Source organism: Neomonachus schauinslandi, chromosome 4, assembly GCF_002201575.2.
Source record: "Neomonachus schauinslandi chromosome 4, ASM220157v2, whole genome shotgun sequence".
NCBI lineage: Eukaryota > Metazoa > Chordata > Mammalia > Carnivora > Phocidae > Neomonachus > Neomonachus schauinslandi.
In genome coordinates this window covers 147,420,234-147,492,322 of record NC_058406.1, presented here as the reverse complement: position 1 = coordinate 147,492,322, position 72,089 = coordinate 147,420,234, and the positions used below count along the sequence as shown (strand labels likewise).

Below are 72,089 nucleotides of genomic sequence, written 5' to 3'. Positions count from 1 at the left end.
TATGATTCCCACCCACTCAATATTCTTCCTATGTCAAACACTGATAAAATCCAAACACCTTTGCATGGCAAACACCAAGCATAGTACTCCTGGCTACTAGACCACCGTACCTGCCTTCAGTTTGCATCACACTGTACTGTGGGTTGCGCTGCCTCATTGTGCCAATTTCATCTTTACGGGACCAGGGCTTAACACAATGCGTGAACACAGGGTTCAAAAACACCAATGATTACCTCAATGGATGAATGAACCAATACCTCAAATTTCCCCTTCACAAAACTTCCCCTATACGCAATATTTTTGTTGTCCATACCTTAATATCATGCTAAAAACAAGATGCTCAATTTTCTTTTACCTTAGAGTTTTAAATCACGAAGACCTTAAGTGAGCACCTAAATCAGTGGTTCTCAACCATGGATGCACATTAGAATCACCTTAAGAGTTTTAAGCTGACTCTAATCCTGACCAATGAAATCCAAATTCAGCTTTTGTATTTACTGTGGCTATTTGAGTGTTTTCATTGGAAAGAAAAAAGAGAGAGAGAGAGAGAGATCCAACATTCTTTGAAGAGATTCACATCATGCTTAGAGAACATTTTATACATGGTAGCTTATATATTCTAAAAACAACCCATGAAGTAGAATCCTCTATTTATAAGGCACCTGAAATGCAGAGAGATTAAGTTACTTGAATGGGTCACCCAACTAGTATGTGGTGGGTAGAGGATTGAAATCCAGAGTTGTTCCAAAGAACATGTGGTTTCCTCTAATAAGACCCCTTATTGGCAGTATGAAATAGGACAGGACAGGGAGAAACAGAGGGAGGGTTGAGGGAGGGAGAGAAGGAAAGAAAAACTCTGACATTGGATTTGAATGTAAGGAACAACCCACAGTCATCCTGAGTCAAGTGTGTTAGACTGAACCACCCAACTGGACAAACTGCTTTGGAGTTTTAAAAACAAATGTGACCATTTGGCAAATGCATAAGTAACAACTGTTTCAAGAATTCTAGACAGATGCTTGTGAAGGTTAATTTTATATGTCAACTTCACCATACCATTAAACCCAAATTAAAGATTATTTCTGGCTTTATCTGTAGGTTTCCAGAGGAGAGTAGCATTTTAACCAGTCGACTCAGTGAAACAGACTGCACTCCCCATATAGGTAGACATCATCCAATCCCTTGAGGGCCTGAATAGAACAAAAAAGGTAAAGAAAAGTAGAGATTTGCCACCTTTATCTTCCTGCCTGCCTACCCCCCTTTGCTGAGACATTGATCTTCTCCTGCTCTTGGACTGGGATTCACATCATTGGCTCCTCTGCTTCTCAGGCCTTTGTTACTCAGATTAGAATTATACTACCCACTTTCCTGGATCTTCAACTTAAAGATGGCAGATGATAGAACTTCTCAGCTTTCAAGATGTCAGTCAATTCCTCACAATATCTATAAATACATGCTCACCCTATTGTTTCTGTGGAGAACTCTAATATAAAGCAAAAATTAGAATATGATGAGAAAGACATTTACATAGTCTCCAAGTATCTCCCCCAAGAGACTTATTACAAAGGGAAAAGTAGCAACTTGAGCGGAGAAGCCTAGCAGACACTACCTTAACCAAGTAAGCAAGTTAGTATCTCCAGTAATCAGCAATGAGACAATTATTATCATGTACCTCCTAATATAGTATGTACCAAGAAAGCAATCACATCAGGTCTATGGTATCCTTACCAAAAATGCACAACTTTCTGATGAAACATCAGAGCAACTAAATTGAGGGAGAATCAACAAGGTAACTGGGCAATCCTCATCAGAAGTGTCAAGATCATAGAAGACAAAGACCAAGGAAATGTTCCAGGTTAAAGGAAACAAAGAAAATACAACTAAATGTAATGGTCCTTACCTGGATTCTGGACCAGAAAAAGGACATCAGGACAGTTTGTGAAATTTGAGTAGACTGTGTAATTACACATATTAATGTTAATTTCTTTTGATGATTATAGTTATAAACAGTGTTGATATTTGGTGAAATTGGATAAGGGTATGTGGAATCTATTTTTACAACCTGTGAAATTGAAATTTTAAGTTAAAAAATGTTTAATTTAAAAGCTTGAAAGTATGATATAAAGCTACAAGACAGGTTTTCACCCATGAATCTGAATTCTGAAAGGAGTACCAAATTATTTTGAGTAATATGGGTAACCTATGCCTCTCAAGGTAAATACATTTTACTGGGAAAAAAATACTCTTACATGTATAAGAAGTAACACTTGTTACATTACCAATCTTTTTATAATCCTTTATGGGTTTGTTTTTTTTTTTCTTAACACCCTACAGAGTTTCTCTCACATCCACTTCACTGGGTACCACTGACATATAAGAAGCTAAGTGACTCCCATGGCTCCCAGGGCCAGTAAACAGCAGAAGTGGAAGTGGAAACAGGTGTCTGCTCCTCATTCAGGGCTCCTTCCTCTAACCTGCACTGCCTCATGGGGTCTTCCCTCTGGAGAGCACCAAAAGCCCATATCCCAAGGAGTTTCAGAGATACCAAAGAAGCTGAAGTAAGAGGAAAGCATGACAGACACCACACTTGTGAATTACCATGATGGAAGGTTCACAAAAACCTTTTCATAATTAAGAGGTTATTTTTTAAGTAGCCAAACATTTTATGTTTTGGGAGAGGAAAGAAGTTAATCTATCCTTTCCCCAAGATCTTTAATGAGTGTGATAATAGTTAACACTTGTTGAGAAATTATATTGCCAAACATTGCTCCAAGTTCTAATAGGTTAGTTCATTTAATTCCTGAAACAACCCTACATTGTAAATATATTCTTCTTTCAGTTTTATAGATGAAGAAACAAATATTGAAGAGTTTAAGCAACTTTCCCACAATCACACAGCTGGGCAATGAAGACATAGCTCAGTTAGATCAGATTGATCCAGGATCTTTTTTTCCAGCATTTCTAGAAAGTTTTTGCCTCTTCCTACAGACACTCTCCAGTTTTTCTATCTCCCTTCCAAATTCCACATCCCCTTCATAAAACTGCCTTCCATCATCACAGCCTCTCTCCAGATCTTTGAGGAATTGTTTCAAATACTGAAAGCTAGAACATTGTTCTGTCCATCACACTTAAAAGACGTGCGCTCTGCCCAAAACCACACTAGAGGGCATAGGATGAGGGAGCAAGATAAAAATTATATATAATGTCCCTATGCTTCTAGGTGCTTTAAGCTCTTCAAAGAGCTCCTTTTACAAATAAAGGGGGGGTTTTTTGTTTTTTTTACTATCTTCAGGAGGAAGAAAGGAAGTTATTCTCTTTGTTCATAAGGATCTCTTGTGTGAATTATCCTTTATCAGCCACAATTGGATAGCAATCCTACATTGCCAATGGTCAGGATGTGTAATTGAACAGGGATCAGGTCAAAAAAATACTTGATTTGCTTGTTCACAATTATTATAACCATTCTAAGACATTTCTCAAATGAGACCATTAATAAACCACTTGACTAGCAGTATCTCTTCAACAGGATTTCTCCTTGTTATACAGTGATATCACTGACCAAATATTAGTAACAATTTTGAACCAGATTTTCAATGGTAGTGATAAGATTCTCATTGACCTTAGCCTTCTGTGACCAATATCAGCAAGTTCATTCTGGGGTTGGCAAACCTCTTAATAATTTCTGAGGAGATCAGACCTAACTCTCAGCCTTGTCAGTTCTCTATGCCCAAGTTCAGAAGCTAATTAGTGAACTGATGACCTCTCAGGGCAGGTTCATCTTCTGCATTCTCCTGCTACCTGCCATTTGTCTATGCAAACTCATTTCAGTCAAAAGACTTCACAAGTTCCCTGCGCTGTGGTAAAGCATTTCTTGGACAGGATGGCTTATAGATGACAGAGTGTACAGAAAATAGATTTTGAATCCTACCACTCCATAAAATTTCCCAGATAGTTGCAGGAAAAAAAGAAATCCCAGTATTGCTCATAGTCCCACATGGTACTAAAGGTCAAGACAAACAATATGTGGACCATCAAGCTTTGTCATTATCCTTATATACTCAGGAAACTGAATAAAGTTTGAAGCAGTAACTTTTTGCCTGCTATGAGACAGACACACACACACAAACACACACCCCTTGCACTTCCTGTTCCCTCTTCTTGACTTACATTAAATCCAGATAGAAAACTCAGCAAACCTTATAGGAAAGGGGAGGCAGCAGCAATGGTAGAATACCAACAATTAAGAGCCCACAGAACCCTGATTTTATCGTTCTATATTATATTCACGTTTCATATTTTTTTAAAAAGATATTTAGCTTATCAATGCTGGGAGTATTTCTTAACATGGATGTGGGGGATAATTTGTTGTGATTGAGGAGGGAAAATGAAGCTGCTCAGAGACTTTTAGACAGGACTCACAAGTCAAATCACTTTTCTGATTCCTCAGTTTTCAAAGCACCAGGGCCACAAGCATTCACTCTGTAGTATTTTAAGGCTAAATCTCCACTGAATTCTGCCTGCCTCAGCCAAATTTCCCCAGGTAATGCAGACCCTCAGAGGACATTCATAAGAAGTGAATGGTGCCAAATCCCCAGGCAAGTACTGATGGTTCAATCTTCCTACACGACAAAAGACACATCCCCATCATGATTCTTCCTCAAGATGAAATAAGATGAAAATAGGTTTCCACGAGGCTATATAACCACACCATGTTTAGAATCTTTCCAACTAAAAATCCAGAGATGAAGTTATTTATGTTGCTGAAGAAAAACATCTAAAAAATTACATTTTTTAAATCTCAACTAAACTGAAAGCATCTCGTAATCTCTCCGCAACCTGCGTAAAATCCTTTCCATCTCAGAGTCTCCCATATGCAGGAATCAGCTCACAAAAGGTACAGTAGACCCCACTAACCCATGGGGAATACATTCCAAGACCCCCAGTGGATGCCTGAAACCACAGATCATACCAAACCCCATATGTTTTTTCCTCTACATACATATGTACAATAAAGTTTAATTTGTAAGTTAGGCAAAGAGATTAATAGAACAATTAAGATATACTGTAGTAAGTTATATGAATGTGGTCACTCTCAAAATGTTATTTTACAGTACTCACCCTTCTTGTGACGGTACATAAAATGCCTACATGAGGAGATGAAAGGAAGTGAATGACGTAGACACTGTGACGTAGAGTTAGGCTACTATTGACCTTCAGACGATTCATCAGAAAGACGATTATCGGCTTCAGACTGCAAATGACCACGGGGAACCTAAACTGCGGAATGCAAAACCACAGATGAGTGGGGACAACTGTACTTGTGGCTCAATGCCTCAAAAATCTAAAGTTCACATGAAGGTGTCTTTTTCCCCCTGGTTCTTACCTTTTCTTTATTTTCTTCCCACCCACCTGCCCACCATCACCACCCAGACACACTTCTCACATTCCAAGGCTCTGGCCTTTTCCCTCCTGGACAATCTAATCATCATGATTTATATAGAAGCTGGTGGATGGTAGAAACTCAAGAACCCTGTGCCCCTAGGAATCAAGTTAAGCTGACATCACTGTAATGTTATCATAGACATGAACAGAAAGCCTTCAAGCTTGTGTCTTTTCATTTCCCATCTAATCCTCCATAGATCCCCCCAGCTTCTCAGAGGAACTTCAGCAGTTCCACAGAAAACGATTCACCGAGAAATAAGGAAACTATGAAGGCATACTGTCCCTTGCTTCTATCTGGAGTACTTATTAGGGTTTCTCCTACATTTCATCTGATGAAAAAAAAAAAAAAAAAGTACTATGACTTAAGAAAAAGTTTGAGAACATCTTATACGCCACGCCAGTTTTCTGATTTTACAGATGAATAAATGGAGGCCAGAGGAGAAAAAGAGGATTAAAAGTAGAAAGTTCCTTGATATCTATAGAGGAAGGCCATATAAGTAAAGCCTTATAAAGATTATAAATGGTCTTGGGTTAGAGCTGATTTCATAGACCTTTACAGCCTTAAGGTGGTGGGTATATAAAGATCTTTGAGGGCCCTTGTCTCCCCCTGTGAATGTACTGCCTCCATGGTAGCCCCCTCAAAGCAGCCAGATACTGAACTGACTATTGTGGAGAGCCTTGGTAGGCTTCCCAGAGCTCCAGCTTCTTAAGGAAGTCCAACAAATCCTCATAATAGGGAAGGACTAAAAATGGATGATGGAATATTTTACAGTAATAAAAAGAATGAGGATAAAAAGACCTTCAGAAGGTAATGACTGTTGCTCTGGGCCTTGACTGGACTTCCCATCCTCGCCCTGCCCAGGGATCTCCACTGCCCTCCACCCCCAGCAGTGACCTGGGCACAGGGACCTGGGGGTATCTCTGGGTGAAATGACTTTCCTGCCCCCAGCCAGGCTTCAGTGTGTTGATCCAGCACCTGGCAGGCACATGTGTGTGCAAACTGAGTCACAGGGCAGAATCCCTCTGAGTCTGGGTGAGTCTACACTAGGCCAGAGAGTGTCTCTACATCCATGGAAGCGAGATATTAAAGAGCAAAGTAAACATTATAACAAGTCAAGAGAAAGACAACAGAAGGGAAACAGGTTATATTTTAGTACCTTTAACAGCACTTTTTTCCTTCTATCTGAACATGGGATGGGTTACGGGCTGAACTCTGTCCTCCCCAATTTATATGCTGAAGTCCTAACCCCAGTACCTTCAGACTGGGACTATATTTTGAGAAAACTTCTTTAAAACAGGTAATTAAGTTAAAATCAAATCCTTAAGGCGAGTACTAACCCAATATGACTGGTAGCTTTATAAGAGGACATTGGCCATACAGAGAGACATCAGGGGTATACACACACAGAAGACTGACCATATGAGGACAAAAGGGGAGAGAGGGAGGGAAAGAGAGAGAGAGAGAAGGCAACCATTTGCAAGCCAAGGAGGCCTTGATAGAAACCAACCCAGCTGACACCTTAATCTTGGGACTTCCAGTCTCCAGAATTATGGGGAAACAATTTGTTGTTTAAACCACCAGTCTGTGGTACTTTGTTATGGCAGCCCTTGCAAACTAATATAGGGCCCCACATTTTCATTTTGCACTAGTCCCTGAAAATTATGTAGCCAGTTCTGGCTTTTTAGTGGATAAATTAGACCCTGCTTTGGGATGATTTAACCCAGAACTATAGAGGGAAGGAGATTCTAAGGAATGTAACTCCTAGCTTATCCAAGCTGGCAACCTAGCACAGAAAAGCAGAAAGTTTCCTGGAAAGGCAAATACATATTCTTCTATGCCATGGCAACAGTATATGTGGAATGCTGATTGCACATTTAATACCTCCCTGGACAAAGAGGCAAGTATGCAAGTAGATCTATGTAGACATACGTATTGCTGAAATAAATTTCAGTTTACCTGTAGTTCAAGGTGTAGAATCTGGCAAAGAACCTGAGCACTGCCATAAGTATCTTTAACTGAAATTACGTTTTGGGATTTCCCAATTGAGTCTTACAAAAATAAAAAATAAAAATAAGGTTTCCTTGCTCTAAAACCATGAACCTTGTGAACCTACATACAGGACTTGACACATATGCTCCTTGTCACCAGGGCATGTAAGTAGCCAGGACATCCTAGCTACAAATCATTCCTTTTATTTTACTGTTAAACTTTGTTTCCACATGCTCAACAAGATTGTATGTTCTATAGCTATGTTGTAAGTTTAGTTTCAGTTGTTGCCGGAAGCACTGTATTAGAAATTAAACATTTTTAGTACTTACGAATGAGGAAAAGAATTATCTCCAAGTTATAGTCCTACTAAAAACATTAAACCAGGATAATACATAATTTGTATATATACATGAAATATCTCTAGAAAGCCATGCAGAGGGGAAATTGGGGCCTGGTAGAAAGGGGTGGGAGACTTTGTCAACCTCTTTGTGCCTTTTGATTTGAATCACCTAAATGTATGCCCAGATTGAAAAATGATTTTGTTTAAAAGAGTCCCAGTTTCAAAATCTGCCTTCAATTTTTATTTTAGTATCTGAAAAATCTATGATTTGTTTTCTCTTTACTCTCCATGGGTACCTCAAATCCCCCTTCCTTGAGGAAAAGAACCATATGTCCCTCCATTTGATTTTATGATAAACTTGTTGCTGGCTCTAAGTTCAACTGCCTGAGTTCACAGTATCCAATAAAGTCGGGCAGAGAAGATAGCTGCTTCCTGAGCTTTTAAAACACTCTGCTTTCACATCTCTGGCCCCTTCACATCCTCTAACCTAAGGCTGCCAGATCCTTCTTTCAGTACCCTAGCCAAATGCATCATGGTCCCACAGTGGTCATGCAGGAACCATTCTTCCAGGGAAAATAATTAGGGCCCAGTGCTTCATGTCCTTCTGATGCCCAGTCAGGATGTATCCCAGGTCAAGCTAAGACTTCCTTCAGTTAATCACATCCCAAGAGCAACTGAGATCTAAAATTTATCATCTCTCAGCAAATATAGCAGCTAAAAGCATACTATTCTCACTTAAAATAGGTGTATTCAGTACTTTATGTTCCAATAACTTTTTGTGGGTAAGGAGGTAGGAGTAAGTGCTGGGAATCTCACCCTGCAGTGCCCCCTACTGGTCATGTTAAGAAGAGGTTGAGGGAACAGAGGGAATGGTAGTGACTTTCTAAATGTTGCTGAGAGAATGACCCTGTGGTAGGGTTGGGGTTTTTCTCCCCTCAACATACCCTACAAATTGGGTATCATTTCAGTACCTACACCATCCTGGTTACAAACTTATAGAAAATACCTATGGGTCACATTGGTGATGACCCAGTGTCAATAGAAAGGAGAGGAACTTTAAACTACAGCGAGAAAGTAGAAGAGGACCCCTCTAGTGAGGGTTACAGAGTGCCTCAAATCTTAAGAGCTGCCCCATCCTGGCTCCCAACCCAGACTGGGTGGCCACAGTAGGACCACCATAATGTCGATTTCATCTGCCAAGAACTCTATACTGAAATTCTTCTTGGATTTTGTTCCCCTCATGAATTTTCTTTCTCTTTCAACATGCAAACAACTCTGGGAAACTTAAATGCACTGGTTTTCCATTTGCTTTAGTGTGATCTCCTTGAATCAGATTGGCTTTGACTAACAACTTGGTTTGGGGTTAACTGGGACTGAAGAGTTTTAAGACTTGCATTAAGGAGTCTGGAGCATGTTCAAGAAAAGGCCCCAGAGGCCTGGGGTCCGGGAGCCTTTGGGTATCCAGGGGCGGCAGAAGGACCCTGGAGAAATTCTGTTTACAGCCCCATCTTTGTGAAGACTTAAACCTACCCTGGTGAAGCAAGATGTTCAGATGGGGCTACTCCCATCTCCAAGTGCAGGCTGTGCCCCAAAGCTTAGAAAATAGACACCAAGGCCAGCCCCACAGGATTGCAAGGGGATGATCAAAGAAATGGTTTTTCCAAAGGGAGCTCATCACCCACCTCTTGACAATATAAAATGCAATGTATTCATTAGGAGCGGATAAAGCTAGGAGGTAGTAGAGATTTTCTTTTAAGAGAGTTGGTACTCCAAGAGTCCTCATCATGGACAAGGAGGAGGTGATGCCTCCCCTGAACCCCTCCCTTATGCCAAGTGAGGAATTCTTCAAAAGAACTTAGAGTTTGTCATTTGTTCCCTGGAGACTACAGGCCTGACACCTCATTTGTCCCTCAAGTGTTAAAGGTAAGAGACTAGCTGGAATATCCTGCCCGGTGACAAGAGGAAGGACAACAAAGGGAAGAGCCACCTTTTTAGAGTTCCGTGTGGCAAAGATGTTCAGGGGTTTCCTATTGGGCAGCCTTAAACATGCATGGAAGAGAAAAGACTTGGGTTATCTTAAATAGGTCCTCTAGATGATCCCACCAGAGGGACATCACAGTGAGTCAAGAGTTGAGGAGAGTCACAAACGTCCAGCTGCATGAGCCACTGCCCATAGCAAGGGATGACCAAATGCTAGGACTCGAATCCCCGAAAATTCACTGAAAGCCTCCCTCTCCCTAAGAGTCAGCATTAGCGCTGCAGCACCTCAATGCCAGATTACCACTGTTCTGTCAAATAAGACCTTCCAGCCCCTTCTCCTTCCCTCCTACTGCCACCCAGGGCAGTAGAGGAAGTGCTGAAGTAAAAGAACAAGGAGAGGAACAGAGGAGCCAGCCAAGCCCTCCCCTTCTCTCCACACAGGCTCCCAACCCAAAGAGCCTGAGGTGGAGGGAAGGAAAAACTTGGCTTTAACAGGACTTTGCAATAATCGCGATTATTCCTTTAGCTATTAATAGATAAGGAAGACACAGGTTCAGGTCCCAGAGGTTCCCCTGCACTTGGAATAACAACACTGGAATGCATTCTGTGTTTTTTCCCCTCCACTTAGAGGCATATAAACACCTGAGACCCCTCAGGGTATCTCATTTAATCTTCTCATCTAAGAAATAAGACGGGAAGGATAACAACTAGTATTGAATAGCATTTTACAAACCACATTCACATACGTAAATATTCCATTTTAAAGAAAATGGAGAAACCAAGGTTCTGAGAAATAACTTACCCTGGGAGCAAGCACACCATGAAGTGAATTTGAACCCAGCCTATCTGATTCCAGGGTACTGACTCAGGGTACCATTTGTAAAACTCAGCTTTCAGCTTTTCTGGAAAAATTCTGGAAATTTCAGTGGATACAAAGGATTTGGTGTTTTACTCCCTAGCTACTGATCTATAAATGTAATCGACTGGCTAAATACTAAAGGCCGAGCCTACCAGCCAATAAATGTCCCTTCAAGACGACCATAAAAATACTGATTTTCCTGTGCCTTCTTGAATTCCTTAAAACACTCCTGAGACTTGATCATCTTCAGTTCCTCACAGACAATTAGAAGGTCCCTTCTACTTTGTCAAGCTCTGGACTGCTACATCATATCATGGTTCCTCAGAGCCTGCTTCTCCATCTCCGGATCATTTCACTACAAAGACGCATAGGACTTCCAGTGTGCTGTATTCATCCCCAACCCACAGTAAGCTTTGATTGTTCCTCAAAGCTGAAATAGGGTTTTTTCACACTAACAAATCCCCACACATATTATTTCCATAACAAATACTTTAAAGCTACAAATGATTTTTAATTACTTAGGTCTAGGATACAGCATTCACATTTTCTCAAACAGCATGGCAGATTTTATTAATTCAGATTATTGGCCAGCTCCCCCTTCTCTTTCCTCAAAAAGATGAAGAGGAAGGAAAGGACAAAAAAGAAAGAAAGGTAGTAACAGCCTAGTGCAGTAATACAGAAAGATAAAAATTTCGAGGCAGGAAGGAGGTTTAACACTCATCCATTCTCCTGGGGTACCAAGCTCAGGTGGATGGAACAGCAGCTTCTCTCCTTGCCCTTCACACGTCACAAGAGAAACTAACCTTCGCTTCCTGGCGGCCCCTTGCTTCATGGCCTGGAGCCTCACCCCTACCTATTCCCTTATCATGGCAACCACTCCAGATACAGCTACTTCCTTCTTACTTACACCAACCTCTTCTTAGCAGAGAACTGAAGACTCACAATGTGCTTACAGCCAATTTTTGGTCCAAGAGAGGAGCCCAGAAATCATCTGCAACTTTAAAAATGCCATGGGGTAGGGGAAATGGAGAGGCAGGATTCACTGATGTTGCCTCCACTCCTGCCTTCCCACAGTGACCCTCAGAAAACAGACAAGAGTTCCATCCCTGGCTTTGCTTAGGACCTCAGAACAGCTCTGACACCAGGTAAGCCTCAGAAGGGCCAGAATTTGGGCTGGTGGGCTTGTCTGCCACATCCACGTTCTGGAACCTGGGTCCAGGCATTTCCCTCCTGTTGGTCCCAAAAAGCAAACCCCAGGCTCGCTCACTTTCTAGTCCTCCCACCTTTGTCCTGCCAGAGCCTGGTTTCTTTCCCTCAGCTTCAGGGTTTTGAACCTTAGCCCTATACTCCAGTAGGAGGTCCAAACTGTTTTCTCTCACTCACTGTAAACCTTGCCTCTATCCCTGGCTTCTGCCCCTCCAAGTTGAGCACTCACCTATGCTCCCCTGGCATTCAAACCTCAGCCTCCCCAACCATGATCTCTCAGCTCCAGCAACACAGAAGAGCCTGTTTTATACATGTGAAAACCAGGTACAGCGAGCTTGAACTGCCTGCCCAAGAAGGAAGCCTGACTATCTAACCCAGAATCTCATCACCTGAACCAGTGGTTCTCAAACAATAGTGGGCATCAGAATCACCTGCAGGGAATCATGAGCTTGCTGGGGCCCAATCCCGGAGTTTCAGATTGAGCAGGCCTGGCGTGAGGGCTGATCGTTTGCATTTCTAACAAGTTCCCAAGTGATGCTGATGTCTTGGGACCACACTCTGAGAACCATGCATCTATACTCTTGCTTCTCTCCTGCTGTCTGCATTTAGCACAGGCCAATTAAATCATAATCATTAGAGGTTGAGACCAGACATTAGTATTTTTCAAAAGCCCTTCAGATGATTCTAATGTGTAGCCTGGGCTGAGAACTATAGACACACCCTTACCACTCAAATCACAGTCCGCCATCAGCACCAACGTCACCTGGGTCTACTCAGGCCTATTGACTCACAAGATCCCCAGGTGATTCATATCACTTTAAAGTTCAAGGAACACGGATAAACACTTTACCGCCTCCCAGTTCCTCTCCAGCTGCTCAGCCATTGCCAGGGATCCTGGAAATCACTGTATCGATTTCAACCAGAGACAAAAATTGGTAAAAAGATATGAAGAGATGTATCGCAAGGAATTGGCTTCCAAGATTGTTGGGCTAATTAGGCAAGTCCTAAGCCCATAGGACAGGCCATCAGGAAGAGAAGGCTACACAGCTGAAGGTGCTGTCCCAGGCAAAATTTCTTCTCTTAGGGAAGCCTCAGCTTGGCCTTGAAGACCCTTCAATGGATTAAATCAGGCCCACTCAGATTATCTGGGATAAGTTCCCTTAGAGTCAACTGACATGGGCTTTAATCCACAAAACACCTCCAGAGCAATACCGAGATTCGAGTTTGATACATAAATCACATAAAACTGACCACTGCAACCACTGAGGATGTTTGACTTAGTAATAGAGCCCAGAGCTCGCACCTTCCCTTTTATGTTCAACCGGAGCAAACAGTAGATCAACATGTCTTTACCTAAGCGCTGATGACAATAGGGGTCAGTGTGACTAAGTCATGAAGTCCGCCTCCTTCAACTTTCATCATTGCGTTTCCTTTCCCTAGGTGTTCATAAATCACCATAATAAGAAGGCATTAAGAATCTTCACCTTCTCTAAAAGGGGCTATCAGCTTATAAAAAGCTACAAAGGGTCCTTATCACTTGTGGGTCTGGACATTTTTTACATGTCTTCTAGTCTGTAAATTTTAAATAATTATTACCTCTATGAGCTGGACTCCGGACTTCAAATAATGCACCCTAAGATTGTGTGACATTTTTTTAGCAGCCATATCACATTATTTATTTTAAGCTTGAAGTGTACTCAATAATTCTCCATGTAAATTCCTAAAAGGCTGGATTTCCCCCTAGTCCATACCTGTACAGTTAATTATTTGAGCCCAGTTTGAAACTTCCCATTTCTTCCTTTATTCATTATTTAATAGATATGCTAAGTGCGAGACATACAGTCAAGGAACTTCCAGTCAGGTGGGTGAGCAAAACCATGTGAGAAATAATGTAATAGAGGTAAGTACAAAGTCAAAGTCCTTTTTGTTAATTTTGACTAATTCTTATAACCTACAAAAATTATAACTAGGGGAACTTCTGTTTTCAAGTGTATAACTACCCACCCCAGCTTCATCTTAACCACAAATTTAATAAGCATGTTTTATATTGTTGTCCAAATCATTACTAATATTTTAATAGCATTGGTTGATACTTCAGAATCAATGCTCTTTGTGTTTAATTATCGTAGCCAGTTGAATAGCAGTGCCCAAAAAGGTATGTCCCCATACTAACCCCTGGAACATGTGCATGTGACCTTATTTGAAAAAAAGGGGCTTTGCAGATATAATTAATTTGTAAGGATCTCAAGATGAAATCATGATGGATTACCTGGGTGGAGGGGGCTCTATATTTAATGACAAGTGTCCTTATAAAAGACACCCAGGGGAGACAGAGAGAAGGGAGGGCCATGTGAAGACAGAGGCAGAGATTAGAGTAATGCAGCCAGAAGTCACAGAAAGCATGTAGCCACCAGAAACTGAAAGAGGGAAGGAAGGAGTCTCCCCTAGAGCCTTCAGAGGGAATACAATCCTCCAGATACCTTGATTTTGGACCTCTGGCCTCCAGAACTGTGAAAGAATCCATCTGTTTTGTTATAAGCCACCAAGTTTGGGTGATTTGTTATAGCAGTCCTAGGAAATAATACTATATGTTTATCCACTACCTATTATGCATCTCCTTGTTATGTATGTTAATAGCAGTTAGATATTGTGTGAAGAGGGCCATCAAAGGAGCATACAGACCCCAGGGACACAAGGTAGGGAGTCAGGTTAAAGAGGAAAGCAATGAGTGACAGGAGTTTTGATTTGACTTGGTTCAATGGGCAGCCATAGGCTCTTGATTAACGCTGGGTTTTTTAAAGGTTAAACTGTAAATAATGGCGGTACCTATGGGTATGAAAGCAGAGAGGGGTTTCTGAAGTCAGAATACCATTAGACATACAGTTTCAAGAATCCAGACGTTAGACGAAGGCAGTGTCAGAGGAAAAACCAATGGGAATTAATATACAAAACAGAGAATTTCAACCAGATATCAAAATCAGAGCAGGAAAAAAAAAGCCTCTGTCCAAACTGAGAACACCAGAAAGAAAAGCTAGCCTGGGGCGCCTGGGTGGCTCAGTTGGTTAAGCGACTGCCTTCGGCTCAGGTCATGATCCTGGAGTCCCGGGATCGAGTCCCGCATCAGGCTCCCTGCTCGGCAGGGAGTCTGCTTCTCCCTCTGACCCTCCTCCCTCTCATGCTCTCTGTCTCTCATTCTCTCTCTCTCAAATAAATAAATAAAAATCTTAAAAAAAAAAAAATTTATAAAAAAAAAAGAAAAGCTAGCCTGATGGGTAGATTTAGCCAACGTCCATTTGCATATCCCAGGCCTGCACCTTGTTGACACCTGAACAAATTGCCTGGATTTTCAATATCAGTGAGAGAAGTCAGGTATCTATCTCAGTAGATAAAGAATATCTTTGCCCTCCAACTTAGTGATTTTCCATTCTGGTCTTTCACCTCTCCTCATTCCACCTCTCCTCATACCACCTTTCACCTTTGCAACTAGCAGTCACTCTCCCTGGGACACTCAATAACTATGAAATAACCCTAGTCCAGTCATGAAAACAAGTTCTGATCCATGTGTCCAGTGACTGGACGTGTGTCACCTTAACAGGAGCCATGCAGCAGGGATCATGAAACTCAAACAGTTGGAACTCAAAAACATGTAATTTGCTCCACCTCTCTGCTAATGAGATTGTTCATCCGAACTTATACGGTAGAGGAGCATGAGTGTCATGGAATTGGTAGATGTTTTAGCCCAGTGAAATGAAGAGCTGTGACAAGAAACAGGATAGCAGGCAGGTGAGAAGGGAGACGGGCAGGCATGAGCAGCGCCCATTAATATTTGTTGAGCACATTTACTCTAAGCTTAACAATTTTTAACTGCAATTTGGTTTAACATTTCTTTAATTTTATAAAAAATGTATTAAAATTTTGTTAAAAGTACGTGTAGTCCATAAGAGAAAAGAATCCATTAAAATAGCATGCAGTAAAAGTTGTAGGATTGAATCAGACCCCAAATCAGGGTCAATCAACCAAGGTGCTGGGACAGAACTATATAGGGTTGAGGGAGGACCCCTCACTAAGAGCATTAGTAATAAGAATCAAGATAGAGTTAATTCATTTCAGAAATGTTTATTGGGTGCCTCCCATGGTAAAGAATTATTCGCACACAAAAATAAGTGCATGGAAAACTGGTAAAATCTGAAAAAGATCTGTGGATTGTACCAGTGTCAACTTCCTGGTTGATACTGTACTCTAGTTAGGTAAGATGTTACCATTGGGGAAAACTAAGTGAAGGACCTCTCTGTACTATTTTTACAACTTCCTATGAATCTAAAATTATTTCAAAATAAAAAGTTTTTTGAAAAGGTATTTGAGAAAAGGAGTGTTAGTGTGAGTCTGATCCACCCAAGATAGAAGGTGATCTGACTCTGGGAAAATCATCAGACTTCTAAGCATATCCCTAGAAGGAGGAAGGGTGATCCATGCAGCTTCCTCAGAGTCCTAGAAATCAAGTCTCCTCCTTGACAGCTCCTTTAACTCTTCCCAGGATGCCCACACCAGTGGCACACATAAAAAACCATGGCAAACACTGGACTCCGCCTAGGAAATTCTTCCAGAATCCCTCTGCATAGCCTGCTTGGAGCCTTCTCACACATCACACATGGTTCTCAGTTCTCTTGGCTTCTCACCTTGGCTCCCTCTTGTTTCCCAGGGTGCAGCTGGTAACAGTGCCCCAGACTCTTGGTACTGACCTAAGACTTTGTGGAACAAGACCCAGACATCACCTCTCAACAACAAACACTGATGTGTTTCTGAAAAAGAAGACTGAGGCCATGTGACCTGGAGTCCAGAAGGACTTGTTCCCTATCCACCCAATCCAAATCATTTCTTTTAATGTTTTTGTTCTGGTTTTATGCTCATCCACCAACAACTGATCATGACGTGGACTTTCAAGTGGATTTTCTCACTGGAAGGAAGTAGCCAGAGAAAATAACCATTTATTATCACAGTTATTACATCTCTTTTTGCAAATACATCAACTTCCATTCTGGTTTCAGCAGGACTTAAGTCAGTCCCTCAGTACAGTACGTATGACCCCAGAGCCAGGCTGCTTGAGTTTAATACTGGAACTGCTCCCACCAGCTCGGAGACCTTGGATATTACCACATACTTGCTACGGGACCTCAGGCAAGAATCTCATTTCTCTGAAGCACTTTTTGTTTCCTCATCTGTGAAGTGGGCATAATAACAGAATTTACCTCATAGGGCTACTGAAAGCATTTAACAGAGGAACACATCTAAAGTACTTAGAGCTGTGCCCACACACAGGAAGGGTTATGTCGCCATTATTATTACTGCCTGGAAATTAAGAAAATAAATGTTGAGGCCCGTAAAACTAGAAGGCAGACCCTATAACCATAAGAACTGAGTTACCCCCAAACACTGATACAACAGCAGCCCCAAGCTGAGAAATAAGCCAGCTTCAGAGACTTCCCTTGCCCCCAAGTCCTTATAGAATTGGTAGTTGGTCTGCTTGGTGATAAAGACACAAACCAATGCTGAGTTTTGCCCTTCAAGGTCAAAAACCACTTGGCAAGTGATTCAAAGCAGAGAAATGATCTGGTAGTTCAGACAAATCTGTTATTCTGATGAACTGATTCACACACATAAGAAGAGTTCCAAGGACAATCCATGTAATAATATCTGAGAATATCTCCCGTAGCAGGGTTTTGAGAATAAATACTGCTTGAGAAAGAACTACAGTGAATCACTATTTGTGTTGACATGGGGCTAAGGGAAGTGACACTGTTGCAGGCTCTGTCTATATGATAACAGACCAACTATTCAAGAAAGTTGACTGAAGAAACTAATAAATCAATCATTCATCCAGTTAACTTGCCAATTTAGTAAAAGATTCAGTTAACTTCATGTTCAATTCAGTCAGAAGTATTCAACATGTTTTTCTATAATCACAGATTTTACCTGTTGCTCACTTGCCAAAAAAATTAAAATGGCAGTTCACCCAGGGAAAGATACAAAGGTTCAGTGATTACATCATTTCATAAAATTACCAATACAAACAAAAATTAGGTATGGAAAGAGCCTAGAAAGCCAAGTCAAGTTATAGCAGCTGCCATATCATTATTGCCCCAAAATGTGATTCTGGCTAAGTTGCATAAACAAAAGACATACCTTAGAGGCCAGTCACAGCATAATTAATAAATACCAAAGTAACAGCTGAGTCAGAGCAGATAATAGGGTAATTAGGCAGGGACACCTGGATGGGACTGATTCCCTTAAGTCAACTGGGAAAGTGGTACAGCTGCCTCCCTGGAGTGACACAGACATGGCTGAAAATCTCTTCTGTTTTCCCCACTGGGAGTCACAAATGCAAAAGTCCTATGTCCAGATCTAAAACCTCAGAAGTTGGCAAAAGAAAACCAGAGATAGAAAAAAAGAATACATTTCCAGGGATCAATGTGACCTAATAGAACTCATCCTAACTGTCCATTCATGAATGTGTCGGGGGTTTGAGGGGTAGGTTGGAGAATGGAGCTAGAACACAGAAGTGCCAAATAACAGCCAAGATATGCTGGGTGCTTACTACGTGCCAGGCACTCTTAGACATTAACTGCTTTATTTCTCAGGAGAGTAGTGTAATCAGCTCCACTTTACAGATGAGGAAACTGAGGTATGGAAAGATTAAGTAACTTCCCCAAGATCCCCAGTGAATAAGTAGGAGAGCTGGGATATTTTATCTAGGCAGTATGGGATCGGAGTTTATTTACTTGAATACTATATTATAGGGCCAAACAAAAGAACCCCCTTAAACAATGCACTATGGGGTCAAATGAGAAACAAAGGAATCTATCAAGTCCCCTTTGCCTTTGAAGTTCCTCCAACAAGGAGGCCAGCGTTTGCAAAGAGGCAGTCATCTGGACCACTGGAGCAAACCCAATGACATCTTTAAAAGACTGGGAAGGGGGAAAGTTAGGAAGAAGTTGGTATTGTGAAGAAACACCACACATCACTCTCCCTTTCATAAACCTTGGCACAGCCTCCACAGGCTGACCACATCCACAGGGTTCCATGCCTCTGAGGCATGGCAGAGACTGTAAAGTAGCTTCCTGGCAGCATAGAAGAAAGGTCAGACTTACAAATCAACAATAATGAAGGGCAACTGCCCGCCTGCAGCCCTTCCAGGCCCTGTGAACTATTTGCAGCCCCTAGCACCTGTGGGGCCCAGGGCGAGGCGGGCAAGGCCCCCTTTCCTATTTCAGAGAGATTTTTGGAAGGAGGTAAAGGGTGATAAAGCCTGTTGTGTATGGAAAAGATCTCATCACAAGGAAAAGCTATGTCCACCTGAAAGGGAAAAGTAATTAGTATAAGCAAATAATGGAATACTCTGGGAGCAGAGAAACAATGAGTACGTCCCTCAGGAACAGTCAAAAAAGAACCAAAATGGAGGTAAGTGCAGTTATTTAGAAAGAGAAAAAAAAAAAACTATTTTAAAAAACCATCAGACCTATACCCAGTTGCATTTTAAAACAGCTGAAATCTGAAAGTGTATTTGCAAAAGCTATTGACTGGAAAACCAGAGAGGTATCTGCTCAGAGTTCTCATTGGACCCCTGTAAGGAAGATGAAGGCCTATTCTGTCCTTTATCCTTGGAAGCAGAGTGTCCCGAGCAGGGAAGGGCAGCACCACCCAAGCCACATGGGGCTTTTAATGGAAGAAGGAGGACAGTGACGGCAAACCAGCTGTTTCTCACTGGGTTAGAAAAACTTCCACAAAACCTTTTAAATGACAGAACACACTGAACACACCAAAGAGAAAGGTCCCATTGCTGTGGGATTGGAGAGTATTTTCTCCTCTTCCTTGTAATGATTCAAACACTGAGGGATGCCATACAAAAATGAAGAAGCAGAGGGGGGCAGGGAGGATCCTGATGGAACTCATGTATGCAACATATGGAATAAGTTATTGAAGAAAGTGGCTCGAACAGAGTTTCTAAAAGTTGAGGAGGGGCGGCTATGCTTCTTTTGGAGACAGAGAAGATTGAGGGCGTGGTGAAAAAATAGCAAAACGGGATTAAGATAAACCAAAAACAGAGGAGAAATATTGGGCCAGATGAACTTTCACCTTCCCTAAAATGATTTATGTACTTATGAATAGCTGCTAGACTGGACTTGATTTCTGGGGGTGAAAGTTGCTGGTGAACCTGCACGAATCCAGCATTTCTGTAGGAATTCTGGGCAGAGCTACAGTTCTACAGGCAGACCGAACATCAAACTTTCGTGGTGATGAGCTTCAGGATTTATGGGGGACCAACCACTACTAAGTCGCAGACCTGAGCACCTCACTCTCAGGAGAGAAGAAGATGGAGGGGAGGGAGAAGTGGAAAGAGAGAGATAGAGAGGCTGATTATACAGAAATCTGAGGAAAGAAGGGCTCCCTTTTTTTTTTTTTTTTTTTTGAATGCTCTGGTCTAGTCTTTTTCTCTGTTCTAGAAAAGAATAGTTTCTGTCTCATTTATGACTTTGAGGTATCAGAAGTCAAGAGAGACCCAACTAGATCTAACCAGTAGCTTCCATAATAGTTTGGGCCAGAGAGAGGTGGGCAGAATAAAGATTGTTAGCCCACTGGTGTGTTAAATGCCAGTGTATCTAACTAACGAATTGTCCACAGCGCAAAGTGGGAGCCAGGATGGCAAGGAAATAAAATGTAAGATTGAGAAATTTGGTGTCAGGTGTCAGGTACTGGATGGGGAGATTGAGGGAATACAAACTTGTCAAGTTTAAGGCCCAAGGAGTCAAAGGTTTTGACCCTGAAAGATTTACTAAGGGTTGAGATCCATGGAAGGATTCATGAAATCATTGTAGTCCATTTTTCTCCAGAATTAAAAAAAATAATAAAACAGGATAGAACAGAACAGGCTAAGATAGGATAAGATATAAAATAAACTATAGTAGACTATACTAAAAGAGTGAATTACATTCTGTACTAAGAATAAATATTGTGCAATGAAATTTTTAATTCAGGGGTGTTTGTATGTATGTGTGTGTGCGCACATGCACCGGGTCTTTATATAAAATACCACATCTTACCATGTATATTTACCAAAAAACTTTGAAACCACTGGTAAGTAGAGGCTTCAGGGGAAATGGGGGAGGGGGGAGGAAAGAATTGTAAAATTCATGAAAACTAGAATTCTCTGCAAATGCCACAATAGTTCTAATGCCCTCCTTGAAGAATGGAAGCCCAAAGAAACAAAATAATGTGCCCAAAGTTCAGGGTTCATAACAATGCAGAAACTGGTATCTTCATGCCAGTATTTGTAAGTGCCTAACATTAAGGTTTTGATTGCCAAGGCATCCATTTCAAAAGACATCCATCTTAAATAAACATATTTTCAGCTGTGTGACAAAGCTACCAGCAAAACAGCGAGATAAGGAATTAGGCTTCCCCCCCTCCCCGCCCGGCTTCAGAAAGCCCTGGGTAACCCAAATAACTGACCACCTGAGTGACCCTGCTTCTCCCTTCCCACACCCTAATTCCTGCTCTTATGCTTTAAATTAGCCAATAAAGAGTAAACTTGCAAACCTTAGACATCCTACCCTCAGTCCCTAATGAAAGCAGAATTCCAGGTTCATTCTCTCCCTCCCTCCCTCCCTCTCCTTCTCTCTCTCTCCACCTCACCCTTTTGATTTTGACTTCACTGTGTGGCCTTTGGGTGTGCCGTATACCCTTCAATAAACCCTGATCCTCAAAATTCCCTGACAGTTTTGCTAAAGTGGGTCCCGCGATCAGAATAAAAACTACAAGGGCCAGTGCAGCCACGACATTGGCCCAGGCTGGGGAAATGTCTGCAGGGGCTCCCTACAAATAATACCAGCTGGGCCTGGCAGGTGCCACAAGCATTTTTAGCTGAGAGCATCACTGAATAGGCTGGGACGACACAACAATGCCAGTAAATGCTTTTTTTCCCCTAAACTGTAAGGGAAACAGGTTGAGAGAGGAGGCGAAGGAGGAAAGGGAGGCACTGCAGACAAACCTCTGCTTTGAGGACTATCTTGGGTTGGTTCGACCACTAAGGTGGACAACAGATTTGTAATGACAAGACTCTGTTCTGCCACCCATCTAACTTGGACAGTCACTCAACTTCCATAACCCCCAGTATTTTTCCTCTGTAAATTGGCACCAAATACTTGAACTAAACCCCACTGAGTGCTACCACCATCCGTTTCCTTCTGCTTATTTCCTAACAGTAACCGGACTTTGTTCACCTCCTTCCTCTATGTGACCCAAGGGTAATGGACTCCACATCCAGCTCCAAGACTGGATCCTGACTGGTCTATGCCGATCATAGTAATCCCACCCTTCCTTGCCAGTAATTGGTTCAGGCACCCAAGCCAGTCACTGTAGGTCATCCCTCCATTGCTCTACTCTCTTATGCAATGGACACATTACCTATGCTGGCTAATCAGAAGAGAATGACTTCTCTTCCATGGTTGGGTGAGAGATTTTTCTTCTTTTCAGCTAGACATGAATAATGAAATGGGTAACTCCAGTTGCTACTGACAGAGTTCTTATTACCATGAGGAAAAGTAGCCTTGGCTGGAGCTAATGCCCTGGATGAAAGAGTGGAAAGAGAGAACTAAATGAATCCTCACCAACCTGATGGGGTAACAACCATGAGAGCACCACACCTCTGGATTTACAGTTGAGACAATTATAACTTTCCTTATTGTTTTAATGCAGTTTGAGTCAGGCTTTCAGTTGCTTGCTGCTGACTAAACCATGATGTGGTAAGGCTAGAGTGAAGATTAAATTAGATATCTATGTAAAAACATGTTATAAACTGCAGAAAATGTATACAAATGGCAGCCTTTCTCAAAATTATAAAGTTTCAACTAACCTAGAGAGAGGGTTTTTTAGGAAAAGTCCTTAACTACTATAAGCCTCACCTCCTTTCTTTTGGGATATATTTGCCCTCTGTCTTTACCTCTGAACAGGGACTGTATTCTGTAACAACACCTAGTGCATTATCAACACTTAATAAATGCAAAATAATGTTGCGTTAACTACAAATTGCCAGCAGATGTTCTTAAGGCTTTGGAACCTTCAGGTGAAAATGATTGCGCAAAATAGTTTAATTATTACATCATCCATCTCAGTAATGGAGAGTGTCTGTCTGTCTCAGCACTGAGATCTCAGGTTAGACTGTTGCTGCAGGGTTTAAGACTTCGTGCTCAATATGAGGTCCCTAAAGGCAGGTTTTGGGAAGAGCTAACAACCAGCTTCTCTGTACATCATCATCTTGAATTATTTTGTTCAAAGACAAAGCTCAGCATCCAAAACAAGATGTCAAACAAGAAGATGTCAAAAAGAAGTTTCTGGCTGAAATGAAGTTTAGGAAGACAAGTACTCCCAGCAGTGCAGACAAGTAACCAGAAGCATTACCCAATAAGTGGTTAATAAGAAGACAGAATGACAAGGTTCTTTAGAAGAGCTAGAAGGAATAATCTCAGGATTCCTGCACCCTCAGAAAATATTCCTCCCATCCAGTGGATTTTAATCCTGTCTGTAGATTAGAATCACATGGGGAGAGGTTTTTTGGGGGGTGATTAGTACCATATGTCCCTGAACCCTACCCCAGCTAATTAAATCAAAATTCCTGGGGGAACACCAACATCAATATCACTAATATCACCTAGGAACTCATTAGAAATGCAGAATTTCAAGTTCCACTCAAGCCCCATTCAAGACCCACTGAATCAGGATTTGCATCTCAACAAGATCCCCAAGTGATTCTTGTGCCCATTAAAGCTGAGAAATGCAAGTTCAAAAAACAAGGAAGCTTATTTTTACTCTCATAACAGTTCCGGTGCTAACAGTGCAGAGTAGCAGGGAAGCCTAACTCCACAGAGTCATTCAGTGACCCAGGTTCTTTCTTTTATGTTGCTCTGTCCTCCCTAGGACATTGCTAACTACTGCCTGGATTACTACGGGTCCAAACGGCAGCAGGGGAAGAGAGCGCTGGAGGAGAACCTTTGATTGACCTGAGGTCTAACACCAGTACTATGCAATATTGCTGCTCTGAAATTAGTCACAGGATCACATCTAACTCAAAGGATGTTGAGAAATCTAGTCTACTTACATGTCTAGGAAGGAGAAGAGGACAAGTTTTGGTGAACAAAGGTAAGTCTCCATGCTGGACACATAGTAAGTGCCCAATAAATGACAGCCATTATTACAGCTATTATCATTAACCAGGATGTATGTTTTACTAGCTTAGAATACAAACAGTGTTTCAGAGCAGAAGTGGAAGAAAGTTCTAGTGGGTTGAGGTATCGGTGGGAGCAGCCAGGTGGCGGGAGGAGCCATTACAGGAGCTGGAGCTGCCGATTAAGCTGATCAAGATGACAACTTCCCAAAAGCACCGAGACTTCGTGGCAGAGCCCATGGGGGAAAAGCCAGTGGGGAGCCTGGCCAGGATTGGTGAAGTCTTGGGCAAGAAGCTGGAGGAAAGGGGCTTTGACAAGGCCTATGTGGTCCTTGGCCAGTTTCTGGTGCTAAAGAAAGATGAAGATCTCTTCCGGGAATGGCTGAAGGACACATGTGGTGCCAATGCCAAGCAGTCCCGGGACTGCTTCGGGTGCCTTCAAGAGTGGTGCGACGCCTTCTTGTGAGGCTCTCTTGGGGAGCCCCCAGTCCCTAGCCCCAGCATTGAGTCTCCAGAGTTTGCAGCCGCACAGGGACTCCTCCCCTATCCTCTACAAAGGAAGAGATTGCTGTTGTTGTACTCACTTCTGATGTACTTCAAGGTCTTTTGGGAGTTCTCTCCCCTCACCATTTCAACTTTTTTGAAATTCTCGCTCTTGCATGCATCTCCCTTCTTCCCCTCCCAGTTTCGTGTCAACAATTATCAGCTTTTCCGAGTGGATTACTGGCCCTTCCTTCACCCCCTGCCCCCACTGGTCTGTTTTATGCTATTTGGCTCCTTTTTTGGCAGAATAGTCACTGCCTTGTAAAGTTTTTTAAATCAATAAAGTCAGTGGCCTTCAAAAAAAAAAAAAATACAGTGTTTCATTTATTTTATTATTCTAGTGAATTGCTTGAGACCCAAAGACCTTACCAGCAGGAAGTCTGGAAAGCCTTCCTTAAGGCCTTTCCCATTCCTCCATCCCTATACAGTCCAACATCCTAGAGCCTTTTTCAGTTCTAACGGGTCAATCATACTTCCAAATGCCAGATGAGAGAAGTAACGAGAAAGTTTTATCAGCTCACCAGTACCATTGCTTTGGTGGTTACCTCATGGGCATAGCAAACACTGGCAAAATTACTGACTTCTACTCAAGACCAGTTCTATATATACCAAGGGCTATGGTCAAGGGGCTTCCTTTGTCAAACCATAAACAAAAGTCCCTTAATAATATTACCCAGGGGCAAGAGGTGTCTACTGGCCTTACATTTTTACAACTCACGGAGGCATTCACGTGACTTTTCCTATTATAATAAAAATCTGCTCCAAGGCTGCTGCTGGATGTTAAAGAGGCTGGTACCATTTTAAAAATCTCATCTCACCAGTTCTCAATAGCATTTAGCATCTCCTCAAGGCAAGTGTCATGATTTCTGTTTATTGCTTTAGAAAGGGAAAATTTAAAAGACTCCTTAGTCTCAATGACCACAAAGCCAGCACTCAAAACCTAGTCTTTCTGGCAAATAATAGTAATATCTGACATGCATTAAGCACTTTTTATTCACCATGTACTATTTAAGTTTTTTTAATTATGTTATGTTAATCACCATACATTACATCATTAGTTTTTGATGTAGTGCTCCAAGATTCATTGTTTGTGCATAACACCCAGTGCTCCATTTACTACATGCCCTCTTTAATACCCATCACCAGGCTAATCCATCCCCACACCCCCCTCCCCTCTAGAACCCTCAGTTTGTTTCTCAGAGTCCATAGTCTCTCATGGTTCGTCTCCCCCTCCGATTTCCCCCTCTTCATTTTCCCCTTCCTGCTATCTTCTTTTTTTGTAACATGTAATGTATTATTTGTTTCAGAGGTACAGTCTGTGATTCATCAGTCTCACATAATTCACAGCGCTCACCATTGCACATACCCTCCCCAATGTCTGTCACCCAGCCACCCCAATCCTCCCACCCCAGCCCCCACTCCAGCAACCCTCAGTTTGTTTCCTGAGATTAAGAATTCCTCATATCAGTGAGATCATATGATACATGTCTTTCTCTGATTGACTTATTTCGCTCAGCATAATATCCTCCAGTTCCATCCACATCATTGCAAATGGCAAGATTTCATTCCTTTTGATGGCTGCATAATATTTCTGTGTGTGTGTGTGTGTGTGTGTATACCATATCTTCTTTATCCATTCATCTGTCGATGGACATCTTGGCTCTTTCCATAGTTTGGCTATTGTGCACATTGCTGCTATAAACATCAGGGTATGCGTACCCCTTCGGATACCTACATTTGTATCTTTGGGGTAAACACCCAGTAGTGCAATTACTGGGTCATAGGGTAGCTCTATTTTCAACTTTTTTTTTTTTTAAGATTTTTATTTATTTATTTATTCATGAGAGACAGAGAGAGAGAGAGAGGCAGAGGGAGAAGCAGGCTCCCAAGGAGCAGGGAGCCCAATGCGGGACTCGATCCCAGGACGCTGGGATCATGACCTGAGCCGAAGGCAGACGCTTAACCATCTGAGCCACGCAGGCGCCCCTATTTTCAACTTTTTGAGGAACCTCCGTACTGTTTTCCAGAGTGGCTGTACCAGCTTGCATTCCCACCAACAGTGTAGGAGGAGGGTTCCCCTTTCTCAGCATCCCCGCCAACATCTGTCGTTTCCTGATTTGTTAATTTTAGCCACTCTGACTGGTGTGAGGTGGTATCTCATTGAGGTTTTGATTTGGATTTCCCTGATGCCGAGCAATGTTGAGCACTTTTTCATGCATCTGTTGGCCATTTGGATGTCTTCTTTGGAAAAATGTCTGTTCATGTCTTCTGCCCATTTCTTGATTGGATCATTTGTTCTTTGGGTGTTGAGTTTGATGAGTTCTTTATAGATTTTGGATACTAGCCCTTTATCTGATATGTCATTTGCAAATATCTTCTCCCATTCTGTCGTTGTCTTTTGGTTTTGTGGACTGTTTCTTTTGCTGTGCAAAAGCTTTTTATCTTGATGAAATCCCAATAGTTCATTTTTGCCCTTGCTTCCCTTGCCTTTGGTGATGTTTCTAGGAAGAAGTTGCTGCAGCTGAGGTCGAAAAGGCTGCTGCCTGTGTTCTCCTTTAGGATTTTGATGGACTCCTGTCCCACATTTAGGTCTTTCAACCACTTTGAGTCTATTTTTGTGTGTGGTGTAAGGAAATGGTCCAGTTTCATTCTTCTGCATGTGGCTGTCCAATTTTCCCAACACCATTTGTTGAAGAGACTGTCTTTTTTCCATTGGACATTCTTTCCTGCTTGGTCGAAGATTAGTTGATCATAGGGTTGAGGGTCAATTTCTGGGCTCTCTATTCTGTTCCATTGATCTATGTGTCTGTTTTTGTGCCAGTACCATACTGTCTTGATGATGACAGCTTTGCAATAGAGTTTGAAGTCCGGAATTGTGATGCCACCAGCTTTGCTATTCTTTTTCAACATTCCTCTGGCTATTCGGGGTCTTTTCTGGTTCCATACAAATTTTAGGATTATTTGTTCCATTTCTTTGAAAAAAGTTAATGGTATTTTGATAGGGATTGCATTAAATGTGTCTCTCTCTGTCAAATAAATAAAATCTTTAAAAATAAATAAATGTATAGACTGCTCTACGTAGCATTGACATCTTCACAATATTTGTTCTTCCAATCCATGAGCATGGAATGTTTTTCCATTTCCTTGTGTCTTCCTCAATTTCTTTCATGACTATTTTACAGTTTTCGGAGTACAGATTCTTTGCCTCTTTGGTTAGATTTATTCCTAGGTATCTTATGGAGCTGGTTCTTTGAAAGAATTAATAAGATTGATAAACCCCTGGCCAGACTTATCAAAAAGAAAAGAGAAATGACCCAAATAAATAAAATCATGAATGAAAGAGGAGAGATCATAACCAACACCAAAGAAATATAAACAATTATAAGAACATATTATGAGCAACTAGATGCCAGCAAATTAGATAATCTGGAAGAAATGGATGCATTCCTAGAGCTGTAAAAACTACCAAAACTGAATCAGAAAGAAATACAAAACCTGAACAGACCTATCACCACTAAGGAAATTGAAGCAGTAATCAAAAATCTCCCAACAAACAAAAGCCCAGGGCCAGATGGCTTCCTAGGGGAATTCTACCAAACATTTCAAGAAGAATTAATATCTATTCTTCTGAAACTGTTCCAAAAAATAGAAATGGAAGGAAAATTTCCAAACTCATTTTATGAGGCCACCATTACCTTGATCCCAAAACCAGACAAAGACCCCATCAAAAAGGAGTATTACAGACGAATATCCTTGATGAACATGGATGCAAAAATTCTCACCAAAATACTAGCCAATAGGATCCAACAGTACATTAAAAGGATTATCCACCACGACCAAGTGGGATTTATCCCTGGGCTGCAAGTTTGGTTCAACATCTGCAAATCAATCAATGTGATACAATACATTAATAAAAGAAAGAACAAGAACGATATGATCCTCTCAATAGATGCAGAAAAAGCATCTGACAAAGTACAGCATCCTTTCTTGATCAAAACTCTTCAGAGTATAGGGATAGAGGGTACATACCTCAATATCATAAAAGCCATCTATGAAAAACCCACAGCGAATATCATTCTCAATGGGGAAAAACTGAGAGCTTTCCCCCTAAGGTCAGGAACGCGGCAGGGATGTCCACTCTCACCACTGCTATTCAACATAGTACTAGAAGTCCTAGCCACAGCAATCAGACAACAAAAAGAAATAAAAGGCATCCAAATCGGCAAAGAAGAAATCAAACCCTCACTCTTTGCAGATGATATGATACTTTATGTGGAAAACCCCAAAGACTCCACCCCAAAACTGCTAGAACTCATATGGGAATTCAGTAAAGTGGCAGGATATAAAATCAATGCACAGAAATCAGTGGCATTCCTATACACCAACAAGACAGAAGAAAGAGAAATTAAGGAGTCCATCCCATTTACAACTGCACCCAAAACCATAAGATACCTAGGAATAAATCTAACCAAAGAGGCAAAGGATCTGTACTCAGAAAACTATAAAATACTCATGAAAGAAATTGAGGAAGACACAAAGAAATGGAAAAACGTTCCATGCTCATGGATGGGAAGAACAAATATTGTGAAGATGTCAATGCTACCTTTGCTTTCATTCTAACACCTAGCTGCAATTCCTACTCCCCGTCCCACAGAGTTCTCATTATCGATCCTTTTTTCTTTCTCCTGAATCTAGATTAACTTTCGGAAGGTTGAAAATCATAAAGCAAAAACTAATATGAAACAAGGAGGGACGAGGGAGCTGTATTCCCAGAACTGTAGAATTGAAAGGCACATTTTAATGCTCAAGCCTCAAAAGAAAAGCTGGACTACTGACTCTTCAGAGGCTTGATGGGTTTGAACCACATACATTAGCACTTGCCTCTTCAGGCCGATCTGTTTGTTGGTTGCTATATGGATGGTAATAAAATACCTTGTTGGGTGGGGCCAAAAATTGTATTACACTCTTAGAGCACAACTGTGAATACAGACCTCCTGAACAAATGACCATAGTTCACTAGGCTTCTGTGCTGTCAGAGGCTGCTTCCCAAATTCCAACTTTGAACCTAGCTCTTCCATATGGACACAAGGGTGTCAATGAAAAATAGTGTCCGAGGGGCCCCCAAGCATGAGAAGGTCTGGCAAAAAGTGACAGGTTTTATCCAGGCTGCTGAAGAGAAATGTACTGAGACTGGAAAGACTAAGGAGGTGGATGCCTTCGGAACGTGTCTGTGGATCAAAATACACCCTAACAGATTCTTGAGAGAGCCCCTGGCGGCCATGTTAACCTTGGCATTGTTATCATGAAAAGGTTATGCTCATTTCTGGCACCTAACATCAGACACATTGACAGCAACGGGGTTGATAGAAGAGGAAAGAATCTGTTTTGCAGTAAAAAAAAAAGATTTTTTTTTAAAAAGCAGTTCTCAGATTTCTCAGGCCATTTGAAATCACTCCAGAGAAATACTTGATTTCAGCATTCTTAAGCTCTCTGCAATGATGCTGCAAGTGGTGTCCCCCACGTGTGATGATGTATTTCGGGGCCAGAGTTTTCTCAAGACGTTCCAAGCCTGCAGGCTCCTGATCCTTTTTCAAATTACAAAGATGATAGTATCCCAGGGAGGGTTGTGATTAGTCTAAACTCTCCACAGCTGTGAGAGATGAATGCACAAATTCCAATAAAGATTCTGCATGTTCTGGACTGAGTTTACCTACATGACATCGAGGCCTAACTGAGGGACCACTTAAAAGAACCGGAGCTGCGTCAGTGCTATTCTGTTTCTGCCACAGCATCAGCTGCTGGGGGGCTGGCAATTGTTCTGGAAGGATGCCTCCCCTCACACCACCATCACCGCCCAGCAGTGGATGTTCATTTTAGAAGGTCTGGGATGCGTGGGAGTAAAGCAGGGCTGGGAAAATTGAACCCAAGTACATGGGAATTTAAAGAGGCCTTGCAATTCATTATGTGAATAGCCAGGAGGATTATAAAACACCTTGTAACTGAAAGGGTTGGCCTGGAGCTGTGCGGGACAACAGAACCAGCCGTTATCACCACCCCTAACTCATTTAGAATGGTGCTAGCAAGAAGGCAGGCTCGGAGCTTTCTGCAGTTACTTGGAAAAGCCAACAGGGCTTTATTTTCTTATTCTGGACACTTTTTCCTAAAATACTTCCTGAGAATACGAAGTAACATAATAATACACAGCATGCTCCTTTTACCATGTTTAATAATTGTCTCATCTGAAAACACTTGGCTATTCTCCTTTATGAAACAACTGACACTAGGCATGCTTTCCAAAACTGTGAAAGACTTAGGGGGACAAGGAATTTACTACACTGTCTACACATATTCGCAACTATAGAGATAATAAATAAGATTCCTCACCTTGGAAAACAAAAAGAAAATACCAAAGGAATATATAATAGTATTTTTTTTAAATCTTCTGTGATTTGCAGGAATGTATACACAGTCATCATGTACATATGTGATATGTGACATTTCTCCTTGTAGACACTGAACTTGTTTTCTCTCTCTAAGGCAAACCAGAAAGACACCACCACTAATGTCAAGAGGCCCAATGAAGAGTTGAATGAGCTGTAAGCAAAATTCTCAAAGCACCAACCCCTGGATGATCTATCTATACATGGTATTTTATTAAAATGAGGATGGGAGTGGAAGAAGAAGGAAACAGCTCCAATATTTTCTTGTAATCATACAAACAAAACACACAACTACAAGCATTTCCGCTTTTAACTTTTCAGTCCTTCATGCAAATCCTCTACATGCGAATAGATTCTCTCAACTACTAGCCATATCACCTCAGATTTCACCATTTCTAGAGAAAAATCAAATTATTAATTTAAGCCTGTTAAACTGGATGGTAACTATGCATTACTCCCCCTGGAACCCATGTTGCAAGGGCAACTTCAATATCAAATGGCTTATTCCTGTCTTTCTGCTGGAGGTCAGTTCAAAGTACAATCACCCATTGAGGCAACTTGGAGGGGAAAAATAGTATCTTTTAAAAATTGAGTAGGAAATCAGACAGTATGTCAGCATTCATATGGCTAAAACGAAGCTGCAGGCTAAAACAGAACAGCCCTACGGATAAGAGGAGTGTTGCCTTCCTGAGAATATTCAAGGTTGGTCTAATAGTAACATTAGCGGTTGCTGGTAGATGCTTGACAACCAGCTCATATGGAGAAAAAAACATGTTTTGTAGCATTTGCAATGTCCCTGGTGTAAATACACCCAGGAAGGCTGACTTCAAACTACCCAGTGACATCCCTGAATGGGAAGTTAAGAAGAGATTCACAGTAACAACCCATTCTATAGTATTTCAGACACAAAAGATTATAACTAATCTCAACTGCATAAATTATAATAAAATGTGGGGAAATCACTAGACTACGGTGAATTTTGAGTATTACTTTTGTTTTTAATGTCATTAGTTTAATTGTAAGTTTATATAATTTAGTCTTAATTAATGGTTGCATTTAACAATTGGCTTCCAAAATGCATAAAAATGTAAAGGTGGGCTCTAGTGAACAGGTATCATTGGTTCCAGCACACCACTGCACTTTGCTCTTCAGGGACATTAAAGACATTTTGAACACGCAACAAACCAAATAAACGAAGCTACTAAATCACTTGGATCAAACTATTTTCAGGGTTTCCAGGGCGGCCAACCTCTTCACTACCCCACTTTAGAAATACTCAAAGTTCAGGTTACACGGTTTGTAGTAGTTACAGGAATATCATTAAATAACAACACCTTGCATTTGTATCACACATTACACTTTTCAAAGTAGGGCTTTAGAGCACGATGGGACAGTCTGATCCTGCCTAGTCAATTTAAATCGGTGGGTAATAATAGCATTTTAGTGCCTTGTCCATGAAAAGAGAGTCCTGGGAGCTGTTTGTCCAAGAGAGAGGCGGAGGGATGGAACTGAGAGCCAGGCAAGGAAGCCTAGAGCTGGCCAGACACCCCTACGTTCCAGATTCCCTCCTGGAAATGGCTCCATTACTGAGAAAGCAAGTGTGCGGTAGTACAAGGCTTTCCTTCCTCCCTCCTGTTTTCTGACTCTAACTAGAAATCTGACTAGAACTGTTTTTCCTGATAGAAAAGAAAAGGATTGGCTTGGACGGTATATGCTCAGAGAGTATCTGGAATAGCTAAAATTATTAGAGTCGTAACATTCAAATATGCTCCGAACTGACCGAACAGCTTTATAATGTTTTTCTCCTCCTCAAAACATACCTGTTACACCGTAGACACTTGTGTGAAGAGTCTACATAGATCTCACTGCCAAAATTAACAGCAGCAGTAGTCGTGGCCGAGTGGTTAAGGCGATGGACTAGAAATCCATTGGGGTCTCCCCGCGCAGGTTCGAATCCTGCCGACTACGGAAAGGTTAGCTTTTGCAGCCGATATTTGCTCTCCTTTTGGAGAGCTCTCCCCAGCTTTTCCCGCAGATTATTTAAAGAATTTATGAACGCTTGGAATACAACGGGGACCCCAAGGGGGGCGTAAAATGAGCGCACGAGGGAGCTACGGTGTCGTGTGATTGTGGTTACAACCTGGGCCCAGGAGGGGGAGATGGGACAAAACACGCCAATCTGCAACGAAAAAAAGCAAAGCGTCGCGAGGTCACGCAGAAAGGGACAGCTCCGACCTCTGGCCGCGGGGGTAGCCCAGTGCCACCAGAAGTCGCGGACCCACGGCGTCCTTTGCTCAAGCGCGTTAACCCCAAAGGCTCGCGGACGCCTCGGCCGTCTTGGGACGGCGAACGCATGCGCGGGCGCGGGCGCGGGCACGCTCGGCGGGTCCTCGCGTTGCCCCTGGAAACCAACCGGCGCTGCCGCGACGGGAACGGGGAAAAGACGTAACGTTTCAAGATGGCGAAGGACTTGGACGAGCTCTTGGACGAGGTCGAGTCCAAATTTTGCAGACCCGACCCACCGCGACTGGGCATAGTGCAGCGGCCCGGAGGCTGCGGCGGCGGCATCCTCAGCAACGACCGGAACCGAGCCGAGGCGAAAGAGAATCTCAGGTTAACAGGCGGGAAGGGTGAGCTGTCCTGGTAAAGCCTGCTCCACGCCCTGAAGCCGCCCTCTGCCCACGATCTCCAGCTTCTGTCCCTAGTCGGGCCCAGATCCTCAGCTCCCCACCCCCGGGATAGCGCACACCTCAACTCCCTGTCCAGGAGGATTTGAGCATCTCTTACCAAGGCCCAGTTCGGCAACCCGGGCAAGCCCCAGTGAGCTAGACCCTTCCGTGAGAGACCTCACCTAGTCTCTTTCACCCAGACGGAGCCCCGGGGGACCTAATGGAGGTGGGGAGAGAGAGGTGCAGCTTAGGGGCCCTCTCCTGAGCCCCGAGAGGGCCTCACTGACCAGCTCTGTCAGCCTGAGCGGTTCTCATCCCAGCCCCCCACCCCCGTGAGGTGTTCGTTCCCAAAGAGAACCTCAGCCTATCGCCTCTGACCCAATTCCCAAGCAGAATAATCCTTGGGCCGGTTGTTGGAGAAAACGATTCCGTTCTCTTCTGTGTCATCATTAGCTTTTTTTTTTTTTTAACTCAGAGAATTGAATAAGATTACATTTATGATAAATGGTTAATTATTGTGAACACTGTATTAATCCAACCACCTACCTTCTCCCCGTGACCCCCAGTTAAGGTCCCAGGGAATCTCGCATCCAAATTGAAATTTGAGGAGATTTCTTAAATATTCTGGGTTTTGATCCAAAAAACTACCTTTCAAATTTGTTAATCTCTTTGATTCCGTATAATCATAAAAGGACTTCCTTTTTCCTCTCATTTTCTCCTCAATCCCAAAAGGTCAAAATTGTTGCATCAGAATGCATATTGTCCTTCAAAGTGATGACTTGGGAGCCTCTGCAGTAACTCTGTTGGAAATGTTTGTGGAATTACACAAAGGCAGCTTTGGAACAACCCAAGAAAGTCATTCTTGTCAATTTATGCCTGCATCTGTGGTTTGGTTTTGTTTGGTCTTGGTGTTCGTGGGCATGATTTCCCAGAAGTATTTACCAACAACATTGGTACCCAGTTTATCAGACATAACCTCTAATGGCATTTGTTTATAAAAATTAACCCTTGGAAGATAAAAACATTGAGAAGATTCTGAAGTTCAGAAATGGAAGTTCTAAAAATTAGTTGAGTACTGGGCAGCATTCTAAAAATCAAGTGTAGAGCCAACTAAAATGACTACTTTGAAGGGGCTAATGCTTTCTTGACTGAATGTTTATGCAGATATCACTCTCATTAATTTGTATGTTATTGTCTGGTATGCTGGAGGTCCTTATGTACTCATTCCCAGTACATCCACCATCCCCATCCCACAAGCAGTGTTACTTTGCAATTTCTTTTGTTCTTTTTATTCTTTCTTTTTGGGATGGAGAGAATTTATCTAAGAGCCTTCCAAAGCCTGTTCATCTTAGGAAAACTAGTGTGCAGAGGGATAGGATGTCTTGGAGCAGGCTCCTCAAAATGGAAACGGCTGCTAAGGTGGATCCTTTTCAAGAACAGGTCCTTTTATGCCTCTCTCCATAGCCACTTATTGCACTACTGAAATCCATCCATAATGTTTCTAGCACCTCACCTCACCTTACTACATCAGATTTTTCAGTAATACATTTATAAAAGTGGTAGCAAGCCAGTACTGTTGTTATTCATGTGTTAAAACTTTTCATTTGGTAATGTAGTTGTAAATTATGCAAAAAAAACAGCAGCAAGGGCCCTAAACCTAATACCCAAATACAATCCCTACATGGTATATAATGTCAAATATAAAAATTTTATCATGAGCCAAAATTGATATTTAAAAATTAGGAATCGATTTATATTATGAATTTATTAACAGGAGACTATCTACCAACTGTAAAGCAATGCAGCTGTTATCTCTTTCCCTTATAAGAGTTAAAATACTGAAGTCTATTAAATGATAGGTCTGCAAATAATAAAATAAATGACCATGCAACATCTGGATACCAGGAACGACTGCTAATGTAAGAGATCAAAACATATACAAGTTGTTGAAGTGTTCAAAATGATAAAGAGAAGTACATGATTAGTTTTAAAAAAAAATGCTGTGAGTTGAACTGCATAGGACTAAAGTGGTTCAGGATGATACAGATGGGAATATTTACAGATAATATCATAATCTCGTAGATAATAGTTATAATAATAGCCAACATTTATTGAGTCCTTTCTATATGCTAAGTGCTCTGTATGTGTTATTTCATTTACTCTCCCCAACCCTATGACGTGAATCATATTATCCCCCTTTCACTGACCAAACTAAGACTTAGTAAAAGAGTTACTTGCCCAAGGTCATATTTCCAAGTCTACCAGGATATTGTAGATCTAGATTTAAGCTTTTATATATACCTTTCACATTTAATTGTAGGTTTCAACTGTTTAATTTTTTTTATTTAGAGTATACCTTTTATTTTTGACAAAAACTATATTTTTAATCAAGATTACAATAAAAAAAGCGAAGTTGAGGGGGAAACCAATAAATGTTTATTAACCTTTGATTAAGGTTACTGTATTATAAGGACACCTGGCTAGCTTAGTTGGAAAAGCATGTGACTCTTGATCTCGAGGTCATGAGTTTGAGCCCCACGTTTGGTGTAGAGATTACTAAAAAAATAAATAAACTTTAAAAAAAGATTACTGTATTATAGCATCAAAAGATTAAAAGAGGGATGTGTGGGTGGCTCAGTCATTAAGCGTCTGCCTTCAGCTCAGGTCATGATCCCAGGGTCCTGGGATTGAGCCCACATCAGGCTCTCTGCTTAGTGGGAAGCCTGCTTCTCCCTCTCCTACTCCCCCTGCTTGTGTTCCCTCTCTCGCTGTCTCTCTCAAATAAATAAATAAAATCTTTAAAAAAAAGATTAAAAGGAAGTATTATACAGTCCTTTAAAATTTGTATGCAGGGGGTGGCTGGGTGGCTCAGTCGTTTAGCGTCTGCCTTCGGCTCAGGTCCTGATCCCAGGGTCCTGGGATCAAGCCCCACATCGGGCTCCCTGCTCGGCGGGAAGCTTGCTTCTCCCTCTCCCACTCCCCCTGCTTGTGTTCCCCTCTCACTATGTACCTCTCTGTCAAATAAACAAAATCTTTAAAAAAATAAAATAAAATAAAATTTGTATGCGGTCTCATTGAAATGATGGCATTTCTACAATAAAGCATAGGCAGTTGTATGCATCATGAAATTGTGTAACAGACCAGAATCTTAATAAATTTGGATCCCTAATAGTATTTATTGGTTTGATAAAGTTTGAGTGTATCTGATTCTTGAAATTGTGAAACTGCGTGAGGGACTAGAACCCAAAGAGTATGTTGTGAAAACTAAAGGAGGGGAGAATTTCAAGAGGACAACTTAGCAACCTGCTGTCATAAAAGAAATTGAAGGAATTGGTACCTAACAGTGTCAGGTGTTTCTGAAAGGTTAAAGAGGATTGGAACTGAAAAGGGCCATTGAATTTAGTGATGTGGGCAATATTGACCTTTGAGAGAAGAGTTTTACTGTAGTTGAGGGTTATAGGGGCCAGAGATAGAATATTACACCTGGAAGAAGTTATAAATAGTTGTCTAGATCTCCTTTTTACATTTAAAATATCTGAGGTTCAGAGAGATTAAAGAGTTTAAAGTAGGTCAGTAGTTCTCAACCAGTGAGGATTTTACCACTCAAGGGGCATTTGGCAATGTCTTGGCATTTTTAATTGTCACAACCGGGGAAGGGTATATATGCATCTACTGGCATCTAGTGGGTAGAAGTTAGGGATACTGGAAAACATCGTACAATGCACAACAGCCCTACTTCTTCCACCATACACACACTAAAGAATGATGTGGCCCCAAATGTCAGTGGTTGAGAAACCCTCATCCAGATCACCATCCAATACACTTGTAAGGCAGTAGATCGACTTCAGTAGTACGAGGGAGCAGCTCAATAGAGTTTTTTGGAGTGTTTTTTTTTTTTTTTAAGATTTTATTTATTTGAGAGAGAATGAGAGCACGAGAGGAAAGAGGGTCAGAGGAAGAAGCAGACTCCCTGCTGAGCAGGAAGCCCGATGCGGGACTCCATCCAGGGACTCGATCCAGGGACTCGATCCAGGGACTCCAGGATCATGACCTGAGCCAAAGGCAGTGGCTTAACCAACTGAGCCACCCAGGCGCTCCTGGAGTGTTTCTTAAAAGAGTAAGTCTTGGGGTGCCTGGGTGGCTCAGTCATTAAGCGTCTGCCTTCGGCTCAGGTCATGATCCCAGGGTCCTGGGATCGAGCCCCGCATCGGGCTCCCTGCTCTGTGGGAAGCCTGCTTCTCCCTCTCCCACTCCCCCTGCTGTGTTCCCTCTCTCGCTGTGTCTCTGTCAAAAAATAAATAAAATCTTTAATAAAAATGAATAAATAAAAATAAGTCTTGTGCATACTTGTAAGTCAAGAGAACAAGCCAGTACTGGGTGGAAGACTTTAAGGATAAAAGGGAGGGAGCAACTGAAGAGGCAAAGCCTGGAGGTAGATGGAATCAGACATTCGGTATTAAGCAGCACTATCTGGTTTTTCTTACATTGGGTTAATTACTCCAAGCAGTAACAAAGAAGGAGTATAATCCTCAAGAATTTTCAGAGTAAATACATTTCTAAAGTTAGAATCTGACTAAAAAACTTGTCTTCTAAAACAAATATTTTAATGGTCTAATGAAGTTATAAAGTTGATGTGAAGCATCTGTAACATATAAACTCTAAAAAGAGTTCATCTTGTTTAGTGTTAGGTGTCCGGACTGCCCTAGATTGAATTCCAAGCGTCTCCTCCCACTAGTTGTATGACCTTGGGCGAGTTTTTGAATCTCTCAGTCCCTGCTTCTTCACCTATATTGTAAGTATTCAGTAAATGTTAGCTATTAAATAGAGGTTTTGTGGAGTAACGGTTTGTATCAATAATTCTGTGATGGCTTTCCCTGCACAAAATAGAAAGGTAGTTGAGATACTCTGTCAGGTGAATATTGCTCTTTTTTTTTTTATATTGATCATTTGATTATATAACCTCCAGCTCCTGTAGTAAAAAGGTACAATTATTTGACTTACAGTGTAACTCTTAGGGAAAAAATTAGAAAAAACTCATTAAAATTATCTTTGTTTATAATTCTCAGGTTCTACTTATAATGGTACATATTTTGTGTTCTTTAAATAAGTCCATAATTTAGAAAGTGCATGCCCAGCTTTCTCTTGAATATAACGTATAGCTTTAAATGTCTTTTTTTTTAAAGATTTTATTTGACACAGAGAGAGAGACAGCTAGAGGGGGAATACAAGCAGGGAGAGCAGGAGAGGAGAGGCAGGCTCCTGGCTGAGCAGGGGGCCCGATGTGGGGCTCGATCCCAGGACCCTGGGATCGTGACCTGAGCCGAAGGCAGACGCTTAACCACTGAGCCACCCAGGTGCCCCCTTAAATGTCTTATTTTAAGTGTGAAATAGTAACGTATGTATGTGAATTTGTACCTGATAAACTACATCTTTGTCTCAACAGTCTTCAACTATGTCCATAGAGGGAAAATAATTAACATCACAATTATCCTTCTGTTATCAACTGTAATAATAGACTATTTAAGCAAAATTCTTCTGATACTGACTTTATCTGTACTTAAGCTTCAGCTGTTTTGTTTTCAGATCAGCAGAAACATTTGAGAAAGAAGATGATCTTGACAGTCTTATTAATGAAATATTTGAAGAACCCAACTTTGACAAAAAAACCTTTGTAAGTTAAGTATTATAAGTGTGCAGTAATTCTTTTCATTATTTCAAAACAAGTTTAAAATAGTCTGAAAATGTATAGAATACCCAAGTATCTAGTCCTTTGAATTCTGAAAAATACAATTGTTTTAAGGGAATTATTCCACTTAGAGTTGTAGAAGAAATAAAATATTAAAAACTCTCATGTATTTTGCTGTTCGTTTCTTAGCAAGAATGAAAAATTAGAAAAGCTATTAGAGCAGAAGTCAGCTCACAGATGAAGTTGGTTATTTTATTTGTATATTCTAAGAACACTTTTCTAAAAGACCAAAAACAGCTTTTATTATAGGAATGTGCTTGATATCTCAGATGCAATGCCATTGCTGTTACCCATGAACCAGTGAGTAAATTGTTAGTATTTTAATGTTTAAATGCTTTTGTATCTATCAACTTTATAAGAAGCTCATAAAACAGTGTAACAGCCAACTATATATTTACCACCCATAGTGAACATATCTTAATGTTTTGTCATATTTGCTTCTCTGGATTTTTCTTTTAAAGAAATAGAAATTATAGATATAGTTTAAGAACTCTCCAAATCCTACTCTACTGCCTTCATTCCCGGAGGTAACCTGTCCTTTCCATCCATACTTTTATTTTTTAATTATACTTGTATAATCATAAACCATTTTAACTGACAATAGTCCATTATGTGACTTACCACAGTTTATTTATCCACTTCCCTGGTAATAGACATTTAGATTGTACCCAGTTGTTGCTTTTATTTTTTTTTTTTTAGATTTTATTTATTTGACAGCACAACAGGGAGAGTGGCAGGCAGAGGGAGAGGGAGAAGCAGGCTCCCCACAGAGCAAGGGAGGCCTGATGTGGGACTCAATCCCAGGACCCCCGGGATCATGACCTGAGCAAAAGGCAGTCGCTTAACCAACTGAGCCACCTAGATGCCCCCCAGTTGTTGCTTTTAAAACAGTGTTTCATCGGATATTTTCACACGTGTTCTTTTACCTACATACAGGAGTTTCTCTAGGATGTGCAAACCTAGGGGAGGAATTGCTAGGTCAATAAGTGTGCTTTATCTTCCACTTTTCTACTCATTGCCAAAATGTTTTCCAGAGTGACTATATCATTTCTATTCTTCTCACCAGCAGTAGATGAAAATCTGTATACTTTAATTTTTACCAGTGTGGTGGGTGTAAAATATATTTGTGAGATTTAAGAAGAGACCAAATGGAAGTCTATATTACAGAGACCACAAAGAAGAAAAAAAAATCTAAGAATAAATATAATACCAAAGAGGTTTTTTTTAAAGGGGGAAGATTAAAGCTAGATAGACTAAAAATCACTAGGCAGTGATGGTGGTAAGGATATGCATATGAGCCACTTTTATTTTTGTCAGCCAGACTAAAAATCAAATGACTGATACAGAGCTTAAGGTCTTTATTTCTCTAAATTTAACATTTTCAGTTCATAAGCAGGTGGTAAATTAATAAGCTGATGGCCTAGTTGATTAACACATCAACATAGTAATAATGGTGTTGAATACTCTGCAAACAAGAATGCATCATAAATGCTAAATAGCAATGCTAATTTAATTAATAGAGAAGACTACATGATGTTCTTGTTATTCATGGATCATCTGAACAATTCATTATTAAGTACTACAGGATGTGTATCTATATATGAGGCACTGTCTCTTTAGTTCAAGACATTTCAGAAGGAGAAGGAAATATTTCTCTGCTTTAGCTTTAAAATACACTAATTTGAAATAAGAGTAACTCCTACAATCATGAAGAGGTAAACGTCTATGTACTTCTGTATGCTCCCTTTTTTTAGTTACTATATCCATTCTCCAGACTGCAAGGGAAAAAACAACCTGAATAAATTTCTGGAGAAGAGCAGGTCTGTTTCAAACATGGACTGGGTGAGGAAAAGAGGTGTCTGTGAAGAGGTGTGCATGCCCACCTTGTCCAGACCAGATTATGCTCTTGAGAGTACTGCTTCCTCCCCCATCACTCACGCATTCATTCTGTTGAGTTTCTGAACTGCTCTCAGACCCACACAAGAAAGCCCAAGAATGACAACAAATGCCACAGTGTGCCAGCTTCAAGCCATAAGTGGATGGTACATGAAATACTTTTCTCAAAAAAAAGATGCACATTATTTTTTCAGACCTGCACCAAAAATTTTTCCAGTTCTGTTTAACATCAAATAAGAAAGTTAAGAGAAATTGTAAAATGAAATATTTTTGCCTCCATTAAATTTCCTCACCTACAAGGTAAGATGAAGGCATGTCTCTGCATAGTTTAAATTGCCTTTTCTCCAACTTCCTTTCCTTGGCGGTGGTCCTAGTATGTGGTTGGTTTATGCTGTTTGGTACCATACACCAGTTAACACTTAATAAATGCTTACTAATGATGATGATGTTATGTAACCATATAGGAACTACTGTATAGTTGTGACTAGGTAGGTCTACAATTTCCTTGAATGTCTATTGGTTGATACTATTTTATTTGATCAAAATTAATATTCCTGAAGTTACCCAGCAGTTTGGTTAGTTTATTTTTAGTTCAGGTGAGTACCATTCACAGCCTTTAAAAATGAGTCTGAGGTTTTTTTCCTCAATTGAATTTTTCCAGGATGAAGTTTTAAATAGCAGATCCTTCAATATTAAATCACTGAACTTGGTATTAACTGAAGAGTTATAAAGTGACTCTAAATCTTAGCATGCTAATAATGGCAGTATATCAATTTCCTAGACTAAAAGTTAGCCGAGTAATTTACTAATTCCTCAGGGAGGTCTACTTCCCTTTTGCCTTTAAAAGGTTTTGATCATTGTTTTTATTTCAGAAATCTTAAAATGATACAGAATTTTTATTTAAGTCATTTAAAAAATATTCTTGTTATAAAATAAAGAATATTAGTTTTTATGTTAGAATTCTCTAAGTTACCCTTGGCCTTTTATTGTTTTGTTTTGTTTTTTAACAGAAATTAAAATCTAAATCTTCAGGTAACACATCTGTCAGAGCTTCCATTCAAGGCCTTGGTAAAAGGTAAGTTGAGATGGCTTTAGTGAATTACACTAGTGAGCAAACACCATGAGCAAAGCCTTATAGATTTTGTTACCATTTAAACAACAGTGACATTGAACAACAAAGCACTGGTTGGCTTTCAGGAGAAAGACCAATAGCAATATCTTCAGTGTTCTTATGGTCTGTGACCCCTTGGTGTAAAAGAACTTGAATGGAAGATTATTGCTATTGTAAATAATTTTCTGCCATATGAAAAAAAAATAAGTGTGAACAGTTTCTCAGAATTAATGTTCTGTTATACTCTTCAGTCTTTACTTTGTCCCTTATATTATTTGGCAAACACATTTTTTGGTGACTCATTTTAACTCCTTGAGTGTTCCTGAATGTATAGGTTATATCCAATAATGCAGGGATCCTGGAATAAATGCCTCTTCTTTGAAATAATTGGCCTGCTCAGGAAAATATACAATTTGATTACAAGAATATAGAGTCAATGAGGCCAAATTAACTTCTCATATTTTTCTGTTGTAATTTTTTCCTTCCATCTATCGAACCTGTCTAGTTGCAGCCCAGTGTACCTCGGTGGAAGCACTGCTCTGTGCGGAATCGGGACACGTACTTCACAGAGGTAGGATGTCAGAAATAGATTTTCTTGAGGCGCCTGGCCAGCTCAATTAGTTAAGTGTCCAACTTGATTTTCGGCTCAGGTCATGATCTCAGGGTTGTGAGATCTGAGCCCCATGGCAGGCTCCGCTCTCAGCAGGGGTTCTGCTTGGGATTCTCTCTCTCTCTCTCTTCCTCTCCCTCTGCCCCTCCCCCTGCTTGTGCGTGTGCGCATACACACTCTCTCTTTCTCTCTCAGATAAATAAATCTTTTAAAAAAAAAGAAATAGATTATCTTTCTTATTAGGTTTTTCACAGTTGATAACCCTGTTGTTAAAATGTAGTTCTTGGCATCCATCTATGTCAAAATGAGACGTGTGTTTTATTAGCCAGTCTAAGAACACTGTACTGAAATGTTTGTTATTCTGGGCAATAGCTTTTGAAAGCTGTGATATTGGGTATATGGTATATACCCATTGTGTTGATGCCCATTTCTAAGCCCCACTTGAAATGCTTGGGTCACTCCAGTGCCAGCCTGCTTTTCACAGGACACCAAGAGAGTGAGCTTCTGCCTTGCCATTTTTGCCTTCTGGGCAGTAGAAGCCAGTGGAGAAGACAGGCGAAGCAATGTGGCCATGCGGACACGTGATGCATTACCCACCATCTCAGCCAGCATGAGAAAGCTGGGTCTTCAGTACTCAGAAAGTTCTCAAGCATAGTCGCTTGATTTTACGTATTTAAAATGCAGAAATCCTCCTTTCTTTGTCGCTTCCCCATCCCATACACCCACTATCTAACTCCTCACCCCTTTCAGGGCAGTCTTGTGGTCATGATACCACCTACTCCATACTGCTAGCATATTCCATTATCATTGTCATAATGTAGGGAAACAGATTGGTTTTAAGCATATCTTTCTGTTGTCCTGATACTGTTGATTCTATTTTTGCAGAGGCCTATTTGCCAGATTATTATATTTTGTCTAGTTATTTCTAAAACACTTTTTTATTTTCTGTTAATTTTTTAAGAAAGAGAAGAATGAGATACATGATTGCATGTTGACCATGTTTTAGGAGGAAAAACGGTTATATTGAATAATAGAAATAGGATCTGAAAAGACATTGTTGGGGGTTGTGGTGGTGCTGGCCTAGATCCTAGGAAACCTAGGAAGAAAGACTATGGGACCAAAGGAAACTTGAGAGTCTGGGGAAGCCTGTATCGGGAACAGCAGGCAGCAGACAGGCTAACAGAAGCCCACTGGGGTGCTGCCTGCTGTAAGGGCTGTAAGTAACAATTGACAGCACTTGAATCATTGTGTGTTGAGGGCTAGCTATACAAAGAATCAGAGACACAAACTGGCCCTTAGAGAAGAGTATAGTCAGGTTGCTGTCAATCCTGACTTACCGGGTGGAGTCACTGGGACTTGTCTCCATGTTTCCAGACCATACCCCCTCCAGTCCTAGGTTCTTTCCAATCACCTAGGAACTGCAGCAGCTTCCCTGTTACCATCCACTTCCTCTCTCGCTTCACTCACATACAGCATGAAGGATAATATCCCTAACTTATTCTTCTGAGCACATCTCCCCTGTTCAGAGGGAAAATGAGAGTTGCTGTTTGTCTCACATTAACTCTAGGGTTATTTGCTTTACCAAATTGTGTTCTTTCTCTTCTTGGTCCCTTCACCTCTAGTGAGAACCCAGGTCAGATAGTCCACTTCCAACTAGAACATTTGTTATCCCCTGCTTTCCACTTACATCTTTCTGCTTCTGAGTATTTTTACATTTATTCCCTGTCTGGAATGACCCTCCTCTCTAATGTGTGTCCTCACTGTCTTATCTGCTTATCTACAAATTTATTTTGTCATTCTATTTGAGCTTCTTTTTTCTTTTCTTTTTATAATATTCATTGAATGCCCGGCATGTCCTAGGCCCTGCGCTAAATACTAGATACCAAAAATAAATAAATGAATAAATAAAACCCTAGCCAGAAGAGGAAGTGGTAAAGAGGTGAATGATGACACCCTAGAGCATGAAGAGAAAGAGTTCTGATGGCAGAATGCCCAAGTTCAGATCTTTCATTGTGCCCCTTATGAGGAGATGTGAAACCTTTAGAGAAGGTATGTGTCTTCTGAAACTGGTTTCCTCACCCGTAAAAACTGAACACACTCCACGGAGATACTGAGAGGATTAAATGGAATAATACATTATAGTATGCCTGTGGTGCAAAAGACAGCGAAGATAGTTTGAGTAATAGTTTGCAGTTATTCGTTTGTCTTTTCTCATCTGTCAGTGCTGCCTTCTCACTGTGTTCTCTTTCGGTGCCCGGAATCCTATATTCTCCTACTACTTTTCCATTTTATCTCAGGAAATATGTATCAGTGTTTACTTACACGGGTCTTCTAATTTTTAAAATGGTCTCAGGGCGCCTGGGTGGCGCAGTCAGGTAAGCATCTGACTCTTGATTTCTGCTTAGGTCATGATCTCAGGGTCGTGAGATCGAGCCCTGCATTGGGCTCCATGCTGGGCCAAGGAGCCTGCTTAAGATCTCTCCCTCTCCCTCTGCTCCCCCGCCACGTGCACTCACTCTCTCTCAGTCTCTCTCTCAAAAAATAAAAATAATAAATAAATAAAAATGGTCTCTAAGACGATCCATTCTGGTTTACTTTCAAAGAGTAAATATTTCATGAGGATTTTCTTTTATATAGTATTTTTTACATGTACTTTGATTTGGTTCTAGCACAGAAGAATCTTGCTCCAGATGGAATTTAAGTGGACAGAAGAATGGCCTATTTTTGTTTTTTTATTATTTTTTTTTAAGATTTTATTTATTCATCAGAGACAGAGAGAGAGGCAGAGGGAGAGGCAGGCTCCTGGCTGAGCAGGGAGCCCGATGCGGGACTCGATCCCAGGACCCTGGGATCATGACCTGAGCCGAAGGCAGACGCTTAACCATCTGAGCCACCCAGGTACCCAAAAATGACTTATTTTTATAGCGTGAGGGTCCTTTCACACAATATTGATCCATGAGCATGCCAGTATCCATCAAACTTCTTCCTACTTTCTGCACAGCTACAAGATAAAAAAACACATACTGTTTGCATATATATGCAAAGGTAACTGTGTATATTCACAGGTCTTTTCTTCCACCCCATTACAAAGATACCCTTATGGACCAACCTCTTCCTAACACAGATCTGCACCCACAGAAAGATAAGCCTATACTTGTTCACATGCACGTAAAACATTTTATGTGTGAAGTACTTTATACTGTCCAGAGCACTTTTTTATATATGCTTATTGGTTTAGCTCCACAGGAAAAAAAAAAAAAAAGATGCAAATAGAGCAAGACTTTTTTTTTTAAGATTTTATTTATTTATTTGATAGAGAGACAGCGAGAGAGGGAATACAATCAGGGGGAGTGGGAGAGAGAGAAGCAGGCTCTCATCTGAGCAGGGAGCCCAATGTGGGGCTCGATCCCAGGACTCTGGGATCATGACCTGAGCTGAAGGCAGACGCTTAATGACTGAGCCACCCAGGCGCCCCTCGGAGCAAGACTTTTTAACCCCATTTGATAAATGAGGAAATTGAGACACTGGTGTTAAATTCACTGAACACATATTAATTAACCACCTGCTTGCTAGGTCCTACATAATACATAATGTGAAGGGAAAGTGCAGGGTACGATAAGCATAGATAATTAGCACCCCAGCTAATATGAAGGGCTAGAGAATGCTTTCCCAACCAAATAACATTTAATCAGATTACAGTATGAAAAATGAGTTAGCAAAGAGAGGAGACCATTAGAGCCAGAGGGTACACAGTGTTAGATGATCCCTGAGCTGGAGTAGCAGAGGGCAGCCAGATGAGCTGCAACATAGTGAGTGGGGGAAAGAATGGCTCTTGATGGGGCTGGAGAGGTAGTCGAGGCACATTTGGTTTGGGGTCCTGTAGTCCTCTGGAGGATTTTAGGAAAAGTGTGTCATATGCAGTGGAAGCCTTTAGTTGTTTTGGGGGGCGTGTTTTGGTTTTTGTTTTTGGCAGATGGGGTGACAATCGTATTTGTGTTTCTAAAGAAAGTCATTTTGGCTGCTGAATGGAAAATGGTTTGGAAGTTGGAGGGGCAAGACAGGAGAGGACACAGGGAGAACAGTCAGCAGGTAGTAGTTACAGTGCTCCAGGAAAGAGACGGGGATGGTAGCTGTGACCTGAGTAGTGACAGTAGCTGTAGGGAAAAGGTGTCATATTTGTGCCATTTAGAATCTAGAATTGACAGAACTCAGTGTTTAAATGGCTATGGGAAGTAAAAGAGAATGTTCTCAAGAATGACTTCCAAGTAATGTGCCTTGCCAAGATCACAGAAGTTATTACAAACCAAGGACTCAAATATGTAACTTGTTCCTGGTCCATTATCCTTTCTAGTATACCAATTTACAGAAGGCCATGTAACGTATGCAAGAGGGAAGAAACTTAGCTGTTTTTGCTATTGTGGCTACTGTTATTTTCCAACTGTCCAAACAGCAAGGCTTCCTAGGCCACTGTGTAGATCTGACAGGATTTAACTGAGAACCAGAGTCTGGGCAGAAGACTATATTGGGCTGTATTTTGGGCATTCCCATCAGGAACACCTTAAAAATAGTACAAAGTTGTTATGTATTAGCTGGACAAAAGGACAGAGCTGTTGGTGACACCTTTATATTTGTATTCCTCCACATTTTGGAAGAAGAATCCTGACAATTTACCTTTCATTAGAATCATGTCCTTTTTTAGACATCCTCTTATATGTATATAGTTATGGAAGAGAAATATATTTAAGCCCTGAAAATAAGCACTAATTTACATGCCCAGGGCATAAAGGAAATTGAGTCTATTCTGCCTATTTTCCATGTGTTTTATTTGTTTGATTTCTAGATAAAGCTCTGGTTTGGGAGTACTGCTGAATGATTTTAGAGTGTAAAGATTTGAGTCTTTTACCCAGTTGGTGGAAAGGAGAAAGAGTAGTAGCAGGAAGCATGGTGGCATTAATAAGGTATAGATAAGGGGCGCCTGGGTGGCTTAGTCGTTAAGCGCCTGCCTTCGGCTCAGGTCATGATCCCAGGGTCCTGGGATCGAGCCCCGCATCGGGCTCCCTGCTCCGCGGGAAGCCTGCTTCTCCCTCTCCCTCTCTCTCTCCCACTCCGCCTGCTTGTGTTCCCTCTCTCTCTGTGTCTCTCTCTGTCAAAATAAATAAAATCTTTAAAAAAAAAAAAATGTATAGATAAAATCAAGGCATTATTTTCAAGCCAAATCGAATTTTACTCTCCTATTTTTTAAACTACTTGTAAGACTGGATTATTCCATAGACTGCTACTAATTATGATCCAATAGAGTGAATCGTAGCAGCAGAATGATTTCTTGGCTTCAAGTTAGTTTTATTTTTCTCACAGGGCAGTGTTTGTAGGAAAATGTGGTAGTGTGAATAGATTTGAATAAACTACTAAATTTTAAATTAAATTAAAAAGCTCTATTTAACATTACGGTTGAGATTTTACACATACACAACGTCAGGAAATTGTAAATTATAGTTCCCACAACAGCAATAATTTAGCCAAATTGCACATATGTATTAAGGCATTAAAGTTAACACTCTCTGCAATCATGTAATAAACTACATATGCATAAGAAAGCAAGTTATGGCAGCTTTGGGAACCATCATTTTGCATTTCCTGACTTGTACATTCAAAATCCAAGTTCAAATGTGTACAAATGTAATTGTGTTGAATTGCCATATGTACAAATACAACTCTATAAATTGCTAACAGTTTGAAAGAAAATATGGAATTGTTTATGAAACTGGTATAGATTTTGAGTGCTTAGTTATTTTTATGATTAATAATAATTTTTAAAATAAAAAGCATTTATTTTCAAAGAAAATTTCAGGCCAAAAAATATTTGCAATTTTTAAGTTACCATATCTGAATTTTAGAGGGAAATAAGTGGAAAACCATCTAATGATGGGGCTTTTAAATTATTTTTTATTGCAGAAGTATTGAATGCTTATTTTAAAAATAAAACAATTTAAAAATGTATAAAGAAAAAGATAATAAATAATCTTCTCTCTCCTCCATTCCCACTACCCCTGAGGCAGCCAGTGTTAACTGTATAGTATATAACCTTCCACATTTTTCCCCATGTTCTTACAAACTTACAAACACCTATACAGGAAATTTTTTTGGTTGTTTTTAACAAAAATAGGCTCCTGCTATATATGTTAACTGTGTACCTTGCTTTGGACATCCCTCTAGGTCAGTAGATAAATCTAATTCTCTTTATTGGCTACCTAATATTCCATATATATATTGCATATTATTCAGTCTTTTCCCTTTATAATAGGTATCCAAGTGGTATCCTGGTTTTTGCCACTTTAGCAATTTTGCAGTGCAGTAAAAATTCTTGAGATAAATGGCTTATAGACTGATGTGTTTGGGTTTTTTTAAGATTTTATTTATTTATTCATGAGAGACACAGAGAGAGAGAGACAGACAGAGGGAGAAGCAGGCTCCCAAGGAGCAGGGAGCCCAATGCAGGACTCGATCCCAGGATCCTGGGATCATGACCTGAGCCGAAGGCAGACGCTTAACCATCTGAGCCACCCAGGTGCCCTGATGTTTTCATGTATATGTAATAGGTTCCCAAAAATGGGGTTGCTAGAGCAACAGCTAAGGATAATTTTAATTTTAAAATAGTGCTAAGGTTTTTCCCAAAAGGTTATAGGAATTCACATACCCACCAGGAATGTCTGAGAGTGCTAATTTTTGCTAACTTAATTGGTTAAAACATTTATTTCGTGGTTGCTTTAAATTTTAATTATGTTTTATTTTAACTAACAAACCCTGTGCCAGGCACTGTTACAAGCACTTTACCAACGTTAACATATTAGTTCTGCATAACAATTCTATGAGGTATATAAGTATTATTATTACCCATTTTACAGATGGGGAAAATGAGTCACAGCGAAGTTATTTGACTATAGTTACACAGCTGGTAAATAGTTGGAATACATTTGAACCTAGGCAATCTGTCTCCACAGTATGTGCTCTTCACTACTATTCTGTGATGCCTGTATTAGAGAGATCTAATATATTTTTAAGTTTTGTTGTTATTTGTAAGCACTCCTTGTATAGTGTAAATATTTGACTGTGTGTTGAAAACTTTTTCTTCCACTCTATCACTGACTGGTCATTTCTCTTCATTTTTGGTATCTTAAAATCTCTTTTTTTTTTTTTTTTAAGATTTTATTTATTTGACAGAGAGAGAGACAGCGAGAGAGGGAACACAAGCAGGGGGAGTGAAAGAGGGAGAAGCAGGTCTCCTGCAGAGCAGGGAGCCCGATGTGGGGCTCGATCCCAGGACCCTGGATCATGACCCGAGCCGAAGGCAGATGCTTAACGACTGAGCCACCCAGGCGCCCCAGTATCTTAAAATCTCTTATTGGGGCGGCTGGGTGGCTCAGTTAAGCATCTGACTCTTCGTTTCAGCTCAGGTCATGATTTCATGGTTCGTGAAATTGAGCGCCACATCAGGCTGTGCGCTCAGTGGGAGTCTGCTTGAAGGTTTTCTGCCCCTACTACCCCTACATGTGTGCGTGCACAAGTGCACAACTCCCTCTGAAATAAATCTTTAAAAAAAAGTCCCTTCTTCCTTTTAATTTTTAGATAGTCAAGTGTGTATCTATATTGATTCTAGTTTTTAAATACTTCAGACAATGGAAGAAGTTTCTTCTTTTTAAAGTAAATCACATTATATAAATCAAATTGTTTGCAACAGCAGTTCATAAGTATTTCCATATATTGTTATTTTACTCCTAAATTTACTGTGTAGCATATGAGTTTTGAGAATTGCGTGGCATTTCATTTCCTCACATATTCAGTAAGGACCTATTACGTGCTAAGTGTCATTCCAGTACTTCTACCCCTTTCTCCTGTATCATCAGTGTTTTGCTTTTCACTGCAGCTTTGCCATCAACATAAAAATATGCTTTTTTTCCCTCCCTTCTTAAATATAATCTTCTCTTAACCCCTGTTCTTAACCACCTCTCACTCCATTTAAAGAATCTGCTCAGATGTATGTACCTTCTCAGTGAGGCCTGTGCAGACTACTCTGCCTAATGAATTACAATCCACTCTTTCCCGATACTCCCAATTTTATTTACTCTACTTATCATTTCAAAAATTGGAAGCACTTTTCACCTTCTTTTTTTTTTTTTTTTTAAGATTTTATTTATTTATTTGAGACCGAGAGAGAGAGAGCACATGAGAGGGGGGAGGGTCAGAGGCAGAAGCAGGCTCCCTGCCGAGCAGGGAGCCCGATGCGGGACTCGATCCAGGGACTCCAGGATCATGACCTGAGCTGAAGGCAGTCGCTTAACCAACTGAGCCACCCAGGCGCCCTTCACCTTCTTTTTTTTAAAGATTTTATTTATTTATTTGAGAGCGAGAGAGTGAGCACAAGGAGGGGGAGCAGCAGGCCGAGGGAGAGGAAGAAGCAGGCTCCCCGCTGAGCAGGGAGCCCCATGTGGGACTCGATCCCAGGACACTGGGATCATGACCTGAGCCGAAGGCAGACGCTTAACCAACTGAGCCACCCAGGCGCCCCACTTTTCACCTTTTTTTTTTTTTTTTAAGATTTTATTTATTTGACAGAGAGAGACACAGTGAGAGAGGGAACACAAGCAGGGGGAGTAGGAGAGGGAGAAGCAGGCCTCCCGCTGAGCAGGGAGCCCAATGTGGGGCTCAATCCCAGGACCCTGGGATCATGACCTGAGCCGAAGGCAGATGCTTAACGCCTGAGCCACCCAGGCACCCCACACTTTTCACCTTCTAACAAACTTATTATGAGGATTATTTCTTCTCTCATTAGAGTATAAGCTCCATGAGGACAGAAACTCACCAGCACATAGTATGCTTTCAGGAAATATCTTTTAAGTGAGTGAATGAATGCATTAATGCCATATATTGGGGAAGCAGAAGCAAATGAGATATTGTCCCAGTATTTAAGTAGCTTATGCGGAAACAGTTTGATTTCCATATGATGTGGCAAATTCTGTGATAGAGGCACCCCTCAAATTTTCAATAGGAAGTGAAGCAACTTAAAGAAGTTATCTTAAGTGAACATCTCCCTCAGACCCAATTTGAAAACCATTGAACTGAAAGATCTGCACATCCCTTTGTTTTATATCTATACGATATGCATGTGTGCATATGTGTATATATACATATCAGTGTGTAAAATCTTAGTAAAATAGGAAGCTTTATACAAAAATTTAACCTGAACGTTTGTGCAGAAATTTAACCTGAAAATTTTTACCTAAAGGTATATAATCCTTTCTTTTTCTTTTTTTTTTTAAGATTTTATTTATTTGACAGAGAGAGAGCACAAGTAGGCAGAGCAGCAGGCAGAGGGAGAGGAAGAAGCAGGCTCCCCACTGAGCAGGGAGTCTGATGCGGGGCTCGATCCCAGGACCCTGGGATCATGACCTGACCCGAAGGCAGATGCCCAACGACTGAGCCACCCAGGCGCCCTGATATATAATCCTTTCATACAAAAATGTTTAATCACATTAATCCTTACTTTTCTGTCGTTTATTCAGTAATCTGTAATATGTGGTGTATCCCATGAATAAATCACCAGATTTCCATATTTAAACATACCAGTAATCTTTAATGTACTGTTGTTTTTCTCTGAACAGAGCATGTGATCATCTGCGTTGTATAGCATGTGATTTCTGGGTAGTAAGCTACGACGACTATATGTGGGACAAATCATGCGATTATCTGTTTTTCAGGTATGTTTCCAAAGAACTTCACCCTGTGAAAAAACGTACCAAGCAATAACTTTATATTTCTTATTTTGCTGTAACGTCTCTTGGTGGACTTGGCAAGATCATGTGGCCTCCACCTCTTGCATATTTCTGTCATCTCCTCTTCTCCATCTGTCTGCTGTCAGCCTGTGAGGATATGTGACTTCCAGACAGGAGTATAGTAATAGCCTTCTCACTGATTTTTCTGCCTACAGTCACTTCTTTCAGACCACCCTTTCCTTGCTGAGAGTTAACGCATAACTCTGTGTGTGCCATGCTCTTGCCCAAAACTCTTCTGCATGTGGAGTCGTGTCCAAGTTCCTTAGTGCAGCATTCAAGACCCTTCACCATCCGGCCCCCATCTGTCTGTCACCCAGCGTGTCCTTCTGCAGTTTACTTTTTTTTTTTAATGTTATGTTAGTCACCATACATGACATCATTAGTTCTTGATGTAGTGTTCCATGATTCATTGTTTGCATATAACGCCCAGTGCTCCATGCAGTACGTGCCCTCTTTAATACCCATCACCGGGCTAACCCATCCCCCCACCCCCTTCCCCTCTAGAACCCTCAGTTTGTTTCTCAGAGTCCATAGTCTGTCATGGTTCGTCTCCCCCTCCGATTCCCCCCCTTCATTCATCTTCACAAGATTATAGCTGCATCCGAGTACTCAGTACTGCCGCCATTCCCTGTGATAATGCAGGCTCTTCCCTTCCTGGTGCAGCCTTCCCACCATCCCACCCTTTATTTACCTAAACCTGACCTGTCCCTAAGGGTACAGTTCATTGCACATCCTTCATGATTCCCTCACCACTCCGTCAACTTGGAAGTAAATCCATCTTTTCCTATGTGTCCACAGCACTTCGTACCTATTCTAGCACTCCCTGGAATAGAAGATTGAAAATCTTCGGTTGATATATGTCTGCCTCCCTCCTTGGGGTCAGGATAGTGTCTGACTCATGTTTCTGTAGTTTATACATTCTTATACACTTAAGCCATAACTAATGTTTTTAAGATATTGTAAGTTATAAAAATGTATCTGAATTATACATCACGTGGGGCACCTGGGTGGCTCAGTTGGTTAAGCATCTGACCCTTGATTTCAGCTCAGATCTTGATCTCAGGGTCCTAAGTTCAAGCCCCACGTTGGGCTCTGTGCTGGGTGTGGAGCCTGCTTAACTAACTAACTAACTAACTAAATAAATAAATAAATAAATAAATAAAATTAGGCTGTGAATTATACATTACATTTTCAAATAAAAATTAAGCGCTAAAAATTAATGAAGTGCATACATCATGCATTTTTATCCCCCACCCCAAACCTGGGCCTAAACAAGAATTATATTTTCTGACACAAGTAATCAGAATATATTCTATCTCTCTCTAATAGATAAAGAAAAAGGTGAGAGTCTTTCTTCCACACCTCTTCTGGCAGCCATTCTCCTGTAAATCCATAGGAGTCTCCTTTACTTGAATTGTTTTTTAAACTCTTCCACATCAAACCACTGTGAAAATCTTATGAAAACTTTGAATCCTCTCTACACATACACAAAAATTCAAATACACAAATTCATAGAAAAATTACAATTTGAGAGGTTTCACATTTCCCAACCCAAATGAAGCCTAGTGCAGTCCCAAAATCCCTGATCAGGTTAGCCCACTTTTAATCCCAGAGTTGGAAAAGTTAACTTTTAATTTCAGGTCTGTTTTGCCATTTCTGACTTTTCTCAGTCCTCTGCTCTGATTAATGTAATGAGTGGTCAGTAACCCCCTATGTCACCAATATGAACCATCAATTTTTAGAAAACTAGTATAGTTTTTATAGAATGCATGTAATGTCAATGCTGTAGTGAGCTCTCTGTGACTGGGTTGAAGGAGGTAAAATAGTGATGTATTCAGGGGAAAGCTAGGAAATGGAAGATTTTCACATCTGATAGCATGGCTGTGTGAATTAGGATGTGAGCTGCTGAAAGCACAGGAGTGGGGAGAAGATGAAACACTTGAGGAGGGTGGGGAGTAATAGCCGAAGGAAAGTACAAGTAGGTGGTCACCAAAGAAGGCAAGTCAAAAGACTTGCAGGGTGCCATTGATTGCCTGGCAGAACATGGGGAGCCATTTATTTTTAGTGGTATCAGTCTGCACATTGGCTTGTTTTATTGTCCTTATCTTATAAATGAGGGAAATGTGTATCCTAGCTTTGACAAGTTCTAGAATTTTCAAAAAGAAGTATAAGCTATACTTGATCATCCTGGCATAGTAGCTAAATAAGATGCTTTTATTTTCCTACTAAATCATTTTGTTTATGGAAAATTATTTTTCTAAGCTTTTAAGATACGTGCTTCCTAAAAACAATTCGAAATGCATTAATTAGTTTCCTGGCTATTCATGATTCCTACTCATAAAATCTCTAAGGATTCAGTCAAGTATCAAATGTTAAATTTGTCACAATATATTGCAGATTGAATAAAGAACATTTAGTATTCATTTTGTGGAGTTTTTTTCTTTCTGATAAAGCTTAGATGATCCATCTCTTCCCCCTAGTTTACTGAAATCAAACAGTTGGCTTGGAAAATCTAGGTTTTGTTAGGCTCAAACCTAAACTATGCCTTATTTTGTACAATACAGTACTGAGTGTGGTGCCCGTTGGCCACCAGAGGGCACTTTGTAGCCTGCCTTCTGTTGCAGTGACAGCACTTTGTGTCTCTTTTTTTAATATTCATACTGTATTTCATCATATTACTTTGTATTTTTTCATCATTTCATTTTGAATTTTTCACTTTTTTTCCTGTCACAGAATAGTTACATAAATTCAGTACATGGATTATCATGAAAATCATAATTGATTTTCAGTTCATTAAACTTAAATTAACTTCTCTAGTCTTTTTTTATAGTAGCATCAAGTCAGATGGTTATCATTTTTTATGATGTCCTGCCCATTGATTTAATTATTTTAACATTATTGACATTTAACGCAGGATAGACGTTTATTCTGTTGCTAATAGTATATCTTGCCGATAAGTATATCATTGAAACAAATGAAAGATACAATATTAGTTCAACAAATGGAAATAACAGGCACTTTTTCTCTAATGAAAAATGCTATGGTTAACCCATCAGAAGCCTATTTATGCCTCTTATACGCCCTCCATTGGCCATATTGCGGGCTTTTAGAATATGGTGTAGGTGAGTATCTGAGGTAGGAAATGTACCACCATACCTCTCACTCTCTTCTCATATCGTGTCATCTCTGACAGGACAAATCAGTAATTCTTCATTCAGCCTTTTAGTTCATTGTGTTCTATTACGACAGCTTTAATAAACAGGCCTAGAGGATTGCCATTCAAAAGCACTGGATACCAAGGAAATACCATCAGAAAGAACACAGAAGCCTATCTTCTGTTGTTTGGGTGAGAAGACCAAGGTTGTTTAGTGTTCAGATGTTGTAAGGTTGTTTAGTGTTCTAGATGTTGTAAAGATAGGAAAATAAAGCAATGAGAACTTTTTTTTTTAAGTCATTCAGCTCTGAGCAAAGCCACTGTGCTAAAATCTTCATTTTTTATTGACAGGAACAACATGCCAGAGTTCCACAAGTTAAGAACAAAGTTGGTAAAGAAGAAAGGGACACGGGCATATGCCTGCCAATGTAGCTGGAGAACTATTGAAGATCTGACTGACCTTCAGACCGATCATCAGCTTCGTTGGGTTTGTGGTAAACATTAAGAATGCAGACTTTTTGTATTCAGACAAATGTATACAATGAGAGCAGTCTCCAGTAATTATCAACATATTTAGAAAGAGGTACGAAGCAGTATCATGCCCTTTGGAAAAAGACAGGAAATTTCATTTAATGACTATATAGTATAGATTTTCAAAGACCTAATGGACTTGAGAAGATAATGTGCTTTAACATTTTGGAATTATCTCTTTTTGATGTATGGGCATTTCACTTAGTAAGTAAGGTAGCAAGTTATCCTAATTCTTTGCTAGCCTATCTCCTGTTAAATGGAAGTTTTATTATGGAGTTTCATACAAATATATAGCCATTCATTAGCAACTGCAGTATTAGTCACTGCTAATACACTTAGCTAAATATTCCTTATTTACAACATTTAAAGGGGATAAAGCCAGCCAGTGCAGAGAGGTCACTGGGGGGTGTATACAGCATCTCCTCTGGTCAGATCTGTTGTTGCCAAAGATCAGAATTTAGACATGGCAGAAACCATGTGATCAGTGGCTAACTGAAGGATTTTGGGGAGCACAGGTTTATTGTAAATGAAAACACTGCCTATATTGACCTTACCTCAGTAACTCCAAATGATATTATGTACAATAATGATAAGTATATATTCTAGTTTTAGCTTATTTCTTCTCCTTATGTTCATTTAGATATCAAAAGTTAGTTTGCTAGTTTAGTAAATATTCATTTATATATAAAAAAAATGTGTTGGTGTAGCTATAATCATAAGGAAAAATACTAATATAGATAGATCATTATTGGATTTTTTCCAAGTAGTTCTGTAGCCTTCAGTGCCTAAAATCCCATCAAGTGAACAGTAAGTAAAATATTTTCTCAGCAGCCTGTTGATTTTCTGGTAGGATCAGGTTGACATGTTGATTGTTAGATGAGTGCATGAGAAAAGAAATAAAGCATAGTGGAACCAACAGGTAATCTGTTGTGCTCCTCCTTGACATCTCTGAGGCTGGAGGAACCCTACAATAGCAGCACATTCAGGAAATCAGTTATCTCAAAATTATCAGTTCCCAGCACCATGGAAAAATTCTGGGGGCTTTCCAATCTGCCATAAGCTCTTTATTGCATGTGTCTAAGATATAGTTCAAATGTATGACCCAAGGCATGCTGAAAGGGAGTAATTGAAGTGAAGTTGTGATTGCTTAGTCTTATGCTGAATCCATTCCAGTCACACCACTCAAGTAAGAAGAAAGACCGGCCATTAAAATCCTTTTCCTAGGCGTGACACATTTGCTTACCTGTAAAACTGACTCTAGTAAGTCTAGCATTGCAACAAAACCCATAGTAAACTCACAGTGGCAGATGCTTACATTTTTGTATTGACAATGTTTACAGATTTTATCTTTGAATAAAGATTTTTTACTCCCTAAAATTTTATCTCTGTGTAATTGTATGAGAAACAAGGGGATTTAATTGAGAAACCACTAGTCACAATGGTGATGTTTTCTCTTTATTCAAATGAGCAAATCTACTAAATCATTAATTTGAAAATATGTTTTTCTCTTTTATTATTTCATTACTATCCTATATCTTGGATACATTGCTCATGTTTGGCATTCCATAACATAATTCCCCAGTGTCAGAAATGTACATATGAGTTCACATTTTTGTTAGCAATTTATTTTATAAGCTTTTTAATATTGTATAATTTTTAATCTAAAATGTAGAAAGAATATTATGTTTATATACAAATGGATAAATTATTACCAGTGGAAATTTAAGCCAAAATGCAACTATTTTAGTAACAATGCAGAAGAAAATCATAGTTTCTGATGAACTATAATTTTAAAATGTAAAATCTATAAAACTTTCAAGATGTTTTGCCTATTTGTTTTTAATATTTATAATAATTTTCTACTTTAGCAATTATCTATTTTTTGTCAAGCCAGGTAGCTACTTTCTTTGAACTGTATTATACTCTCAGACCCTTATCCTGCCTAGAAATGAATAAATAATAAATAGCTTTATTCTGTATTTAGTTACTTTTTTATTTTTATAGTAAAATATTCTTATGGGGATTAGTTTGAAATAATTTTGGTAATTTCTTTTAAAATGTCAACAAAAGAGTTTCAGACCATCCAGTTGAACACAGAATAAATTTATTTATTTATTTATTTATTTATTTATTTATTTGTTGAACACAAATTGATATTTGGGGTCATCTATGTCTTCATAATCTAAGAATTATTTTAGTCCTTTAGCTTCTTTTGCCATTGGAGAGGAGAAACATGCCATAAGTTTAAGTGTGTGTGTACATGCATGTATAAAAGAGCATTGGTATTTTTTTCCAAATGTATAAAGAGTTTTATTTCACAAGACCAATTTTCTTCTGTTTCATGGCAACCTCATCTAAAATAATTTGAAGTGAACTGTGAGCGATAATCTTAGAACACATGAAATCAACGAATGTAGCTCCTTTTTCACCTGTGTATTCTATGATTTTCTTACTAATCCATGTTCTAGTTCGTCATTCTGTCAATAGACCAATCCAGGAGATAAGCAAAGAGCTTGGGTTTGGCTGTAGGGATTTTCTCAATGAGACTCTTAACGTGTTTATGCTTCTCTTCAGTGTTTACAGTGCCTTTGGCAGCGTTTTTATCATCCTCACAGTAATCCAGGGGAATCAGTTTCCTCTTTCATGGTGTATCATCACTGCTTCATCCTCATATTTGTTAAAAACACTCTCTACCGGAAGTTTCTTTCCCTTCACAGAATGAGGCTGACCCCATTTAAGACTTAGTGCTATTTTTGGTCTCTGCGCTTCAGGTTGTTGTTGGTCTGGAGACTTTTCATGAGGAATAATAATATCACAGGGAGACTCCTCCCCAAGAACGTTGGGGGTTGCTTTGCCACCGGCAGAGGACACGGATGGGGCAGAGCCGATGGCCTCAGAGTTGGTTTGAGACAGGCCTTCGCTCTGGCTCTTCCTCTTCCATGGGTTCCTCTCATTTTTCTTGCTCTTCTTCTTCCTCATCCTCTGGTTCTGGTTCTTGCTTTACATGTACTTGTCCGCATCCTCTCAGCCTCTTGTTCCAGCCTCTGGAGCTCTGCATCTGGATCCAGAAGTGCTACCTGATCTCTAGTTCTTCCTTCTCTCTCCTCGGTCCCATTCATCTGCTTCCATTTCCTTTTCCCTGTCGTGCCCCCTTTGCTGAAGAACACTTCCTCTGTGATATTTGGGGTCATCTATGTCTTCATAATCTAAGAATTATTTTAGTCCTTTAGCTTCTTTTGCCATTTCTCTTCTCTCTTCTCTTTCAGCCTCTTTCTCATGCTCCCAGGTTTTCTTCTGGTCTCTGCTTTCCCAGTTCTGAAGGCACTCTTGGTAAGAAGCTTCTTTCTCTCAGACTTTTTGTTCAGGTTTTCTTTGTTCATCTTCATCTTCTTCATCCTCTTCATAGTCCTGCTTCTTGTCTTCTCTGCCCCCCATTCACATTCTTTCTTGTCCTCATTCCCTTTCATGATCTCTGCTCTTTCCTCTCGATCAACTGCCATCCTTATTCCGATTTGAGCTCCTTTCCCAATAGCAGTCATGATCCCTGTCCCATTGTCCTTCTTGCTCCCATTCCTTCTTTGGTTCACGTTCTCTCCCTTTCCCATTCCCATTCTCACCTTTCTTGTTCCCGTTTACATCCCTTCTCTCTTCCTCTCTGTCCTTTATCAGTATCCTGTCTCTTTTAACATTTCCTTGTTGCCTTTCTCCCAGTTTCTTGTGTGTGTCTCTGAATTTCCTGATTTCTCGGGATATCAGGTCTCTTTTGTCTTCTTCCATTTCTATAGCCATTATATCCTCCTTAGTGGTAAGTGGATAATTGATCAGTGGAGCCACTAGAAGTGTGTGGAAACTGTCCTCCTCCTTTTCTTCTTCTTCCTGGGGTGAGAGTCAGATTCTTGGGGGGGGGGGGGGCATTGAGTTCACTGGAGTATTCATGTATTAAAATTTCAAAGGCACCTTTGATCATCTGATCTCTTTTGTTTCTTCCTCTGAGACTTCTTATCATTAGTGACAGTTCCTGGCCTGGCATTCCCATTAGAAGCTTTCTTCTTTTCTTTCCAAATTCACCCAGTTGTGCCTTTGTCCTTGCATCAACTTTAACAAGTAGCTTCTGCTCTCCAATCTTCAGGTCATGCCATAACCTGAGTGCACAGGGGTAGATTCAGGCTCCTTGTGCCCATAGAATCCGAAGGCTTGAAGTTTTCCAGATGCACCTTGTACTCTTCCAGCTCAAAACCAAGCCACATTTAGCAAGGAGTTATCGTATAAGCATGTCTGAAGCTTTCTCAGAAATGTCACCAACAAAAGTTGTAGTGTTAGGACCACAATTTTCATCATTTTCCTTAGTCTTTAAGGCTGGATGATTCTTTCATGTTCCCAGATGCTTTCCAACCATAGACACAGTGGCTGCCAAGACGGGTGGAGCGGCAGCCGTAATGCTCCTTGGTACAGGAGTCACTGAGGCCCCTACAGGCACAGGTGGAGGCGAGTCAGGAAACCATGGGGGTCAGATCCCTGATGGGAGTGCTGGGATTCCCGTGGGAGAGGGCTTCAAATGAGGGAGGAAAGACATTCATAGGCAGCAGTCTGCCACCGAGGCAATGGTACTGTCTTCACAGCTTCTGGGCTCCGGGTTATGAGTGGGCTCCCCCGGTTCCAGGTTTCTGCGTGCGGCTTACCAGGGGACTAGTTCCAAAGTGCCTCCTCACACAGGCTGCAAACACAAGCACACTGTGCGGGGAGCTTCTGGAGCATTGCTGTTCAAAGGAGCAGGCCCAAGTGCAGGAAGAATGAGCCATGGAGATATGGCGGTTTACATCCAGACCCTGTATATTGATGTCAGTAAACTTGGCACCTTGTTTCTCTTGGGTCAGAGAAGATGCCATCAGACTATGATTTTGAATTGCTTTCCCTCCTTTTCTTCATAATCTGATATTTTAAAATATGCAGTAAAAAGGTGTTTATATCCAATAAGTACTGTGATGAGCTTAGCAGTAACATTCAAATGCTGACTTTTCTTAGTTGTTACATTTTTTTTTTTTTAAAGATTTTATTTTTAAGTAATCTCTGCATCCAACGTGGAGCTCAAACTCACAACCCAAAGATCAGGAGTCGCATGCTCTACCAACTGAGCCAGCCAGGCATCCTTCAGTTGTTATATTTTAACAAAATTCTGTCAGTCAACATACTACTAGTAATCAGCTTTACATACTGTTTAAAATAGTCCTTGAAGGAAACAAAAAAATCAAAATATGCAGTGTCTTTTTAGAGATTTAATATATTTATTTGGGTTTGTGGCAATATTTTGTGCCCTATTTTAAAAGATTGCTAGGATATATAGATATATAGATATATATGCGGTTGATAATTAAATTTGTTTTCAGACTTTCCCCCAAATGCCTTGAGATAATAGGTGACAATATGAAATGTTACCAAATCAGAGTTCAGTCATGTCCCTTGGAAAGTTACTTAACTTTTTGGGCTTCATTTGCCTCATTTGTATGAATGGTGATATCTCTTTTATAAGCTTGTGTAAGGATTACATTATATGAAAAGTGACTAGCATAGTGTTTAGTTCACAGTAAATGCTTAATAAATGTTCTCATTCTTCTTCCTTCTGAAAATAATACTGTCTAAATCAAATAGTGCAGCATGTTTGGTACAACAAAGCATTTGACCACATGTTTATTTTTTCATTCCCTAAACATTACTTATGAGGAAAGCAGCTATGCTCTCATTTTTATTTTATAACTAGTAAATGTAAACATGGCCAGCTTTATTTTTATATAACTTGAAACTAAAGCTTTCAAAAACTGAAAACAAGACAAAAAACCACTCACCCTAGCTTCCTCTTCCTGTCTGGTTTAAACCTAATTGATGGTCATGACGGCATCTGGGCCTTTCCAGGTATCTTCTCAGCTTATCTGCCTCTGCTTCCCTCCTCTTCCAACCAGACGTATATCCTACCCATTGTTCCTTAGATATGCCTCACGTTTTACTGCCTTCTTGATGTTCCTACTCTCCCTCATCTTAGCCTATCAAAATCTGACTCATTTTTCAAAGCCTGTACCTTGGATAGTTGTCAGAGCGTTGTCCACTCTCAGGGGAGTCCCCACAAAAGAGGGTCCACATGGTCAAACCTATGTGCATAACGCTAAGACATCAACTTCCTTTTTCACTGTGTTGACATTGATTCTGACAGTGCAAATGTGGATCCACCTGCTGGCACCTTACTGAACATGATTCAAAGTAGTAGCATGGGCACTTGGCAGTAGAAAAAGCCACTTTTACTTAAGAATGTCCTTGAAAAAGACAGTAAAAATTACTATTAATCAGGGCCTTCAAGAACATATCTTTTTCGTATGCTGTGTGGCTAAATGGGGACTACACAAAAAGCACTTGTGCAGTGGAGTTGTGAGCTGAACAAACCACTTTTTTCATGGAATTCATTTTTGCATGAAAGAAGAACAAACTGTACATATTCAGACTTGAATATTTGGCATCCATTTTCTCGAAAATTAACTAAGTGAGTCACATCCCGGAAAATAACTGACAGTGTTTTTGCCAATGATAAAAATTCAAGTCTTCAAGCAAAAATAAGAATTCTGGAAAATGTATCAACCACTTTGAGTCTGACATCCTCCCCAGTACTTAAAAGATTTTCCTGACGAGACTAGTGGTGATATGAACCAGTGATTTTTTTTTCCATTCTATTATATAGTGAAATGTGAAAATATTTGGAAGATCTGTATAATTCAACAGATCAGCATTGCTAAATGACCAGTGCATGATATTACAAAACTATGCATTTAAAATGCAAGATAGACCAATGGATTTTAATGAAACAATACTAATGTTCATTGATATGATTTCAGTTTCCACAGTGCAAATAACTTTTAAGAAACTAGCACTTTCCGAGTTTTGATGTAGTATTGAAGAAGAGCCAGGGGTATCTGCAAAAACTATTAAAATACTCTTCCCTTTCCCAACTACATGTCTGCATGAGGCTGAATTTTCTTCTAAGGCTTCACCCAAAACAAGATCTGAAGAGCGAATATAGCAGTAGTATAAGAATCTAGATATCTTCTGTTAAGTCAGAGATTAAAGAGATTGGCAGAAACATAAAATGCCACTCTTCCCACTACCTTTGTTTTGGAAAATAATCATTTTTGTAAAAATGTGACAACATGTAATGGGTTTATTATTTTTAATAGTCTTAAATAATGTTTTCTGTTTTAATTTCTAATATGATAAATATCAATAGATAGAACTGCAAAAACCAAGCTCTTTGGGGTTCACATAATTTTTAAGAGTGTAAAAGGGTCTTGAGACCACAAAGGTCGAGAACTGTTATGCAAATCCTTTGTACCTTCCCTACACACATGCCACCCTGGTCTGAAGATGTGATTTTCCCCCTTTCATCTGATTTCAAACTTTCTACTTCTCATAGAATACCTTGTATTACAATTATTTGTGTGTTTAGTATATTCATCTTGAAGCTTAGATTTCAAGCTCTAAAGTCTTGAATGATCTCTCAGTGGTTTAGGGGGAACTGTCTGGGACAGCTGTGCCACTAACTTCCTCAGACACTATGGGTAAGCCACTGTGTCTTTGGGCCCATGTATAAAATGAGAGTTGGATTTAATCACATGTTTCCCTCTAACTAGGATATGGTATTTTTTTTTTAAGATTTTATTATTTATTTGACATAGAGAGACACAGCAAGAGAGGGAACACAAGCAGAGGAAGAGGGAGAAGCAGGCTTCCCACTGAGCAGGGAGCCCGATGTGGGGCTCAGTGCGGGGTTTGATCCCAGGACCCTGGGACTATGACCTGAGCCAAAGGCAGACACTTAACAACTGAGCCACCCAAGCACCCCAGAAATGGTATTAAATACTGTTCCTCTTAAAAGAACTTGTGGACCCAGTGTTGTACATCCATACACTGAGAGGTAAGGTACTTGTCATGGGGAAGAGCCCAGATTTTGGGGTCAGAGAGACCTGGGTTTCAAAAAGACAATATCTGCATCCTCTTAGAGCTTTCAGTCAGTGGGGGAAAGAAGTGAAACACTTACTACTGCGACCATGAGTCCTCTCAGAAGTAAACAAGGCCCTTACAGGGGACAGGCATCTAAATCAGGTTGCGAGAGAAGAGGGTTCTTCCTCCTTGTAGAAGATGATTCTTAAGTTGTCTTAATGTTTTAGAAGAATGACAAGTAAACTGATCTGGCTTGCTTTTCTATAGTGAGTGTGGAGGAATGGAGTGGTAAGATATGAGGATGCCCAGGCAAGTAGGGTTGAATTAGGAAACCCGTCCCATATATCCCTTAGAATAGAAATTGAGCAAACAGGAAGAAGCAGTTGAGAGAGAAGGCTGACAAACACTTTCTCTGAGTGACATGAATGTGTGTAGTGCTACTGTTCACAATTACTTTCTCCTCCCTCCAGGAGGACCGAATATCCTCACCTGTTGAACTCAGGGGACTAAGAATGACATCCCACACTCTGAGAATGAAAGGACCTCAAGGAGGCATTCCCAAGAAAGCCATGTTCAGTTAAGGCAGAGGGAGGGCATGTGGAGTTCACCACAGAACAGGTATTCCAGAAGGCATGGTGAACAAAGTTGGCCAAGAGAGAAGATGGGGAAGCAGGAGATGGCAAGAGATGGGTAAGAAGAATGGAGCAGTATTGAGATGAGAGCTTGAAAGGAACTTACATTTCAACCAAAAAACAATAGGGATCAGAGCTCTGGGGGATTGGATCTAACTGAAACTCTGGTTCCAACTAGAAACAAGGTGGTTTCCATGCATGACATAGTCTCATGGCCCTGAGTGGTGACCCAGGCTGTTGGACTCTTTGCTGCATCTGGGTCAGCAGTCTACACCCTTTGCTCTCAGTTTTGAATAGAATTGATTCTAATAAAATCCAGATTGCTAGGAAACTTCAAAGCTTATCTCTGGCTAGGGAAGTACAAAGTACCCAAGAAAAAAATGTGTTGAAACATAGTCATTGTCTTCAGAAGGCCATTATAGGCCCTCTGAATACTAGTGAGTAAGACCTAAGGACCAACCCTTTCTATCAAGAATTTGTTCATTAGGGCACCTGGGGGGCTCAGTTGGTTGGGCGTCTGCGTTTGGCTCAGGTCATGATCCCAGGGTCCTGGGATCGAGCCCTGCATGGGGCTCCCTGCTCAGCGGGGAGCCTGCCTCTCCCTCTCCCTCTGCCTGCCTCTCCCCCTGCTTGTGCACATGTTCTCTCTCTGTGTCAAATAAAATCTTTAAAAAAGAAAAAAAAAAGAATTTGTTCATTAGAACAAGTTATCAGAGAGCCAAGAGGATTCAGACAGATAAAGAAGGCTTCAGTTTGCTAGAGATCAATACCAGAAGAAAGGCAAGAAGAATGAACACATGAGATAGTTTCATCATTATTCTTACTTACGGCTAAGGAAACTGAGGCACAAAGAACTTGTCCAAAGTCACATAGGTTGTAAATAGCAGATTAGGATGCAAACTTAGATCAACCCAACTGCATCTGTGTAGAGGGAAAGGAGAAGTTGCTTTCCACAGGATGAGCTAGAGCAGAACCTCAGTTGAGTAATCCAGGGCTTTCACCCCGGTATTCCCCAGTAGAGCCCTAATGGACTAAGAGATGAAAACCCCAGACTATGAGAATGTATGATCCCAGTTTTACCAGAATAATACTTTCAGATATTTTCTATAATTTTGCTTAGAGGAAGCAAGGTACAGTGAGTGCCCAGGTATAGCTAAGTTTCAGGTTGTCACCCAATGCTGATGGACAGGTGGTAGCTTCCAGGAACAATATGAGGAGGAGGCCAGGTTAGGCACAACAGGAAAGCATTCCATAATCTACTAGTCAAGTCTGCCATGGGCTCAGGGATGAGGAATGAGAGACTACAGTGGATTTGATGACCCAAGACAAGATATCTAACTCAGTGGTTCTCAACTCTGGCTTCAGAGCGAGTCACCTGGGAGCTTTAAAAAGTGCTAGTACCCAGGCCCAAGGCCAGAAATTCTGATTAGTCCATCTGCGATGTGGCCCGAGCATCAATATTTTTTAAAAACTCAGTTATTCCAGGGGCGCCTGGGTGACTCAGTTGTTGAGCACCTGCCTTCGGCTCAGGTCATGATCCCAGCGTCCTGGAATCGAGCCCCGCATCGGGCTCCCTGCTCAGCGGGAAGCCTGCTTCTCCCTCTTCCACTCCCCCTGCTTGTGTTCCTCTCTCATTGTGTCTCTCTCTGTCAAATAAATAAATAAAATCTTTAAAAAAAAAACAAAAACTCAGTTATTCCAAACAAACAGGATTTTAGAGGGGAGGGGGGATGGGTTAGCCTGGTGATGGGTATTAAGGAGGGCACGTACTGCATGGAGCACTGGTTGTTATAGGAAAACAATGAATCATGGAACACTACATCAAAAACTAATGATGTATTGTATGGTGACTAACAACATAATAAAATTAAAAAAATAAAAAATAAAACAAAAAAAACCTCAGTTATTTCAGTGTGCAGTCAGGATCGATATCTACTAGTAGCAATAGGATCTTGGGCACATCACATTCCTCTTTGGGCTTATTGTCCTCATCTGTTTCAAAAAAGAAATAGTTATTTGTTAAAAGCTCTTACTGCCAGTATAAAAATATGAGCTTACAACTGGTGATGTTTAATGTCCCTTCTAGGATTAAACACTTTCATGAGTCTTTTTCATGATGTAATCATTCTAAAATGAGTATTTCATTTAGGGTTCAGAATATATCATCATTAGTGTTTCTCTTAGTGTCGATGCTGGTGTTAAGGTTTGAGTCCCATCATAACCTACTCACCTTACGTGGGAAAGAATTGCAACCTCCAAATGTAAACGATGCAAATCCTTCCCACTAGGAGAAGCATCTCAGAGCATGTGGCTCTCCACAAAGTACTGGCGCCATCTTCCACTGCAAAGAGAAGCACTTACTAATAATATCAAGTAGAAATCAGGACTCCAGAAAGTAGATTGAAAACAATACTAAGTCAATAGAGATATTGTACATTACTTAGGAGCCATTTAAGTTCTTATATTAAAGATTTTTTTAAAGATTTATTTATTTAAGGGGGGGCAGCAGAGGGAGAGAATCTTGAAGCAGATGCCCCTCTGAGCGGGGAGCTCAACGTGGCACTCAGTCTCACAACCCATGAGATCATGATCTGCGCCAAAACCAAGAGTCAGACGCTTAACCGACTGAGCCCCCTAGGCGCCACAAAGATTGTTTTTAATTGACATCCACAAGATGTGTAGGGAAAATTATAAAAGATTTGCTCTCAAAGAATGTAATGCTTTTTTTTTTTTACATTTTTTATTGAGGGATGGGAGATTAAACAAGATATTTCCCCAGCAGATTGAGGCATATCATATTACAATTGTCTTCCCCCTCAACATCTGGTGCCTGGAAGGACCCAGCAATGCCTCCCAAGTCCCTTCTATCTGGCCTAGGTTTCCTTCCACTGCTCACTATGCACTCAAGACTCCTGGGGCTTCTCTGCACTCAGCTTTTATGGAAGAACATTGGATATTTAATCAAATTACCAGCTCTAGTGATAAACCCAGGGACTAAGAAGGAAGGGATTTTCATGACCCCACCTGCAAAGCATAGATGTGTACACTAATGAAGCTCAGCACCGTGTCCTCAGGGAAGGAGCCCCACACCTCTCATTGCTTTTGCCCCTGATGATCAGCAAGGTTGAGCCCTAAATAAGCTGCTATCGTAGGTGAGGTTAGGAGCACAGACCTGGAGTCAGACTGCCTGGATTTGAATCCTGACCCTACAACTTGAGGGCACGTGATGTTCCACAGGTCACTTCTCTCACCTGAGCCTCTTCTCGCCCACCAGTGGAACAGAGATTGTAAGAACGCCTAAAAATCCATGGAAAGCATTTAGCATGATACCTGGCTCATAGTACCTACTTAGGAAGTGTGAATTCTCTGCTAAGTTCTGTCAATATAAAAGTGCATACCTTAAAGACAACTTCCTGCCACAATCCTAGATTGGTTTTCTCCTTTGGCATTCTTCCTGTTTTGCCTTAAACGTATTTCACCACCACTAAGCTTCATGTTATATGCAGACCCAAAATGAGCCATTTAAAGGGCGCTTCAAATCTCAGGTGTATTTCACTTAAAGTGCCTGCCTGGCCTTGCTCCAGTGTGTGGCCAGCAGGCGCAGAGTCGCTGCTCATCACACAGGAGTAGAGTTGATAAAACGTGGGTTATTTCTTAAGGAACTATAATAATAATCAGTCTTTTACATGATGTGTCTGACTCTGGTGAACACCAAACGTCAAAATACAGACATCTACAGGCAGAATCAGTACATTTAGGCTCTTCACAACCCAGTGAAATTCAACACAGGACACCCCGCATTTGCTCATCTTTGGTTATAACGTGATCAAAATGGAAACTGCTCATCTTATGTGTCGGTATTTGCGCTAGAAACATATACTTCTCCCAGACAGAGAGTAAGGAAAGGATTTTGCCTAAACTTCCCCTTTTACAGTTTAAAAATTCTTACTGTAATTTCGGGTCAGCTGTTGAGTCATCCAGTCACATTCTGAGCCCAACTCCACCATCCCTGAGGCCTGAAGGACTCTTCACAGAGCTACAGCTAATTAGAGTGGAGAAGAATTGCCCTGAGGGCTTAGGGATTTAAAAAGACCCATTGTCAAAAATAAATAAATAAACTAACTAAAATAAAATAAAAATAAATAAACAAAAAAAAGACCCATCATTCTGAGCCCTACCAGACTTGACGAAACTAATAAATTGAGAATCTGGCCCATAGGGGGCAGACCCGCACTGAGGACCGATAAAATGTCTTTGTTGGGCTGTGGTCTGGGAACAGCACGCATAACACTGTTGTAAAACATCATCCGTTTCCATTTTCCGTCAGTCCGCCTCCTGTTGTTAACGACATCCTGCAGTGGTGGAATTCCGTGTTTCTTCTCCGGCCAAAAATAGAAACCCTCCGTAGTCTAAACCATCTGTCTGTTTTTAGGAGAAAAGGAGAGGCACCAAGCACTAGATCCGGTTTACCAGGGACGCGGAACAACCCTCTCCACGCGGAGGCCCTTGTCATCTGGAGCTTGTGGCCCCGCCTCTGGAAGAAAAGCGCAACAATTTCAATAACTCCCTTCCAAAAATTGACTCCTCAAGTACTTCAGGGAATCTAAGTGGACCTAAAGCCATGAAAGGACTCCTCACCTCCTACAAAAGATGGGAAATCAGGGTGCCGGGCTTGGCAGAGGCAATTGGTGAAGCCACAGGGGTGAGTGAGTTTGTGCTGACGGGCTTTCTGAGACCGGGAAACCGTATCTCCATGACCTTTGAGCATGATTAGTCAGCACAAATATTCCCAGAATACAGTGATTGGGTTTTATTTTTAATTTTGTTTATTTAAAGGTGCAGAAAAACACAAAAGAAAAAAATCATTTCATAACTCTCATTTTTTTGTGCATTGAAACACCACGATCTATAAAAAGGCAGAAGTCCTTCCACTATCCCAAGAGGCAAACACTGTTCATTTGGCGCCCATCCTTCGGGATGGGTGAATGAGACATTTACTGAATTTTTTTTTTTTTCTTAACAAAGAAAAAGATGGAGTCCTGCCGGCTGCCTGGGCAACCTCAAGCCCAGCATCTGCAGAGGAGGCCTCTGAGGGGCCAGCGATCTCCTCACAGGGCCTGCTGGCAAAGAAGAGCCAGCCTGGCCTCCACCCCCATGGGCTGTGCCTCACAGTTAGTCAGAAAATGAACACTCAAAACATGATCACCAAAATTCTCATAGCATTTAAACTATTACATTGAGCAAATTACTATATGAACAGAAAAGTATAAGCCACATAAGATTACAGAATTTAATTACATACATATGATATCTAATACATATATGTAATGTGTAATATATATTGTATGTATATATGTGTATATTTTTACAGTGTATTATAAGCACTGTAGGTTCTATAAATTGTATGTATATATATACACATACATATGTATATATATTTTTTTAAACAGGGCATTATAAGCAATAGGTTCTACAGGGCTTGAAGAGCATCTTTAGCCCCGCGCTGTTCTACCTGTGAGCTGCTGCAGCTGTTTTTAACCTACCATAAGAACTGCAGGCCAGGAGCTGCCAGTTTTAAGGGACAGGGTGCCTTTCAGTCCTGTCCCTGTATTCCTGTGCCTATATTTATTGCTATAATATCAAAATCTAAACCTGAGCCCTTGGTAAATGTTCCCCCCGGGCTTCCTGTCTTCCCATTCCTTAGCAGACCCTGTGCCCAAGGGTCCGCGTCCATCATCCAGCCCCACACATTAGCCTGGGTGCTCCACCATCACCCCACATCAGGTCTGTGTTCTTCCAGTCATCCCCAAATGCTACCTGTACCCCCTTTGCTGCCCCCTGGCCACGGACATAACCACAGAAACTACCACGACTATGCTCCTAAGGTAAGGGCCTTCCCTGTTCTCTCAGAGGTGAAGGACTGCAGCCTCCCTAGGGTCATGGTCACCAGCACAGGTTTTCAGCTCTGCAGGTGTCCACCGGCCATGAAGGACTCTGCTGCATCGGGAGGGCATGAGAGGGTCTGCCAGGGAGCCCCAGAAGTGCAGAGTGAGCGTGGCAGGAAGCGTGTCACAGCACAGTTAGCTAAATCGTCACGTGCTGGCTCGTCCACTTAACCTCCATGAGCAACAGCGACATACAGGAAGGACCTGTGACTGTCCTTGCTATATCCTCTAAATCTCAAGCTCTCTTCAGTGGTTAATGTCCTGAAGGTACATGTATTGTTCCCTGGTTATTATAACCTGTGTCTTTTCTGGACAGGGGCAGGGCTCTAGGACAGGTTGCAAGGAGAGAAGACAGCATCTTAAAATGAGAGCATCCGAATTGGAAAGAACGTCAGACAAGATCATTAATCCAGCCCCTTCATTTTATAGATTAAGTCAACAGGCTCAGAAAGTTGACATGCCTACAGACACACAGATAATGGTTTCAGGAACTTTTTTAGATGAGAGGAGTCTTGGAAATTATCAAGTCCAGCCAGAGGCAGATGGGCCCCTAGGAAAGAGTATCTTCGATGCCCTACCCCTGCCTTTGGCCTAATTCTCTTAACTCTCACCTTGTCAGATGTGTGACCTGCCCAGGCCGGACCTCTCCAGATGGTCCCCTCTTTCCACCTCCCCTCCCTCAACCAAGACAAACCACTCCTGTCCACACTCTCATGGACTCCCCCACTGAAACCAGCTCCCCAAATTGAAAAACAAGCTGATAAATAATCCGCCCCCCACCCCAGCTGTTAAAAGCTGATAATGGTTCCTAGTGGTTCTGCACTCATGGATATTCTTTTTTTAACTTAATTTTTGAAAAGGCTCAATTCATATGGCTCAAAATTCAAACAATATAAAAATCCTCATTCCTCCACCTGCCTTTCATTGAACCAATCCCCATCCCAACTCCACAGGTAATCATTTTTATTAGTTTCTTG

The 72,089-nt window shown here is 40.7% G+C and overlaps 2 protein-coding genes and 1 non-coding gene across 4 annotated transcripts; all 3 read left to right on the top strand.

Moving 5' to 3' along the window:
* Positions 1–24,217: 24,217 nt before the first annotated feature.
* On the top strand, positions 24,218–24,502 carry LOC110578911 (barrier-to-autointegration factor-like). The gene has a single exon (XM_044914262.1). The coding sequence runs from the start codon at positions 24,228–24,230 to the stop codon at positions 24,495–24,497; it is 270 nt and encodes an 89-aa protein (XP_044770197.1). The 5' UTR covers positions 24,218–24,227; the 3' UTR covers positions 24,498–24,502.
* Positions 24,503–32,900: 8,398 nt separating this feature from the next.
* Positions 32,901–32,982, top strand: TRNAS-AGA. The gene has a single exon. It is a non-coding gene; the product is annotated as a tRNA-Ser (tRNA).
* Positions 32,983–33,472: 490 nt separating this feature from the next.
* CFAP418 (cilia and flagella associated protein 418) lies at positions 33,473–57,941 on the top strand. Of its 2 annotated transcripts, XM_021688340.2 has the most exons (6): positions 33,473–33,627; positions 39,267–39,354; positions 42,336–42,400; positions 42,942–43,007; positions 52,703–52,798; positions 56,379–57,941. In XM_021688340.2, the coding sequence occupies exons 1-6, from the start codon at positions 33,473–33,475 to the stop codon at positions 56,530–56,532; spliced, it is 624 nt and encodes a 207-aa protein (XP_021544015.1). In that variant the 3' UTR covers positions 56,533–57,941. The 2 variants fall into 2 exon arrangements, with proteins under 2 accessions (XP_021544015.1, XP_044770196.1); XM_044914261.1 differs by lacking the exon at positions 52,703–52,798.
* Positions 57,942–72,089: the final 14,148 nt, after the last annotated feature.

What these genes read in the sequence shown, in the direction of transcription:
- CFAP418 (XM_021688340.2), top strand. Translation starts at nt 33,473, where the DNA reads ATGGCGAAGGACTTGGACGAGCTCTTGGACGAGGTCGAGTCCAAATTT. An exon ending in GAGGCGAAAGAGAATCTCAG is followed by an intron (nt 33,628 to 39,266) that starts GTTAACAGGCGG and finishes TTTTGTTTTCAG; the next exon opens with ATCAGCAGAAACATTTGAGA. An exon ending in ACTTTGACAAAAAAACCTTT is followed by an intron (nt 39,355 to 42,335) that starts GTAAGTTAAGTA and finishes GTTTTTTAACAG; the next exon opens with AAATTAAAATCTAAATCTTC.
- LOC110578911 (XM_044914262.1), top strand. Translation starts at nt 24,228, where the DNA reads ATGACAACTTCCCAAAAGCACCGAGACTTCGTGGCAGAGCCCATGGGG.